General features: G+C 37.7%; 1 protein-coding gene across 1 annotated transcript; it reads left to right on the top strand.

Annotated features, from left to right (window-relative positions):
* Positions 1–47,462: 47,462 nt before the first annotated feature.
* Positions 47,463–64,559, top strand: LOC137071057 (myosin heavy chain, fast skeletal muscle-like). The gene is made up of 41 exons (XM_067438716.1): positions 47,463–47,548; positions 47,652–47,688; positions 48,704–48,922; positions 49,017–49,160; positions 49,245–49,401; positions 49,508–49,535; positions 52,751–52,859; positions 53,005–53,097; positions 54,863–54,926; positions 55,020–55,118; positions 55,205–55,308; positions 55,391–55,529; positions 55,810–55,928; positions 56,022–56,171; positions 56,266–56,436; positions 56,527–56,827; positions 56,957–57,021; positions 57,117–57,204; positions 57,296–57,413; positions 57,498–57,621; positions 57,714–57,850; positions 57,950–58,205; positions 58,290–58,532; positions 58,624–58,800; positions 58,904–59,049; positions 59,130–59,220; positions 59,319–59,708; positions 60,552–60,678; positions 60,925–61,043; positions 61,124–61,320; positions 61,404–61,587; positions 61,709–61,874; positions 62,330–62,454; positions 62,560–62,868; positions 62,989–63,192; positions 63,267–63,392; positions 63,481–63,651; positions 63,743–63,847; positions 63,961–64,056; positions 64,160–64,291; positions 64,443–64,559. Exons 3-41 carry the CDS (start codon positions 48,716–48,718, stop codon positions 64,455–64,457), a joined length of 5,796 nt encoding a protein of 1,931 aa, XP_067294817.1. The 5' UTR covers positions 47,463–47,548; positions 47,652–47,688; positions 48,704–48,715; the 3' UTR covers positions 64,458–64,559.
* The last annotated feature ends 7,530 nt before the right edge of the window (positions 64,560–72,089 follow it).

The raw sequence follows: 72,089 nt of genomic DNA, 5'->3' as shown, positions 1-72,089 counted from the left end.
GCCAGTCGTGTGTTTTCACACTAGCAGAATATGTGGGAGAAAATTGCCATAGTTTGATTAAACTGTAATGCAATTCAGGTGGTAGCTCATTCTGAGGGGCATTTTGATCCCCTCAGAATTTGCTGCCTATACAGGTGGTAGCTCATTCTGAGGGGCATTTTGACCCCCTCAGAATTTGCTGCCTTTCCTTACGGACCGATTTACATGCGCAGTTACATGAAAGTGAGACCTTTTTGGAAGATTATTTGCTGCCTTTCCTTATGGACTGTTTTATCAAGACAGAACACATCTGTTCTACTGTAGCATCCCACTGCCAAATCCTGACTCCTCACCGAAAGTAAGTGGGTTCTAACCAGGATGTAACGTGAATTGGGGACCTTTTTTTGAAACACTCAATTGTTATTAGAGGATGCTTTAGGAAGGCCAGTCTTAGTACTTTACTATCATGCCTGTATTGCAGTTACATGAAAGTGAGACGTTTTTGGAGAAAACTCAAATGTTATTTGAAGATTATTTAGTGAGGCCAGTAGGGTGTTTTCACAATAGTAGAATGTTGGGGAGAGAGTTGCTATAGTTTGAGTACATTTACATTTATGAATTTGGAAGACGTTCATTACATTTTGAAGGTACACATTTTACTTTTTTTTTGTCAATTCTTGCCTTGCCTGGGAGTAGGGAATGTGATGTATGTGGGACTGAGCCTGAAACATTAATGCATCTTTTTTTTGAGTGCAAGGAACTGGAGGAGTTCCATGGAAAAATGAGAAAATTGATAAAAGATGGAATGGGGAAAGAGGTTGAAGGGAATGAGTGGAAAAAACTGTTTTTGTTTGGTGAATGTACAAATCATAAGGATAGGAAGGTGAACTTCTGGAATTTAATTTTGAGCAATGCTAGGTATGCAATATGGGTGAGAAGGAACACAGCATATTATGAGAAAAAGAAAGTAAATGTGGTGGAAATGTTCAAGAGTATTGTAAGAAAGAATGTGTACTTAATGTGGAAATACCTAAGTGAAGACGACTTTGAAAGTGCATTTGTAGAAGAAAGTGGATTTATATGTACAAAAGAGGGGTTTAGTTTAAATTTTTGAAAAGTCAAGTTTGGTTCATTTTTATTTTATTTTTTTTGTGCTTGTTTTCATTTGAGTGATGTAAGGTGGTTAAATTTAATGAACATGCTGTATACGCTAAATTGATTTAAAATGTTATGGTTTTGAGTGAGGTACAGAATGTAATATGGGTTATGTAAATATTATTTATGTACTTTTTGATAATAAAAAAAAAAAAAAAAAAAAAAAAAAAAAGCCCGACTCCCAACCGAAACTTAGCGGATTCTAGCCCTGATATAATGTGAACTGGATAGGGTTTTTTTCAAACACTCAATTGTTATTAGAGGTTACTTTAGGTAGGCCATTCTTAGTTGTTTACTCACAGGTCTGTTTTGCAGTTACATGAAAGTGAGACCTTTTTTGAAAAATCTCAATTGTTATTGAAAGATGATTTTTTTGAGGCCAATAGGGTGTTTTCACACTAGCAGAATATGTGGGAGAGAGTTGCTATAGTTTGAGTACACTGTAACGCAATACAGGTTGTAGCTCATTCTGAGTGGCATTTTGAGCCCCTCAGAATTTGCTGCCTCTCCATATAGACCATTGTATCAAGCCAGAACACATCTGTTCTACTGTAGTGTCCCATACCTGATGCCCGACTCCCAACCGAAACTTAGTGGGTTCTAGCCCAGATGTAATGTAAACTGGATGGTGTTTTTTTCAAACACTCAATTGTTATTAGAGGTTGCTTTATGTAGGCAAGTCTTAGGTGTTTACTCACAGGCCTTTATCGCAGTTACATGAAAGTGAGACCTTTTTTTAAAAAAACTCAATTGTTATTAAAAGATTATTTAGTGAAGCAAGTAGGGTGTTTTCACACCAGCAGAATATGTGGGAGAGAGTTGCTATAGTATGAGTACACTGTAACGCAATACAGGTGGTAGCTCATTCTGAGGGGCATTTTGAGCCCCTCAGAATTTGCTGCCTCTCCATATAGACCATTTTATCAAGCCAGAACACATCTGTTCTACTGTAGTGTCCCATGCCTGATGCCCGACTCCCAACCGAAACTTAGTGGGTTCTAGCCCTGATGTAATGTGAACTGGATAGTGTTTTTTTCAAACACTCAATTGTTATTAGAGGTTGCTTTATGTAGGCAAGTCTTAGTTGTTTACTCACAGACCTTTATTGCAGTAACATGAAAGTGAGACCTTTTTAAAAAAAACTAAATTGTTATTGAAAGATTATTTAGTGAGGCAAGTAGGGTGTTTTTACACTAGCAGAATATGTGGGAGAGAGTTCTATAGTTTGAGTACACTGTCACGCAATACAGGTGGTAGCTCATTCTGAGGGGCATTTTGAGCCCCTCAGAATTTGCTGCCTCTCCATATAGACCATTTTATCAAGCCAGAACACATCTGTTCTACTGTAGCGTCCCATGCCTGACGCCCGACTCCCAACCAAAACTTAGTGGGTTCTAGCCCTAATCTAATGTGAACTGGATAGTGTTTTTTTCAAACACTCAATTGCTATTAGAGGTTGCTTTATGTAGGCAAGTCTTAGGTGTTTACTCACAGGCCTTTATTGCAGTTACATGAAAGTGAAACCTTTTTTTAAAAAACTCAGTTGTTATTGAAAGATTATTTAGTGAGGCATGTAGGGTGTTTTCACACTAGCAGAATATGTGGGAGAGAGTTCCTATAGTTTGATTACACTGTAACGCAAAACAGGTGGTAGCTCATTCTGAGGGGCATTTTGAGCCCCTCAGAATTTGCTGCCTCTCCATATAGACCATTTTATCAAGCCAGAACACATCTGTTTTACTGTAGCGTCCCATGCCTGACGCCCGACTCCCAACCGAAACTTAGTGGGTTCTAGCCCAGATGTAATGTGAACTGGATAGTGTTTTTTTCAAACACTCAATTGTTATTAGAGGTTGCTTTATGTAGGCAAGTCTTAGGTGTTTACTCACAGGCCTTTATTGCAGTTACATGAAAGTGAGACCTTTTAAAAAAAACTCACTTGTTATTGAAATATTATTTAGTGAGAGGGGCATTTTGAGCCCCTCAGAATTTGCTGCCTCTCCATATAGACCATTTTATCAAGCTAGAAGACATCTGTTCTACTGTAGCATCCCATGGCCGAAGCCTGACTCCCTTGCGAAACCTTGAGAGTTCTAGCCCTGATGTAATGTGAACTGGACAGTAGAGAGAATAGAGGCGACTATGTGTCAAATTTGATTGATTGATGGGGTCATAAAAATTCCATAACCCCCCCTCCTTCCCCCCCTCCCTCCCACCGGACTGGACACCTGTTCCTGGACACAATTTCCGGACACCTGTTTTATGACTATCAGTTTGACCATCTGTTTTCTTACCACCCTCCTCCTCCTATACATCCCCCTTTCAAAGGAATTTATGACTGTTTTGGTAACTTTGTGTGTGTGTGTTTTCGTAACTGTTTGAAAACAATCAAAGAATGTTTCAAATGTACTCTTGAGTGGGGTTTTGGCATAGGAATAGCAGTGACAAGTATAAGATCATGGAAATCAGTTTTTATTAAACAAAGATTGTATTTCACATACATTTTAGATGTTTTTAGATGTTTTTTTAAAAACGTCTCTGTTAAATACAAGGTATGGTATGTTTAAAGATAAAGACAAGTTAAAGTTTGTTTTTCTCTTTGACATACATACAGCTTGTTAAAAAAGTCAATGTTCAATCATTTTAAAAAGTAAATATAAAGACAAGTTATAGAGTAGGTTCAAAAAGGTATATGTATTAAACATATCAAAGAAAGAAAGTACGAATAATGTTATTTCACTTACACGAGTTTTCTTTAGGAAAAAAACAATGTTTTCTTATGGAGCTCGGTGTAAAAGCGTCCTCTCTCTCCGATGGCAGAAGCGGAATGAGCTGTGGGAGCGTGTGTAAAGACACACCCCCAGTCTCCGCCCCCAACACTCCCATTGATCTGGTACAACGAATAAAAGTAAAATAAAAAATAAAAGCTAAACAAATAATATTAAGTTGTTTCACATTAGATTGTAATGTTCTATTTTTATTTAGTTTAGACAAAAACAATGTTTTCCTATGGAGTTCAGTGCAAAAGCATCCTCTCCCTCCGATGGCTAAATCGTCAGTGAGAGCCGGGGGTACATTCAAAATCCCCCCCAGTCTCCGCCCCCTAACACTCCCCTCAGAGCAGAAGAAAACACCCAGTCTATACAGAGGTGAAGACTTAAATAATGGTAAAATAATTAAAAACAAATAACACTTAAAATAATGGTCGTTTTTAGTAACAATTTTGTTTTATCTTTAGTTATTTGCTCTTAACTCTTTCAACTCTAATTGTTTCAAATCTCTCTCTCTCTCTCTCTCACACACACACACACACACACACACACACACACACACACACACACACTTTTCATTAAAAGAAAATAATATTAAGTTATTTTCACATTACATTTTAATGTTACATTTTTTATTTAGTTTAGACAAAACAATGTTTTCTTACAGAGTTCAGTGCAAACGCATCTTCTCTCCCTGATGGCTAAATCATAAGTGAGATCCGGGGGTGCATGTAAAATCATCCCCAGTCCCCGCCCACTAACACTCCCCTCAGAGCAGAAGAATGTATCAGTTTAGAGTTCAATAATGGTTAATAATACTTATTTTTGTTTTTAACATTTGTTGTTTAGTGCAATGTAGTTCATTTATTCGCTCTTAACTCTTTCAACTGTAATTGTTTTCAACACACACACACACACACACACACACACACACACACACACACACACACACACACACACACACACACACACACACACACACACACACACACAGCGATTCAAAATAAATAAAACAATAAAAGCAAAACAAATAATATTAAGTTTTTCAGATTACAATTTACTGCTAAACGTTTATTTAGTTTAGACAAAACAATGGTTTCTTATACAGGCTGAAGCAAAAAACGCATCCTCTCTCCCCAATGACAGAAGTGGAATGAACTGCCTGAGGGTGTGTAAAATCCCTTCCAGTCTCCTCCCCCTAACACCCCCCCTCAATACAGAGGAAAACACCCAGTGTATACAGAGGTGAAGATTTAAATAATGGTAAAATAATTCAAAACAAATTATGTTTAAAATAATGGTTGTTTTTTAGTTAACATTTTTGTTTAGTTCATCCTAGTTTATCTTTAGTTATTCGCTCTTAGCTCTTTCAACTCTAATTGTAGTTGTAGTCTCTCTCTCTCACACATACACACACACACACACACACACACACACACACACAGAGAGAGAGAGAAAAAGAGAGAGAGAGATTTTAATTTTGGGGAAAATAATTAAATTAAAGAACATTTGTAAAAAATAGTTATTAGCTTTAACAAAGTTTTTTAACCATTTTTAGTTGATCAGCGAATTGATTATCCAGTCTTTGATACGATCATCCACTTCTTCCAATGGATTAAGTTATGATCCATTGTTTGAGCATTGAGGTAAAACATTAAATTTAAAACAAATTTCAACTGTTAAAAAAGGATGTGCTTTTAAACTTTAAAAACGTGAAAAGGGGTGGTAATGTGATGTTTGAAAAGTTTTTCACATATAGGCAAACTTTAATACTTTAAAGTGATTCAGATCTTTAAAACTAAAACGCAGTATTCAAGCATTGTAAAATGTTATCAGGAAAATAAAATGTATTCTGAAACAGTAAAACCGATATGATTTTTTTAAAATGTGAAACTTTTGAGGTTAAACACTTCACTCAGGGGTTGTTTTTATTAAAAAATCTTTTCACATAGGCCTACATTTGCAGAGTGGTTTCCCATTAAAACACTAAACAACAATAAAAATGATAAAAACAACAACAAAAAAGTCAAGGTTGATGAGGGACAATGTTTTCACATGAAGTAAACAATTTCAGAAGAATTTCAAATTCAAATTTCAAACAAGATGTAATGCAAAGTTGAAATGTTCCATTGCCCAGAGAGAAAAGGTACCGGATGAAAAAATGAACGAGAGACAATCTGCAGTGTTTTTCCCACTTTTATTAAAATGACTTATGTACCGTCACACTCGTCCGTAAGAAAAGGTAAACATTCAACTCAGGTCACAAATATAAACAGAAAAGAGAAAAGTTCCCTTCTATTGCTCACCTTCCGCATGTGCTGTAGTCATTGCATCCCCAAATTACTGTAAGTTACTGTTAGAGTGCATAAGCATTAGACATATCACCCAGCAGTAGTTTAAATTTGTCCAACGAGCAGTTTTTAACATTTAACGTCAAATACTTTAATCTGTTCTGTTTGAGATGACATCACTCGCAAACGACAAACGTTTGAAACAAGGATAGATCTGGTAGCTGCATTCCCCCCTCCCCAGCCAAAAGAAATGTAGGCCCACGCAAAGACACACGCCAGGGTGTAGATTTAAACTGTGGTAAAAGAATTAAACTAAATATCGATTTAAAAAGTCATTTTAATTAATTTAAAATTTCATTTTTTGATCTTTCAAGCATCTAACCCCTAGCACAACCCACACACACACACACACACACACACACACACACACACACACACACACACACAGTTGAACGTCTAAACTTTTACAACATCTTACAGAATGTAAATACTTTGTATCATGCTGTTTTGGATAACGAGAAAGGATGTCTGGTCGGGGGCTGTAGAATCAGTAAAGCGTCAAAGGCTGTAAAACATGTTCTAAAGATGTTTTGCGATGTTTCGCATCACAGCTCTGGTACATCTGCAAGGGTTTGGCATCGTGAACTCTAGATGACATTGTAAACTTTGATTGGCATTGCGAACCATGACATATAGCCTATATAAAATGTAGGCTTCTCTCAAGAAAACACTATAAAAACATTAATGCAACTTTTGCTTGACCAAGTACTGTCATTTTACTAAAACAAAACAAAACATAGGATATTTTGCTTACACTCACAGTTATTTTTCTCCCAGTTAGACACACTGTAAAAAAAAAAAGAAGCTAATTTTGAACTTTTGTAGTACAATCGACTTGGATGTTTAAGTTATTTCAACTTAGATTATGTTAAACTGACTTTAAAAAATGAGTTACATCTTGTATAACTTATTAAAAAAGTTTAACATTTCTTAACTTATTTTGATGAGTTAAACCAATGTAAAAACATATGTTGTCATAACTTATTGAACATATAATTACCCAGGAGTTGTGCTAAAATCTTTGTGCATATTTGTAGACGGCTAAATATTTTGTCGGGGGCTATGTCACACCTTTGTGATGAAAAGTTCCACACTCTTGTAAAGCTAAGATAAAATGTTCAAACATGAACTTTATACAGAAATTATGTGTATCTGTAACATCCATGTAAAAAAGACCAAATAACTAAGAAAAGAGGCACAGTACATATTGTGAAGTACCAATTATAATCAATACACAAAATCCATTTGTGAGTAATTGTGAAAGTTTGTAAATGTGGTTTTGTAATTTATGTTTTTTATTAGTCAATTTAGACAAGTTTTAGTCATCTTGTTCAGAAAGCAAATGACACTGTTCACATTTTGTGTTTTTAGGTGAAGACTCTTTTTGAGAGCTGTCAACATTCAGTGTTTATAGGAATAAATAAAAAATGTTAAATAAAGAATTTAAATAACATAGTCTTTCTGTTTAAGAACGTTAGATCAAATTGACATTTCACTTAGTGCAACTTTTACATTTATCTATGATGTGGGATCGATCACATGAAGCATTATGATGTTTACACTTAAAACAATTACAACGGAATGACATCTGATTATTGCACTGAAAGCTACACATTCATTAAAGTCCGAGGCTGTTAAACAAAAGTCCATGCTTTGGTAAAACCCGTAGACAAAATAAAACAAAATGATGTGTGTACATCATGCCATGTAAATTCAAGAGCACCCAAATAACAAAATATAGCTCAAATATACACCATACAAGACAAGTGCTGTTTATAATGCATACTGAAAATACAATTTGTAAGTTTGTTACAAGTTTGTAAATGTGGATGTACAAATTATATGTTTCTACTCCACTATGCTTTAGCATCTTGTCCAGATATATTTTCTTTGTTTGTTGGATTGTGTTCTGTTTTAGGTGAAGACGCTTCTCTGCAACAAAGCAGTGTAAGTTCATGCTATTCCTCAAACGTGATGAACGCAGACCTTTCATTTAAGAAACCTTTTTTAAATATATGACTGAACATTCTCTTTTAAGAAACCAGCATTTCAAATATATATATTTCCCCCCTAAGTTGTTTAATGTAGGCAAAATAGTTTCTTTCAACATCTTACTTGACATTAAAGGTTATAGTATGTTTTCAACTATTATCATCAGCATCATCATCACGCAAATAAAACGACCACATATGTGCTAAAAATCTTTGTTCATTTTTTGCTCTACTGCTAATTTTCTGCTCGTTTGTTAGATGAACTATCACTACCACTGCTGTAATACAAATACATTTAAGAACTATGTTGCTCCACACTCTTTTAAAGGCTTAAGTTTCAAACATAATATTTATACAGAAATTATGTTTTCACAAAAGTAAATTCAAGAGAACAACTTATTAAAAAATAAATATCACGAACAATTTAAAATGAATACAGAAATTCTCCAACACAATCTCATGGTTTATTGTAAAGTTTATGCTGATTTGTAAAATAATTTTTTTTCCACTACTCGACGACACTGTTTACATTTTTTGCTTCTTTTGTTTTGTACTGTTGTACAGTTTGTAAAGACTACTCACTGAGCATGGTCAAACATGTTCATAGGAGTGAATTAAAAACACATGAGCAAATACAGCGTAAAGAGAGTTATATGACAGTCCTTCTACATGAGAGTGTTTAAGACTAAACTAATTATATTTCTTTTAGGACATATTTCTGATTTGTCTATGATGTGGACATGACGCCTCAACATGAAAAGTGAGTCTAACCTTAACTAAACAACTAATACATTTCAAACTTTTATTAAAACTTTTCTAACTATTTGCACTTAAAGCTGTGCATCTCGCAGCAGTCATGGATACACATTTCCTTTGTGTATGTCTCTTAATTAACAACAGTTAAGTAAATTAATTACTGTTGATAAGTAGCCCTTTAATTTGGCTAAATTCGCTCCACACCAATATTGTAACACCAGTGTGTCTATTAGGTTTTGTGCAAAAACAGACGTGTGTTTTATACTTGACTATTTTGTCTTTCTTTATAAGAACATTGTAAACATATGGTAAGCTGTTTTATTTTTAACATACCATACACTTCAATAGTTAGCCAGGAACTGCAAGTGAAATAATTTAGAGTAATGTGAAACAAACTCAGTCAGTCACATCAGAGTTGGGTTCTAGTTTATATTATACAGCTATTGTCTCCAGCATGTTTATCAGTGTTTGCATGCTTAACAAAGTTTTACACAATTCACAAAGTTTTTATTGTAGTATACTCACTGACTCTGAAACCATACCAAAAACTTTATGCGTGTAACAGTTTGGAGACGTTTCATGCATCTGATTTTGTTTGCATTTATCCTGAAACACACTGCTTTTGAAATTGTTTACCAATTTTTAACATAACCATTCTCAATTCGTGTGTTTTCCTTACACTTTGTCAGGAAGAAAGGTTTTTTCTTGTAAAACATCTATGTAGTGTTTGAACTCATTTAAGATCATTATTTTATTATTCAGATAATTAAGATTTTATTAATTTATTTATCTTATTTATTTATTTTATTGTATTTATACCTCCTAAGAACCAGTCTTATTAATCTTTTTACTGAATAATCTCACTCAAGTGCTACAGGTTTGTACTTTAACATCTCCTAACGTTTGGTAAAAGTTAACTTAAAGCCTGCACAGAATTAAATATATCCTTACGTTTCTTATTTTGAAGGTCCTTTAAGCTTTAATCAAAATATTTTGCCTAAATATTTTGGTTAAATATAAATCTCTCTGGTGAGATATGCAGAACTTCTCTGTGATGTTACTTCTGTTTTCACCGTGGCCTTAATCCTATATAGTTGTTTATGACTTCCTGATGATCCCTCCCCTATACACCACACTCCAGTGGGGAGGACTGGGCCCATCAGGCTTCCTGATAATCTCACAGAGATACACAGAGCTCAGTTGATCGCTTAACCGAGTTGTCCTATCTGTTCAGTGGGTGCTACTACCAATATCAGATTTTACTGCGTGGACTCCTGTGCTACAGCAAATTTTTGGTTGAAGGAACATTGTCTGTTGTTACATGGACTGCCAAAGTCATCTTCAACATTCCTATTTTTCTGAGCCTGATGCAAACAGAGCTTCTGCAACTAATAACACTTTAGGGGATCTGACCCATAAATGAATTTTCAAATTATTGCACAGTTTATATTGGACGCAAAAGTTGAATTTTGAAGAAGTTGTGTGGATTTCTGGAATGGCTATGGGAAAACTGACGGTAATGTCTATGATATTGATGATGCCACCAGTAATGTCATTATTATTGCTTGACTATTTGTATCTAATGCCGCCATTTTACCATTTTCTTTACTACTTCAACATGTATTCATCAATATATTATTGTATGTGCATGAAATAAAGAAAGTTTCATCTTAACTTGTTATTCTTTTGTATCCATGTCTGTGCTCAAAAACTGTATTACACTTTGAAAGGGGGATGTATAGGAGGAGGAGGGTGGTAAGAAAACAGATGGTCAAACTGATAGTCATAAAACAGGTGTCCGGAAATTGTGTCCAGGAACAGGTGTCCAGTCCGGTGGGAGGGAGGGGGGAAGGAGGGGGGGTTATGGAATTTTTATGACCCCATCAATCAATCAAATTTGACACATAGTCGCCTCTATTCTCTCTGACAGTGTTTTTTTTTAAACTCGCAATTGTTATTAGAGGTTGCTTGAGGTAGCCCATTCTTAGTTGTTTACTCACAGGGCTGTATTGCAGTTACATGCAAGTGAGACCTTTTTTGAAAAAACTCAATTGTTATTGAAAGATTATTTAGTGAAGCCAGTAGGGTGTTTTCACACTAGCAGAATATGTAGGAGAGAGTTGCTATTGTTTGAGTACACTGTAACGCAATACAGGTGGTAGCTCATTCTGAGGGGCATTTTGAGCCCCTCAGAATTTGCTGTCTCTCCATATAGAACATTTTATCAAGCCAGAACACATCTGTTCTACTGTAGCATTCCATGGCCGAAGCCTGACTCCTTGCCGAAACCTTGCAAGTTCTAGCCCTGATGTAATGTGAACTGGATGGTGTTTTTTTTTAATCTCGCAATTGTTATTAGAGGTTGCTTTAAGTAGGCCATTCTTAGTTGTTTACTCAAAGGTCTGTTTGCAGTTACATGAAAGTGAGACCTTTTTTGAAAAATCTCAATTGTTATTGAAATATTATTTAGTGAGGCCAGTAGGGTGTTTTCACACTAGCAGAATATGTGGGAGAGAGTTGCTATAGTCTGAGTACACTCTAACGCAATACAGGTGGTAGCTCATTCTGAGGGGCATTTTGAACCCCTCAGAATTTGCTGCCTTTCCATATAGACCATTTTATCAAGCCAGAACACATCTGTTCTAATGTAGCGTCCCATGTCCGATGCCCGACTCCCAACCGAAACTTAGTGGGTTCTAGCGCTGATGTAATGTGAACTGGATAGTGTTTTTTTCAAACACTCAATTGTTATTAGAGGTTGCATAATGTAGGCAAGTCTTAGGCGTTTACTCACAGGTCTGTATTGCAGTTACATGAAAGTGAGACCTTTTTTTAAAAAATCTCAATTGTTATTAAAAGATTATTTAATGAGGCCAGTAGGGTGTTTTCACACTAGCAGAATATGTGGGAGAAAGTTGCTATAGTTTGAGTACAAGGTAATGCAATACAGTTGGTAGCTCAGTGTGAAGGTCATTTTGAGCCCCTCAGAATTTGCTGCCTCTCCATATAGACCATTTTATCAAGCCAGAACACATCTGTTCTACTGTAGCATCCCATGGCCGAAGCCTGACTCCCCGCCGAAACTTTGCGAGTTCTAGCACTGATGTAATGTGAACTGGAGAGTGTTTTTTCAAACTCGCAATTGTTATTAGAGGTTGCTTTAGGTAGGCCATTCTTAGTTGTTTACTCACACGCCTGTATTGCAGTTACATGAAAGTGAGACCTATTTTGAAAAAAACTCAATTGTTATTGAAAGATTATTTAGTGAGGCCAGTAGGGTGTTTTCACACTAGCAGAATATGTGGGAGAGAGTTGCTATAGTTTGAGTACACTGTAACGCAATACAGGTGGTAGCTCATTCTGAGGGGCATTTTGAGTCCCTCAGAATTTGCTGCCTCTCCAAATAGACCATTTTATCAAGCCAGAACACATCTGTTCTACTGTAGCGTCCCATACCTGACGCCCGACTACCAACCGAAACTTAGTGGGTTCTAGAGGGGGTCGCACACCGGACGCGCACATTCTAAAAGGATTTTAAAAGGCTACGTTTATTATACATTTCCCCAAAATATGTTTAGACTTTATTCAAACTGTTGAACTCAGAATGGAAAACAAATGTGGCTTGTAGCACAGGGTGAAATCAGTATACCTTAACTATAATATACTTTTAATATAAAGCCTTGAAATGGCGCTCTGTAGCGCGGCAGGATTTAGAACAACTTCCTGAGTCGCCGCGGACAGGCCCCGAATGCCGCCACCGGTGTGCGTACACTCACTGATAACAATGTGTTCGAATTTTAAAGACGTGGCGCGCCGCCGAGCGCCGCGTCCGGTGTGCGACCCCCTTAGCCCTGATACGTAATGTGAACTGGATAGTGTTTTTTTCAAACACTCAATTGTTATTAGAGGTTGCTTTATGTAGGCAAGTCTTAGGTGTTTACTCACAGGCCTTTATTGCAGTTACATGAAAGTGAGACCTTTTTTAAAAAAATCTCAATTGTTATTGAAAGATTATTTAGTGAGGCCAGTAGGGTGTTTTCACATTAGCAGAATATGTGGGAGAGGGTTGCTATAGTTTGAGTACACTGTAGCGCAATACAGGTGGTAGCTCATTCTGAGGGGCATTTTGAGCCCCTCACAATTTGCTGCCTCTCCATATAGACCATTTTATCAAGCCAGAACACATATGTTCTACTGTAGCATCCCATGGCCGAAGCCTGATTCCCTGCGGAAACTTTGCGAGTTCTAGCCCTGATGTTATGTGAAGTGGAGAGAGTTTTTTCAAACTCGCAATTGTTATTAGAGTTTGCTTTAGTTAGGCCATTCTTAGTTGTTTACTCACAGGCCTGTATTGCAGTTACATGAAATTGAGACCTTTTTTGAAAAAACTCAATTGTTATTGAAAAATTATTTAGTGAGGCCAGTAGGATGTTTTCACACTAGCATAATATGTGGGAGAGAGTTGCTTTAGTTTGAGTACACTGTAACGCAATACAGGTGGTAGCTCATTCTGAGGGGCATTTTGAGCCCCTCAGAATTTGCTGCCTCTCCATATAGACCATTTTATCAAGCCAGAACACATATGTTCTACTGTAGCATCCCATGGCCGAAGCCTGACTCCCTGCCGAACTTTGCGAGATCTAGCCATGATGTAATGTGAACTGGACAGTGCTTTTTTAAACTCGCAATTGTTATTAGAGGTTGCTTTAGGTAGGCCATTCTTAGTCGTTTACTCACAGGTCTGTATTGCAGTTACATGAAAGTGAGACCTTTTTTGAAAAATCTCAATTGTTATTCAAAGATTATTTAGTGAGGCCAGTAGGGTGTTTTCACACTAGCAGAATATGTGGGAGAGAGTTGCTATAGTTTGAGTACACTATAACGCAATACAAGCGGTAGCTCATTCTGAGGGGCATGTTGAGCCCCTCAGAATTTGCTGCCTCTCCATATAGACCATTTTATCAAGCCACTACACATCTGTTCTACTGTAGCGTCCCATGTGTGATGCCCGACTCCCAACCGAAACTTAGTGGGTTCTAGCGCTGATGTAATGTGAACTGGATAGTGTTTTTTTCAAACACTCAATTGTTATTAGAGGTTGCTTTATGTAGGCAAGTCTTAGTTGTTTACTCACAGGCCTGTATTGCAGTTACATGAAAGTGAGACCTTTTTTGAAAAAACTCAATTGTTATTGAAAGATTATTTAGTGAGGCCAGTAGGGTGTTTTCACATTAGCAGAATATGTGGGAGAGGGTTGCTATAGTTTGAGTACACTGTAACGCAATACAGGTGGTAGCTCATTCTGAGGGGCATTTTGAGCCCCTCAGAATTTGCTGCCTCTCCAAATAGACCATTTTATCAAGCCAGAACACATCTGTTCTACTGTAGCATCCCATGCCTGACGCCCGACTCCCAACCGAAACTTAGTGGGTTCTAGAGGGGGTCGCACACCGGACGCGGAGCTCGGCGGCGCGCCGCGCAGCGTCTCAGGTATCGCACACCGGACGCGCACATTCTAAAAGGATTTTAAAAGGCTACGTTTATTATACATTTCCCCAAAATATGTTTAGACTTTATTCAAACTGTTGAACTCAGAATGGAAAACAAATGTGGCTTGTAGCAAAGGGTGAAATCAGTATACCTTAACGATAATATACTTTTAACATAAAGCCTTGAAATGGCGCTCTGTGGCGCGGCAGGATTTAGAACAACTTCCTGAGTCGCCGCGGACAGGCCCCGAATGCCGCCACCGGTGTGCGTACACTCATTGATAACAATGTGTTCGAATTTTAAAGACGTGGCGCGCCGCCGAGCGCCGCCGAGCTCCGCGTCTGGTGTGCGACCCCCTTAGCCCTGATGTAATGTGAACTGGATAGTGTTTTTTTCAAACACTCAATTGTTATTAGAGGTTGCTTTATGTAGGCAAGTCTTAGGTGTTTACTCACAGGCCTTTATTGCAGTTACATGAAAGTGAGACCTTTTTTTAAAAAAACTCAATTGTTATTGAAAGATTATTTAGTGAGGCCAGTAGGGTGTTTTCACACTAGCATAATATATGGGAGAGATTTGCTATAGTTTGAGTACTCTGTAACGCAATATAGGTGGTAGCCCATTCTGAGGGGCATTTTGAGCCCCTCAGAATTTGCTGCCTCTCCATATAGACCATTTTATCAAGCCAGAACACATCTGTTCTACTGTAGCATCCCATGGCCGAAGCCTGATTCCCCGCCAAAACTTTGCGAGTTCTAGCCCTGATGTAATGTGAACTGGAGAGTGTTTTTTCAAACTCACTATTGTTATTAGAGGTTGCTTTAGGTAGGCCATTCTTCGTTGTTTACTCACAGGCCTGTATCGCAGTTACATGAAAGTGAGACCTTTTTTGAAAAAACTCAATTGTTATTGAAAGATTATTTAGTGAGGCCAGTAGGGTGTTTTCACATTAGCAGAATATGTGGGAGAGAGTTGCTATAGTTTGAGTACACTGTAGCGCAATACAGGTGGTAGCTCATTCTGAGGGGCATTTTGAGCCCTTCAGAATTTGCTGCCTCTCCATTTAGACCATTTTATCAAGCCAGAACACATCTGTTCTACTGTAGCGTCCCATGCCTGATGCCCGACTCCCAACCGAAACTTAGTGGGTTCTAGTGCTGATGTAATGTGAACTGGATAGTGTTTTTTTCAAACACTCAATTGTTATTAGAGGTTGCATAATGTAGGCAAGTATTAGGTGTTTACTCACAGGGCTGTATTGCAGTTACATGAAAGTGAGACCTTTTTTTGAAAAATCTCAATTGTTATTGAAAGATTATTTAGTGAGGCCAGTAGGGTGTTTTCACACTAGCAGAATATGTGGGAGAGAGTTGCTATAGTTTGAGTACACTGTAACGCAATACAGGTGTTAGCTCATTCTGAGGGGCATTTTGAGCCCCTTAGAATTTGCTGCCTCTCCATATAGACCATTTTATCAAGCCAAAACACATCTGCTCTACTGTAGCATCCCATGGCCGAAGCCTGATTCCCTGCCGAAACTTTGTGAGTTCTAGCCCTGATGTGATGTGAACTGGAGAGTGTTTTTTCAAACTCGCAATTGTTATTAGAGGTTGCTTTAATTAGGCCATTCTTAGCTGTTTACTCACAGGTCTGTATTGCAGTGACATGAAAGTGAGACCTTTTTTGAAAAATCTCAATTGTTATTGAAAGATTATTTAGTGAGGCCAGTAGGGTGTTTTCACACTAGCAGAATATGTGGGAGAGAGTTGCTATCCCAGCAGGCACACAACGTCATAAGACATTGATATTTAGTTATATTTTGGTAGCGACGTCAAGTGACCAAAATTCTACGTCCACACAACGTCATAATGGTAACGTCCACACAACGTCGAATTCTAACATCATTAGACGTTGATATTATGTTAGTTTTAGGTTGTGTTGTAAGTAACCAAAATCCAACGTTAAGCCAATGTCATAATGGTAACGTCCACACAACGTCAAATTCTAACATCATTAGATGTTGATATTTTGTTAGTTTTAGGTTGTGTTGTAAAGTAACCAAAACACAACGTCCACACAGTGTCATAATGGTAACGTCCACACAATGTCAAATTCTAACATCATTAGACGTTGATATTTTGTTAGTTTTAGGTTGTGTTGTAAGTAACCAAAATCTAACGTTAAGCCAATGTCATAATGGCAACGTCCACACAACGTCAAATTCTAACATCATTAGACGTCGATATTTTGTTAGTTTTAGGTGGTGTTGTAAAGTAACCAAAACACAACGTCCACACAACGTCACAATGGTAACGTTCACACAATGTCAAATTCTAACATCATTAGACGTTATTATTTTGTGGGTTTTAGGTTGTGGTATTTATTTACCAAAATCCAACGATGAGCCAACATCTCAAGCCAGCATCATATTGATGTCAAATACTGACATTTAGTCATGAGGTATGATGACCGAAAAACAACGTCCACACAACATCATGATGGTAACGTTTATACAACATCAAATTCTAACATCATTAGACGTTGACCTTTTGTGAGTTTTAGGTTGTGCTGTAGTAACCAAAATACAACGTCCACACAACATCACAATGGTAACGTTCACATTACGTTAAATTTAGGGCCGGGACTCGATTAAAAAAATTAATCTAATTAATTAGAGGCTTTGTAATTAATTAATCAAAATTAATTGCATTTTAATTGCATATAAATATTTGACCTGAGAACAATGAGAAGTAATTTTTCAGATGTATTTTTAGTATGCCATTGAAAAATGACTGAATACATAATTGAATACTTGATATGCTGCGGTGATACGCAAATTCCTTGTTGTATAGCTTGCACACAACCATGCTCTTGACGACGCTTCCATTCTTTCATTTTTTTAAAACAAAATTTCCCATCCACAGGGCCAAGCAAAGCAGTCTCATCAGCTTCTTCGTTCATGTTCACTCATGCCCTGCGTCTCAATCAGCTCCCTAGTTCACTAGTCAGGGCACTGATCAGGACATAAGTCAATGGGCTGACTCCCTGATCAGTGCCCTGACTACTGAACTAGGGAGCTAATTGAGACGCACCCATGGTTTGTTGTTGTCGTGACTCCGGAGCGAGCGCTAGTTGGTGTTCCAGTATAATCGGTCCGTCGAAACTCATTCATTGAAAAACGTTCCGCGGTGTAAAAATAAGTGTGGTTAATTTTTTTTTTTTTTTTTTTGCGTAATTAATTAACGCGTTAAAGCCGCACTTGGCTACTTTTGCTCTCGGGGTCCCCCTACAGTTTGGAAAAAATAATGTCCTCAACTACTGTCGTAAAATCTGTCATCCTACAACAGGGGATGCCATCGCGCGTGCATTTGTTGACATGACAACCCTGATAGACCTGAACTAGTGATGTGTGGGTCGTCTCATAACCCGTGGACCCCGTATGTCTATTTAATGGTCGCGGGTGCGCGGCGGGTTGTAAAAATATATACAGTGGTGCGGTGCGGGCCAAAAAACTTCATAAAAGTGGCTCCGTGGGTCGGTGCAGCACTAACAGTTCCCCTGAACACTGCAAGAGGAGTTCAGAGTTCTTCTGGCGTCGCGTGCGAAATGTCTTCATCCCAGGTAACGTTACAGTCAGTGGCATATGTTTCAGCATGTCATATGAATATAATTTCATGTTTTGTTTTTTTTTCAAACGCCAAATAATCACGATGCTCACGTTTACAAGCCAGCGCCATTATAGTAGTCTATTGGTTACCGTTTTACAGAATCTATATGATACTTCAGTTCAATGTTTGAGTGGTAGCTCACCGTAACAAGCAGGACAGCATCGGTCGGGCACGCCTCCTTCAGCTCACGCCGACGAGCAAATGCTGGTCACATGTTGATCCTCGTCCTGGCTTTAACCCCATCACTTTTTCGTTTCCTCTTATTGCTTTCCTCCAACAAGACCTTTTCTTTCTTATTTGTCTCTGCTGCTTCGGACATGACTATATTATCCGACGAACAAAGTTGGGCTCGCACATCCGAATTTAAGGAAGTGTGGGTGTTGGTGGAAGTGACGTATATGCCGTAAAGCAGTCGAATTTTGTAGTTCTTTTTGTTCTCGGTTTACTACCCGAAACCCGAAGTTTAAAAGTACGATTAAAAACGATACAGACCCCATCAGGCTATGGCAGACGTGTCATTCAACCTATTGTAAGTCGATTTATCATCACAAGAGTCTTAAAAAATATATTATGAAGGTAGAAAAGTTACCTAGTGCTTCTTTAAAGTCACGTAATTAATTAATCTTAATTAACGCGTTAAAGTCCCGGCCCTAGTTAAATTCTAATATTATTAGACGTTGATATTTTGTTACTTTTAGGTTGTGGTATTTACTAACCAAAATCCAACGATGAGCCAACATCTGAAGCCAACATCATATTGATGTCAAATACTGACATTTAGTCATGAGGTATGATGACCGAAACACAACGTCCACACAACATCATGATGGTAATGTCCACACAACGTCAAATTCTAACATCATTAGACGTTGATATTTTGTTAGGTTTAGGTTGTGTTGTAAAGTAACCAAAACACAACGTCCACACAACGTCAAATTCAAACATCATTAAACGTTGATCTTTTGTGGGTTTTGGGTTGTGTTGTAAAGTAAGAAAGATTTAACATATTTCACAAGTCAACATCTGCAACACATTCTAACAACCTACACATGGATTTTTGTTTTGTTTTGAGTTGTGTAAAGTAACCAATATACACCACTGTGTCAACGTCTCAAGCTAATGTCACATTGATGTAAAATATTAAAATGTGTTGTTGGGTCAAAATCTCACTTCTAAATTAATTGGGGTTTGCCTTGATAACGAGCCTCCACTAGCTTCTGGTTGCCAGAAGCAAAGAGCCTAAATCCCCCAAAGAGAGCCTTTCTAGTTAAAGGGATCCCCTGGTGTTGAGACTTGTATGGCTTAATATAACATAAATGATGTCTCTTACTGAATTATGTAGTAGAAAACCCATGAAAGATCTACGTTATTTAAAAAATCGATTTTATATTTGGAGCATGGGCGGCGCCATTTTGTTTGCGTTCTAGGTTGATGACGTAGAATGGTTGAACTCCTCAATCAGCTGGCGTTACCCGTAGCTATTTTTACCACAACGCAACTCGAAAATTGTTTTAGAGTTAAACAAAACCAATGAATTGCTTTGTAATTGTACTTAAAACACACTCAAACATACATGTGCACACAAACTCACCTACACAAGTCAAAAACAGATCGGCGGGCGCGCACACACACCTGACAGACTGCTGTCCCAATCGAGATGTTGGGCTGTCCAGCTGTTTGTAAATCGGCTGTACACTCGTTATTGCGGTGCAACGTGAGACTGAATGACTGCACTCGAACATGTCCACTGGTGTCGGACAACACTACAAATGGCCGTCCGTTCAAATAATGCCCTATTTCATGGTATAGGGGGTCGATTTCAGATTCAGCCCCTGTCGTGGAGACTGAGCAGCCCAACATCTCGATTGAGACAGCAGTCTGTCAGGTGTGTGTGCGCGCCCGCCGATCTGTTTGTGACTTGTGTAGGTGAGTTTGTGTGCACATGTATGTTTGAGTGTGTTTTAAGTACAATTACAAAGCAATTCATTGGTTTTGTTTAACTCTGAAACAATTTTCGAGTTGCGTTGTGTTAAAAATAGCTACGGGTAACACCAGCTGATTGAGGAGTTCAACCATTCTACGTCATCAACCTAGAATGCAAACAAAATGGCACCGCCCATGGTCCAAATATAAAATCGATTTTTTAAATAACGTAGATCTTTCATGGGTTTTCTACCACATAATTCAGTAAGAGACATCATTTGTTATATTAAGCCATACAAGTCTCAACACCATGGGATCCCTTTAAAAGGATATACTTTCTTCCCGGTGATTACTTAATCTGTGCAATCTGGCAACCCTTCCACGGCGCCCTCTAAACACGGAAGGAGTGCCGAGCTGAGCTGAAAACAAACACATGTGCTGGAGTTTAGCGATCTCTACTGGGAAATCATGCTTCAATGAAAGTGTCACAGACAGTTTTTGTTTCTTCACAAGACACTTGAGCTATTTTTGTGACTAAATCTGCCATTATCAAACCTTCAGCGACAAATTTCAACAAATGCACGTACGGATCTCCTCCTTTCTGTTTGGAGAATAAACGCACCTTTGCAGCCGATGTGACAATTCAATCGGGAAAAAGAACCCAATTTAGAATTAGTGGAAATAATATTAAGAGTTTCGCCGTTTTATCTTTTAAATTTCCTAAAGGTTTTAGCAGTTTTCATGTGAATCAGGTGAATACGATATCGCCACTGGAAAGTTCTAAAACGCTTAACATGAAAATGGGAAGAAGCTTAACGTGGTTTAATTAACTTAGACAGTGTTATAAACTAACCACACATTAAAATCTAATAAAGTATAGGCTACTACTACACACACACACACACACACACACACACACACACACACAAACTATTGTGCAGAATTGGATCTTTTAATATCACTAGTAGGCTACATTGTGACGTTAAGCTTTTTCTTTATAACTCTTGGGAGGAAAACACAACGTGTAATTAAACGTGTTGTGTTCATATTCTGGGCTCAGCTGTTTTGCTGTACAGTAGCCCATGGTTTCAAGAAGTCCTCGCTGCTGCAGTCTGTAGCACGATGACCCACTGGAATAGATCCAACACGTATTGGATGCACGTATCGCATGCACGGTGGTTTCATTTACAATTCGATGACGTCATGTACGCATGCGCAGTAGAGTTTTGGGGACATGAATGCACAGGAGAGTTTTGCTGGATAGATAAATACTCAAACCGCTCGCGCCAAAATAGTGATTAATAACATGCTCATGCCATCAGGACACACGTTTAGCATTTTCCCATGAATGTGTAGGCTTCTGGTATTTTAAGTTCTTTACAGATCGTGTTGCATTGTACCTTGAGGATTAAAATTACAGAGACAATAACTTGACTCATTTTTTCCTTCCCCTCAACAGCTAGTATGATCAGAATATAAAATTGTAACTGTTTTGCATGCACGTACAGCGAAACTAGGTAATTTAGGCATCACATTTATGAAAAGATGATTTATTCATCAATAATTACTTAATACTATTTATCAGTACTACAACTACACAGTTTAGAACATCATCTATATTCAATATTGATCATACATGTCACTTATGACTAACGCATACGCATTATAAGTGAACTCAGAGATCGGTATGAATGAAGTCGCCATAACGATCCACCATCCAGTACGTATTGGATCTTATCCAGCCACGTCATCGTTTGGTCTTGTGCAGTTTTTCTCAATCGATTTGACACATTTCTCCAAATTAATGTAGGTGCTCTCAAAACTATTAACACAGCAAACTAAACACACTCTTATGTTGGCAAAACATTTCAGTATTCACTGGCTGCATATGAAGCACTGCAGTTTATTCTATTAATGCATTTATCAAAAATAAATACTAACATTAAAACAACAAGTGTTCTCTGTTGATTTAATAAATAAAAAAAATCAGCTGTAGATACACAAATACATGAATGAAAATACACATTTTCCCTTTTTTTTAAATGTGTTCTTCAAAGTTCTTTAATTACGAGTTTAGTTGTATACACTGTAAAAAAAAAAAAAAAAAAAAAAAAAAAAAAAAAAAATCAGGTCTCCAATTTAAAATTTTCAAGTGATTGATCACATATACATTTTTCAGTTGGCCAAATTGAATTTATGTGGATTAAATTGCATCAATTCACAGAGTTTTGTTTGTTGTGTTTTGAAAATAGTACGAAAATGCTTGTGATCTTTGTGAAGACCAATGAAAAAGCTGCAAATATTTGTCCTGATATAATAAAGATTTGTTTGGCTGTATGAACTGCTGTGATAATATTAGGGAATTTTGTGCACAGTGTTTTGAGAAAATTATGCTTTTGATTTGTAATTTGTATGAAATTAAGGAGAATTTTCTATCTGTTAAGGACAATTACAAAGTGGACAGATCACTGTGTTAAATGTTTTGAGAGCAGTTACCTGAGTTTGGAGAAATGTACCAAATCGATTGAGAGAAACTGTAATATCGCTGTCAGTGCATTTTTCACATTAAGCATTTTAGAATGTCCCTGGCCAAAGAAATTTTCTTCATTGTTCTTTGCTTTAAGAATTTTGCTGGGCAATCTGAATCTGTGGTTTGTCTCATTTGTAAATGAATTGTGTTGCTTTAAAAATAATGTTAATACAGATTACAAAGTGTTCACCAAAACCATGTGTTTTGTATTGATTTACCATCTAACAACGTTATCATAGTTGGTTAAATGAAGTCAGTGTGCCACCTACAGGCCTTTTGGGTGAAGTGTAGATTGGTAAACAACATTACCCTTTTTGACAAAATAATCATGATCAATAATCATGATTATGATTTTGAGCAAAATAATCGTGATTATCATTTTTACCATTATCATGCAGCCCTAGTCTAGCCTATCCATACAATGGTATTTTCTGCTCCAGTGTAATTGATCAAGTTGACCAAGTGTGTTCCCTGTCAAAAGAACAAGCACTTCACCAGGAGTGTGCTGATCTAAAATGAATGAAGTACTCCCTACAAGCTCAAACCTTGGTTTTGCATATATATATATAAAATAAAAAAAAATCAGCTGGGTTGCTGCTCAAAACGATGTTTGCAGGTGTATGCCCCAGTTTTCCCCCATGCCTCGCCCCCAGCTATGACACGATGCCGACCAAGTAGGATGAGAGCAGGGGCACGTTCAAGCTCAAACCGGTGCACAGCATTTTGCTACGGTTTCCGGGTTGAACGACATGTTTTCCGGAAATGGTGTGCAATCATAGACGTGTGAAATAGGTTTTTTTCTCTAGTTTAGTGGTTGTGTCAAAAATGTCAGCCCAATCAGCAGCAAAACCCATGCGGTGATATAGAGTAATGTGGTTTGCACAGCGGGTCCAACTTGTAAAGTTGTTTACAAATGTGTACGCGACAGCACGGTATACGGAACAATTAAAGATATTAAAAGACATGTTTGTCTTTTCATCCGGAAATGTAAGGCAAATGTTTGATCACAATAATTTGGAACCACAGTTTCCAAAAACCCCTTCACTCGATTGGGATGTTCTCTTTTATTCTGGAGCCTGATAAAATTGGTATAAATGTGTTTAATACTGCAAAATATGCTCTAAAAATACTCACTACACTTTCACTACACTAAAGTCACTACACTTTCCGTCTAGAATAAAAGAGAACATCCCAATCGAGTGAAGGGATTTGTGGAAACAGTGATCTCTACCCAGCAGGCACGGGACTTCAGAGAGACGTCTACATCCAACGTCGGACGGACGTTGTATTTTGGTTGAAAATGAAAATCGGGTTGACGTCAGAACCCAACGTCAGAGTGACGTCTACATCCAACATCGGACGGACGTTGTATTTTGGTTGAAAAGGAAAATCGGGTTGATGTCAGAACCCAACGTCAGAGTGACGTCTATTTTACACAAAATTATTGATTTCTGCGAGAAACCCAAAGGTATTTATATCCTTTTTTACCTCATATCAGACGAATCTCATCTAGTATTCCCAACACCATTACTTCTGCAGAGAAAGTTCAAAGTCCAGGTGCGAATATACATATTAGATTCCTCATAAGTGCCCGTTTGTGCCTGCGCGGATCAGTCGAATGAGGCATCTATGTAAATATATCTATGATCACGCCGGGACTTTGACCTTACTCGGAGAAAGTAATCGCCTTGGGAATACTAAATGAGATTCATCTGATATAAGGCAAACAAATAACACATACTGTTGTGTTTCTGGCAGAAAGCGATCGTTTCTTTCTGATGTCTCTTAAGACATCAATGTGTCTCAACGAGCCACAGGGTTTAATATGGATTCATATGTTTGTGTTTTTTACTCTCATTGAAAACATCCCATTGACATGCATTATACGAGCAACGGTTGGAGTTAAAAATCTTCATTTGTGTTCTACTGAAGAAACAAACACATCTACATCTTAGATGCACTGGGGGTCAGCAGACAAACATAAAATTAGCATTTTGGGGTGAACTATCATTTTAAAGGGTTAGTTCAACCAAAATTTTTAATTCTGTCATTATTTCCTTTCCCTCATGTCGTTCCAAACCTGTCAGACCTTCATTCATTTTCAGAGCACAAGTTAAGATATTTCTGATGAAATCCGAGAGCTCTCTGACCCCTTCATAGACAGCTATTTAATTAAAGGGATACTTCAGCGCTTTTTCATATTAAACTATGTTATTACTTTAACTAAAACGAGTTGATACATACCTCTCTCGTCTGAGTGCGTGCACTTAATCTCTGACACGCTGTGACCATCTGATAGCATTTAGCTTAGCCCACTAAGCCCAGTTCATTCACTATGGTACCAAACAGTTAACACTTTCAAGGCCCTAAAGGTAGGAAATGCGTTGTTAAAATCATCCATTTGACTACAGTGGCTCAACCTTAATGTAATGAAGCGATGTTTGTTTTTGCACACAAAGCATATTCTCATCGCTTCATTACATAAGGTTGAACCACTGGAGTCACATGGATGATTTTAACAACACATTTCCTACCTACCTTATTTCCTACATGGAATGGCATGAGTCATTAATGACAGAATTTTCATTTTTGGGTGAACTAGCCCTTTAAATTGTCGTTCACTTTTATTAGTGATTAATTTGTATCTGCTTATGTAATGTTTCTGATGTATTTGAATTTGATGTTTTAGCATTATTCAAAGCACTGTTTTAATTAGATGACTGTATTAATGTTCTCAGTGGGTTAAATGCCAATTGTCATTGAAAAAAATTATATGAATATGAAATTCTCTTGTATTACATAAAGTGTTTTATACACTGTTGTATTGTAATTTTAAATTGAATATTTTGTATTACGATCCTTGTTTACTGTTTCATGGTACTTTAAAAAAAAATGAAAATTATAATATATATTTATATATATTAGGGCCGGGACTCGATTAAAAAAATTAATCTAATTAATTAGAGGCTTTGTAATTAATTAATCGAAATTAATCGCATTTTAATTGCATATAAATATTTGACCTGGAACAATGAGAAGTAGCCCAATTTTTCACATGGATTTTTAGCATACCATTGAATAATGACTGAATACATAAGCTTAATCAACAAAATATTGTTTATTTATTTCAGTCCAGCAGACCAGTGCAATGTTTGCCATTAAGTGTAGCAAAAGCATATTTGTGATATTTGAGGCTCGATGTGCTGCGGTGATACGCTAATTCCTTGTTGTATAGCAGGGGTGTCCAATCCTGCTCCTGGAGGGCCACTGTTCTGCTGAGTTTAGCTCTAACCCCAATTAAACACACCTGTACCAGCTCATTAAGGTCTTATTAGGCATACTAGAAACTTTAGCAGTGTATTGAGGCAAGCTGGAGCTAAACTCTGCAGGATGTCAGTGGCCCTCCAGGACCGACTTTGGATACCCCTGTTGAATAGCTTGCACACAACCATGCTCTTGTCGACGCTTCCATCATTTCGTTTTTTAAAACTAAATTTCCCATCCACGGGGCCAAGCAAAGCGGTCTCATCAGCTTCTTCGTTCATGTTCACTATGGTTTGTTGTTGTCATGGTTGTTGTCGTGACTCATGAGCGCTAGTTGGTGTTCCAGTATAATCGGTCCATCAAAACTCATTCATTGAAAAACGTTCCGCGGGGCTAAAATAAGTGCGATTAAATTAATTTTTTTTTTGCGTAATTAATTAACGCGTTAAAGTCCCGTAGTTAATTAATCTTAATTAAAGCGTTAAAGTCCCGGCCCTCTAATATATATATATATATATATAGTAACTTAGTGTGGCTTACAAGGACACATTTGTAAATATTACTTAAAATTTCATGTTGGATAAACTTAAAATTATAGTTTGTAAATTGATAAAATTGAGTTGTCTTCACTTAAGAATAGAAGTTGAAGACATGAAAAGTTTAATAGTATATACACAAATAAAAGGAGTTTAAAATACTCAAAATGCTGATGCAAATAGTTGCCTCAATTTTATTGAGTAAAATGGGCACAGTATTTTTTACAGTGTGGGGCCTCCGATCTCGTGAGGGCTCATCGACCCAGGCTGCTCTTCCGGGGTCTCCATCAGTGGCTGCTTCCTTGTCGGTTGTTCCCAGGGTGTCTATAGCCGAATAATCAACCCCATGGTTCCTCCCTCCTTTGCCCTGGGGCCTCATCTTGGCTGGTCTCTGGACCATCTGGCTCCTGCTCCAGGCTCCCCATTGGTTCCTCCCTCCTTTCATGCCCCCATGGACTTCCCCATTCAGTTGGAGTGGTGTTTGTTTTGGACTTTATGTGTCTGCCCGTTCGTGTTCACGCCCTCCTACTGAGCCCCCTCCCACCCTCCTCTGATGTAACTGTTACGGCGCGAGGACGCATCTATTCGGAGGGGGTGTAATGTTACAGGTATGTGACCCTGTCGGTGAAACGAAAAGACATTAATATCAATCGGCACGAGCGGCAATCAGGTCATTGCGACTTAAGCTGGGTTCAGATGTCTGGTGAGATATTTTCGTTTTATCGACAATATTTTAATATTTTCTTCTTCATTTTGTAGCTCAACATTGTGTTTCAGAGGTTTCAGAGCACACACTTGCATCGCGGTTCATCTCACATGATGACGCATCTTTAATATAGGTTGTAACTTGAAAATAATGCTTTATGTATGTTTCTGTCTATGGATACACGTGCTGGCTCCTCAGTTATACATTACAACAACAGCTATAATAAAAGAAAAATGTGGGCAAACGGTCTCTCTTAGTAAACTTTGTTCAATGCATGTGAGTGCTGCCGTATCTTCGAATATGAATACGGGTGTAGAGCCAGAGGACGCGATTGATAACTTACGTGCGATCGCGATGTGAGAAGATTTGTCTCTGTGCGGTCATCCGAAAGCGTGCACATGCACGTCTCTCAGCGCACAACTTTTGAGTTCTCATTCAATTCTTGCGCTTGAACCGACAAACTCACACAATAAGTAGCCTATGTCAACATGTCCATCTTGATGAGTATCCAAGCAGACATAGTCTGAATATGCCTTAAGATAACATACAGTCGAGAAAGTGATACACTCTAAAAACTCCAATTAATAAAATGTTGGAAGAGCAAAAAAATATATGTTGAACTAATTTTCTTACTTGTGCTTAGTTAAGAAGACTAATTATATTAAGTCTGCAGAAATATATTTGAAAAACATTAAATGAATTGATATTTTCAAATCCAGTTAACATTTAGAATTGCAAATGTTGACTGGACTAAAAAACGTGAATCCAGTCAACATTTTATAAAAGTAGGCTATATGGCCAACACAATAGTTTACTATGGTAAATAGATATTTTTTTGTGCTGTTGAAATGGGCTGTTAGAAACATTTGATAAAATAGCCTATATCAGAACAATATTTGTGAAATTAGATATTATATAGTATTTTCGGTGTTTTGTTTATTATGGTAGGCCCTATCTGCATTATAATGAGAAGATGGATCCTATGATACACACTTTATGACGTAAATATGACACGTGCTTGGGTAGGTTTAGGGTGGTGGGTCGTATATATGACACGCGCTTGGGTAGGTTTAGGGTGGTGGGGGGTTCGTATGTATAATACGCCATAAAATGCGTATCATATGCACACGAAAAACAGCGTGCCATAGACACTCCAAAATGAGTTTTGGCGTATACATTCCACGACATTGCACACTCGTACTATTTATACGCATTTTTGTGAGAATACTCTGGACAGGGTCACGTATAACCTGACTGCTGTGCTCTTTGTGTTTTGAGTACCCCCCCCCCCCCACACACACACACACACACAACGGCCACTACAGTCTTCCCCACGTGAGCTGAAACTTCATTAAAAATAAATGAAGTATCACATTCCTAATATTATGATCTGAAGGAAGCTTATGCAACGACTGTGTTCTTCCACAATATTTGAATTACATGTTTTGTAGAGGTGTGTTTTGTCATGTGATGATGTAAGGATGAAGCACACAATTGTTTTCTGGGCCTGGTGTCTATAAAAGCTTTTCCTTGACTAAAAAGGAAGTTTTTTTAGCTCTGAAACATTGTGATAATCTTATATTACCATGATCTTTTATATATCAAAAGCTCTAGGGAAAGTTGATTTCTCAACTCTTCACCCCTTTAAATGTGCCAGTCAACAGGATGACAGATTGTTTCCCCTTGGAGTCTACATTAAATGTTAATGTGATAAAATAAAATATTTTAAAAAGATTTAAAAGTTTTATATTTAAAAGACATAAAAGAAGTCTAAAATGTAGACTGACATTTGTTATAAATTCATACACCCTTGTCATATAAAATATCAAATGATCAATGAGTCATCATAAGTTAATCTCTTTTACACAGCAGCAGTCTAGAAACTATGAGAAGAGTCATCTTTGAACTCCTCCATCTTTGAAGGTCACTCTAAAGCTCTCTAGTGGTGGAGTTCAAAAATGATTCTTCTTTTTAAAAGCAATGCTGCAACAAATTTTTCTGATTAGTTCAATACACACAAAAAAGTATCTACCCTTAAATTAAACTGTATGTTACCCTTAAGTTGGTTATCAAGAAAAGGAATTTGTGAAGGTCCTCAGATGTAATAATTTGTCAAAACATGTTATTTTAAATAAATGGTTTAATATTGAAATATACAAATCTCAGGACTGCAGTTAACTAAATTATGCCAGGTAATTAGTTGTAGCTGATCTAAGCTTGCAGCTGTTTGTTTAAACTTCTTATGATCCATGTTAGCAGTTGGCATGGTCAGAAATAAATGTAGCTTTGACAGCGGAAACAAGATAGGGGGATATGGGTGTCCAGTTCAGATGCTTTTCACATGTCAGGACAGGAGGCATTTGATTGGGGTCATTGCACCAGAGTATCATAATTCAGGACCTTGTATGGGACATGACGAATAAAAACAAACTCTAGATGTCTTGATGACTGTGTTGATTAAAATGTATTAAACCCTTTTTTATTCAAACATGAAAAACAAAATAATCAAACCTTTAACGCTCAAAGAAAATGTATGTTAAAAAGATGTTTCTTTCTACTACAACCTTATGCAGCTGAATTATTCAGTTTGTGGATGATCAGTTAAAATGTTAACTTTGATTTCAAAAGTATATTTAAAAACACAAAAGTAATGGAGTTCCACGAGTTTTGACATTTATCATGTTAAAACCTTTAGTGCAGTTTTTCTAAAAAAAAAAAAAAAAAAAAAAAATTTAACTTATTTTTAGAACTCAAAACACAGTATATGCTATGTGTAAATCATGTTCTGCTTTAGCTGTTTATTACAAACTAAACACTATATCCCCTGAAGGTATTTAGGGCTGTGAGTGATGAGAAGCTTTATAGTTGGCTGGTTTGTGGCTAGCATTTATTACTGTAGAGAATCCTTGATGAGCTGCTGAACTCAGACTATTCAAAGAGAGCAATTCAAGCTGTCAACCTCTCACTCTACTTTCATACACAGAGTTCATTGCAGTAGACTGTAAGCATTGAACTTCAGGTTTGAATGTACACTACTATGTAATTTACACAAATTTCCTTGTCATGTATATTTCTCCACTTTGTTTGTCTCAGATAAAGAAAAAAAGTTACTACTTTTTTATTTTTTATTTAGTTTCAGATTGCAAAATCATTGACACTGATAACAGAATAGCAGGTGATTTTTAAACATGTTTTCCTTATTTTTTCTATAGGATTATTTACAATTGAACAGGGATAGACCACACCCTCTGAGCCACTTACATCACACAGACGCATATAACATGTCCTGTAAGAGAAATGTTCAAGACAGCAAGTATATATATATACATTCTCTAGACGGTTTGGCTCAGACAAGACTGAGCTGCAGAGCACAACAGGGCAGTCGTTACAGTTGGAATTTGGCAACATTTGCAGGAACAATCAGATAGGATGCAGAGCAAGTTTTGAAACATGGCTTTAAATGTGGTCAAGAGCTTAAAGCATGGCAGCTTTAATTTGACTTTTGCATGCAATTATAAATGTTATAATAATTACTCATAGCCAAATAGTATTGAATGCATGACAGAAAGAAAATATTACAAAAAAATCATTTTTGACTACTAATTGGTAGTAAACATGGATCATTTATCTAACTGTACTTTTCTGTATATTGTCTGTATATAATATTTGGTTATTAAAATAGGTTATTGTGTTATATTAAAACACAATAGAAACACAAGATATATATATATATATATATATATATATATATATATATATTTATATGCCTTGTGTACCCTCTGTGTTTATTGTCTTGCTTATTGTCTATATTTCTACGTGCTAAGAGTTACCTCAGTTTTGTTTTTAAAGTTCCTGCCTTCTGTTCATCCTCGTCTTTGTGAGCTTCTATCCTACACGTGAAGAACTGACCAAAACATTATTTATTTATTTTTTTCTGTTTAGTTTTATTTTTTTATTTTTTTTATGGATCTTCCCTCTGTTCAGCTTTTTAGTCTGGAATAGGCAGACGGTCCTAAGGAGGATTTCGCTGCATTTTTGGAGTGGGTGCTGGTACACAACCATTGATTGGCCTCACAGAGGATGATGTCATTTCCAGCCCCCACTTCACCGCCAGAGACAAGCCAACCACCACAAGAGAGTGACTTAATGTAGATGTTGCATGAGCCCACCACTGACCGTGGAGACCCACCACCCGCGAGAGACGAGCCCGTACCGAGGATAAGGACAGAGTGTTTTATCCCCTCGGAGCCCGACCCCCATGAGTCTGACCAGGTGCGTGTGCCGGCAAAACCATTCGTCACTGAGGGAGTGATTTGTGGAGATTGAGGACTGGGAGGAAAGCCCAACCACAACACCATCATCGTGGGTGAGATGACTGTAGTCCCTGGCAGCTATATTGAGGAACTGAAATGTCTTGAGGATAATTTAATATACTTTTTTTTTTTTGGAGTGATTTCTCCAGTGACCCTTGTTTCTTCAGCGTCTCCATCTTCAGAATTCTTGCTTAGCCTCCCTCACCCACCTCCTCAGTCAGCCAGTTCATCATCCCTGTCTTTTTTGCTGTCCTTCAGTCCCTCTGCTCCACCCCCATGCTGTGTGGACCCGCCTCGTGTCTTCAGACCAATAGCTCCATCTAACACTACGGATGTCCTGTCTTCGCCTCCAGCCTCAGTGCCCCCTGCTCGGCTTCGGCCTCTAGACACTACAGCGCCACCTTAGCACCTTGGAGTGTATTAGGTTCCCAGACTGGTTTTATTCTTTTGCTCCACGCTCTTCTTCAGAGCCCCCGCCTGAGTAGTTCTGGTTATATGGTGTGAGGACATACCTTCACAGGAGAGGGCGATACAAGGGTCTGGTGTTTCTATTGTGTTTTTGGTTAAGTCTCTGTGACCCAGTTTGTCTAATTAGTTATATAATTCACCTTTCCCTTGCCCATCACCTTGTTGTTCTCATTTGCCTTGTGTACTTAAGCCCTCAGTGCTCCCTCAGTGTCTCTCAGTTCTCGTCTATGATTCTACGTGTGTTAAGAGTTACCTGAGTTTTGTTAAAGTTCATGTTTCCTGTTCATCCTTTTCTTTGTGCTTCTATCATACACATTGTCACAGCATGTTTGGGTTATTTTCAGTTTTAAGTTTGCCATGTTCACTGTCATGTTTCTCAGTTGCTATGTTCACAGTCATGCTTTGTTTTGTCATGCACTTCCTTGTCTTGTCATGTGGTCCTGTCATGTGCACTCTTGTTTCTTGTTCTGTTTTATGTCTTTAGGCTTGTTTGACTTCATGCGGTGATACGCAAACCGATCGTCGGCTGACATGAAGCAATGCATGCCGGTTAGAAATGTTGTCTGACTTGAGGCAGCGCTGACGGCAAGTGACCGTGACGTATGTCAAAAAAGTACCGCCAGAGCGATTCGAGAGTAGCCGGCTGATACAGCCGGTGCAGACTCTCAAGGGTGGCTTTTTTTTCTTTTTTTAAAAATTAAATGCCAGTTACATATACATAAAAAATGTAAAACAAAAATACAGATAATATTCAAAATTCAACACTACAACAAAAAGAAAATACAGTTTAAATTAAATTTAAATTCAACCTGATCTCACAGATTTCCGTGAATCAACACAGACCCTTAACTCAAAAATCTGTGGTAGTTTCGCCAAAAATTCCGTGATGGGTTCACGGAAGTGATGCCTATGTAAGTCAATGACAGTCAGCATCCGTGATCCACACACGGATTCCCTGTTCCAACACCTTATATTCGTCAGTTTGATTCAGTCAGCATAATTTATTTACATTTCTTTTTCTTTTTATTCAGACACGTTTTGAACACTTAACTCAATCCCTTCCCAAAACGTACCCATTTGTGTATTATAAAAAAACAGGATATAACAGGCAGATACACAGATACTGCAGGCACAATTTATTCAGAAACTACAAATATTCCAAGTGTTCCGAGGCCAAAGGATTGATTTCTGTGAAGAAAATCCCCAAAAGCGATCAGTAACGTCGAGTCCATCCGCCGAATATTAATACATTTCAAATATTGCCGCCGGAAGAAACGTATTGTCAGCATTGGCTATTGTATGTCGCGTGACCAATTGCGTCATTACATCAGCTATGATTGTAAAATGCCATTAGCTCTCGTGTGTCTCGTGACCGATCAAATCATGCTGAGGTTTGTATCGTTTGAATCATGAGAAATATGAACTAGTGTGTGTGTGGAGCGCGGTCATCAGTCCAAGGATTGAAACATTAAGATCAACTACATGAAGATATCGTATGACTTCAGCAGACTTGAAATGCAACATGAGTTAATACTTCTATACTGTTTCTGGTCCGTTTTTGCAATATTTAACTGTGACTGTACATTTATTTGCCGGTTATGTGTTTTATATTGTTGACAGTGGGTAGGTTTAGGGTAGGAGTGGAGTTAGTTACTCCGAAATATAAAAGTAGGCTATAAATATTCATAAAATCATGTCTACTTTTACAAATGCAAATAATTAAATGTGTGTTGGGAATCTGTGTGTGGACCACGGATGCTGCCTCTCATTGACTTACATAGGCATCACTTCCGTGGACCCATCACAGAATTTAGTGGAATTTAAAATAATTTTTGTTTTACAACAAAAAGCGCTTCCCTTGTTGTGATTGGACAGCAGCTTAGCGCACTTTGCCCGGAAAGGTCCCGCCTCTTACAATAATGCAATTGCTCAATGTTCGCTCTCAACGTGGGATCACCACGCCGCCTTTTTTGCCTATTCTTGTGGGCAGAGGTTCCAGTGAAGTCATTCCTGCAAGGAAGTGCAGGGGTGTAGCCCAAAGTGGCCGTTCGCTGTAGGCTTTGAGAGGGAACTTCTGTTAAATAAAGTATCTCGCTTGGCATTGAAATTTCAGCTTTATAATTTTATAGGTATTATGCTCTAACAGCAACATTTCACACTAACTAAAGTTTGAAAGACGGGGTCGCGAAGAACAGGACCTTTAAACTCACTAATTGTTCTTGATATTGCTTATAAAATTTGCTAATCAAACCATTGTTAACTGGAGATTTCTCCTCTTTCAATTCACTGAATCTAAATCTAACTTCATCTAAAGAAATATCTTTGTCACACAACATCATACAATCCTGATCTATACATTTGGCATTTGCTTTTATGCTATCTAGAAATTGTCTTGTATTGCCATAAACCTCTTTGCTATATAATGTCTGATAAAATGTTGATATATAATTAGAAATTTTAACCGGATTCTCCAGACACCCCCCCCCCCCCATTTATATTTAATTTTAACAAAGAATTGAGCTCAGTGTTTCTATTTTCTAATTGTGTGTGTGTGTGTGTGTGTGTGTGTGTGTGTGTGTGTGTGTGTGTGTGTGTGTGGATTTTTTCTCCCCTTCTTCAAGCCATTTTCCTCTAGACCTTACAAATGCCCCTTTAGCTTTATATTCATACATCTTGTCTAATTGTAACTGTAATTCAAATAACCTGATTTTGTCCTGTTGATTCGTCACATTATTACTTGTCAAATTAACTATCTCTTTTATTACTTGTTCCTCTCTATTCCTTTTAGCTTTTGCTATTATTTTCCCTCTAACAATGGCTTGTTTCCTTATAAGATACTTCATGTTCCCAATTGCTACATAATTATTTGAACTCTTTGCATTGTTTCAGCAACTCACAATTATATTTTTAACTTCCTTTTTAAACAAGGCATCTTCCAATATTGCCTTATTTAATTTCCAGTGTGCTCATGTTCTTACACTATTACCAGTATTTCCAGATAAGTCAATAACTAGATAGATGTCTTTATGGTCAGTAAGGACAGAAGTTTCTATAGTAACATGACTGACTTGATTCTCTAGTGCACTAGATATGAGCCTATAAGTCAATCCTAGATTGTTTACTCCTGTGACCAGAATACCAGCTAAATTCTTGTTTAGTAGGGTTTCGAGTCCTCCAAATATCAATTAAATCTAATCCCAAACACAAATTATTTAATTCACTGAAATTATTTAAACTATTTACATGAGGAGGAATACAGTCCAGGTTATTATCCCAGATAGAATTATAATCCCCTCCAAGAATTAGTTTAGCATCCGGAAAAGTATCCAAAATATTTCCGATTTTTTTTCTTCAAAGTCTGGTAATAAACTTTTATTCTTTACAGCACTGTTTGTTGCATATATATTCCCTAACACAAAATATTGCTAAATATTGCTGAGACAAATATTGAATGCAATATTTTGATCACTGACAGCTTCTTGACCACATCCATCATCAAGAGACAGTGACACTAATATTTGATTGTGTTTAGTACTTGCTCTCTGCAGTAAATCACTAAGCCATTTCAAGTTTTGCAGATTATAAATTTTATTGTTTCGTTTTCTGTCAGAGGTAACTATGAGTGAAACGTCACCATCATAGCATATCAGACATTGCCACCTTGTGGAATAAAGGTGAATTGCGCCTTATTTTGTGATTATAGACTCATTTATCATTGTGCAAAAAAAAAAAAAAAAAAAAAAACCACATGTATATATATATATATATATATATATATATATATATATATATATATATATATATATATATATATATATATATAGGAACATGTGTATATATATATGTATATACATGTATACACCGAATATGGGCCAGAATGACATCTCGATGCCGAACTGCCATTTCTCAGTGGACTGGGCCAGACTGGGCCATTGTGAGCCAGTCGTCAAAAAAAATCAGTATACGGATGCCCTGGAGTCTGAGAGGAGCCAGAGCTGCATCCTTACACTTGGTAAACGTGCGAGAGGAAAGAGCTAGGCCGACCGGAATAACCCGATACTGGTATGCTTCGCCCCGAAAGCGAACCTCAGGAACTTTCTGTGGGCTGGAGGGATGGAGATGCGGAATATGCGTCCTTAGATCTATCGTGACTAACCAGTCCGGATCTGCTCACGATGGGATAGTGAGTGTCTTGAACCTGAATCTCCTCAGAGAAAGGTTCAGGTACCTCAGATCTATAATGGAACGCAATCCCCTCATCCTTTTTTTTTTGTTTGGTTTTCAGTGAAGTAGCGGTCATAAAAGCCGGACTTCCTGTCTGGCGAGGGACACTTTATGGCCTCCTTTACCAACAGTGAGCACACTTCCTGTTCCATAACCTGCCCCTGGGCTAGGCACATCACCGTCCAGACCACACCGATGATCTCGGTGGTGGAACACTGAACTGCAAGTCTGTAACCTTTGCCCACGGTACACAGATATAGAGCAGATATATTCGGGAGGTATAACCATGCACCAAAATATTCTGCTTGGGGAACCAGCCTAAAGGCTGGTCTCTGGTACGCACCGATTCTCCTGCCCGACCCCCTGTAGCGGCCACCCGGCAGAGCTTAGTCGGGGAGGATATTCGGTGTGTGAACACATTCGCTGCCCAGCTGCAGGTCTTACTAGAGGCGGCTGGAGCAGCATTCGTTCGCTGGAAATCGATGTGGCCCGAGCGTCGTAGACGCCGGATGGCAGCATCGACTTCCAGAAAACTCCACAGAGGATTTTCGGTATGCGCATGCGTTCACTGCCCAGCTGCAGGTCTTACTATAGGTGGCTGGAGCAGCATGCGTTCACTGGAAATCAATATGACCCGAACGTCGTTGACGGCGGATCACAGCAACGACTTCTATAAGACTCCATGGAGTAGGCGACCTCGTTTGCTCCCCGGGAGAGGGGGCTGGCCAGCAGGCCACTGAGCTGGGCACACCACAGTCCAAACCACACAGATGAACCTCAGTGTTGGAACACTGAACTGCAGTCTGCACCCTTTTGCCCACAGTACACAGAGCCAAAGTAAATATATTCGAGAGGCATAACCATGCCCCAAGATACTCTACTAGGGGAACCAGTCTCTCGATGCTAGCCTCCGGTACCCACCTAGCCTCCTGCCCGACCCCCTGAAGCAGCCACCTGGCAGAGCTTAGTCGGGGAGGATTTTTGGTGTACAAATGCGTTTGCTGCCCAGCTTCAAGTCCTCTGGAGGCAGCTGGAGCAGCATGCATTTACTAGAAATCGATGTGGTCCGAGCGTCGTAGACGGCGGATCGCAGCATCGACTTCCAAAAAACTCCAAAGAGGAAGCGACCTTGATCACTCTCCGAAAGATTTTCTTTAGATTAATATATAGATAAGTGAACACGATTTAGATGATAGGCATAAAATATCTACTTCACAAAGTGAGATGAATCCCATTTAATCTCTCAGAATTAAATGCCACCATAATCACCCATCAATGAACATGGTCTGAATGATAGACTGAATAAACATATCTAACTCGTCAAAGTCAGATAATATTTATTTAATTTTAATTCCTTGGAATTTGGCCATAATCTTCTCTAGTCAGTACTGTTTTAAGATTTATTCTTACGGAATCATCAACTACACACTGCCTCTGCAAACGTGAGATTCGATCTGATTACAACATATTTAGCTTTCCTCCCTTGGGATAAAAGACCTCAGGTGCGAGGCTGAAATATCCGAAAAGCACAAGCGTCGAGATATTTCTCAATAAACACAGCCGGCACCCTCAGGAGCTGACTGCTGCCTCGCACCAAACAGTATCACATGTACACCGATCGCGTGTGTTCAAATTTATTTTATTGCAGACCCCTAATCTACGCGCTGGCTCGGCAACACGAGATCGAGCCTTGCATTATGAAGTGGCGAGCTCTCATTTACTTCACTCCTTCAATGCTGAGTACGTCTAATTCCTCAGAATCAAACTACTCAAGCATCTGGTTCCCCACCCGGGGGAAGAAGCCACAACGCGGGCTTCCGCATGGGGACGGAGAACAGCGAGTCACTACAGGCAGCCCCCTCGAGAACTGCCAGAGCACCCTTATTTTATGAATGAAGTAGCGTGTTTGGTGCTTAACGTCACCCGCCTCGATATGTACGCCAGATGGCTCAAGCATCGTGTTCTCCACCCTATCACTCACACACAAAAAAAAAAAAAAAAAAAAAAAATATATATATATATATATATATATATATATATATATATATATTTATTTTTTTTTTTTTTACAGACAACAATAAATAGACAAACAATTGACACAGACCGCTATGCTGAAGAGCGATAACTGCTGTTACTATGCGCCGGCCCCCCTTATGTAGCTTCTGGGTATGCTGTCACATCTACGTCATGACACAACACCAATCAAGATTGGAATAGTTTCATTCAGACTTCAGATGCGCTGTTGCTAAGGGAGTATCCCCAAATTCGTCGTTCCGACGCAGTGCGAAGTTCCCTCGATATAGGGAACCTCTTTTTATGTAGTCGCGATATAATGTTATTTTTATCAAACTAAAACTAATAAAAACCGTAGACCCACTTCATTGATAGTGTAGGTTTATATGTTGAACTTTATTCTTGTCCGCTTTATTAAAGGGGTACTTCAGCGCTGGGAAGATGAATCTGTATTTAAACTGGGTCATCAATGCAGTAGAAATGTGAAATTATTTTTGAATTTGGTGTCTTCTAGACTGAGAAAAGACAGAAAATGTATTTTTGTCCCATGGGGATGAAAGACTACAATTCCCAGAATGCTTCGCTGCCCTGTGAGGCCATTCCCAACACCACCAACTTCATTACTGTGACTGAGTTAGAGAAGACACTATAATTAAAAACTGAACGTGTCTGTTCAATATAATGAGTGAGTCACCGCGCGAGTATCACAGCCCTGAGCACTGACTGCAGGAGTGATGAGAGCTGAGGTAATCGCGACTACATTCGCGGCATACATTCACAACGCGAGTTCAGTCTGGCACGCGTTTCAGTTCATGCCTTTGCAAGCTTAACTTTCATAGAAATGAATTTGAGAAGTTAAAAGACTTACATTGCTCACCATAGCTCCGTTTAAATGATCCCGTAGCTGCAAGCTGAGCTCTCCCTGCCAGCTGAGTGTTATCTCCCATCCCCCAATGCGCAGATTTAAAATATGCGGAAATAGCTCCCTCTGCTGGCTGTAGTCTTTAGCCTCTGGGCAAACATTCCTCCTATGATGCAAAAATCGTCATTTTGCATCATAGGAGGAATTTTTCCAGAAATAAAATGCATAAATCTCTTGTCTCAGGGAGATATGAGGGGGGAAAGCACAATAATTTGAATATTCTCCAGGGTTTCTACTGATACAAAGCCATATGCTAATCGCTGAAGTAACCCTTTAAGCAGTACATAAAGTATTGAATGAAAATGTCTTATTAAACATCTGTGTATTTGAGAAATATTGCATTTATTTAACTTAAGCTGTGATAAAGTATGCCAATATAGCGCGAGCTTCACCACGGCCAGAAAGTGTCCGACTTCACGTCTCTGTTTGCAGCTCCTCCCCACCTGCACTCGGCTACTCTTGCCGATCCCATGCATCCAGCCGCAGCCGAAGACGAAGACGAGCACACCTTTTGGTTCTTTGTGTAATCAGTGTTCACAGGTGTCGCTTGTTTTGTCATTAGTCTGTGTATTTGATAATTCCCACTTCTGGAAACACACCCAAAAAAAAAGGCTATTTGGGCCTCTACGCATGTTAAAACATTATAACTAAGAGGTCTACATCATCATGAATTAGGGTGTATTACGCATGATCATGATGCTTTCTATGCTCACAAAAAAGGATAAAGCTATGGTTATGGTACATGGATCATCATGAATTCATGCATAACTCTCTCATCTCAGGGGGATCCCAGTCAGCAAATTTCCTTTGGCCCAGATCTAGCCCAGATAAACAGCTTAGATGTGGCCCAGATTAGATTGTGTTTGCCGGCCCAGATCTGGCCCACTTCTTCTTTACCACAGCACAGCCAAAGCAGTGCCATAACTCCACCAAACGTGAGCCAAAAAATAGAATTGTATGTGGGCCTTTTATGGAATTTTAGTATGGCTGAGTTTTGTTCAAATCTAATTGCCCTTATGTGGCCCACATGCAATTTTGAGCATTATGTAAAAGTCTTATAAACTCCATGGTAAATACAACACTCAACAACAAAAATGTATTCAATAATTTACTTTTGACAAATATTTACAGTTAATCAGAAACCATTTATATTAATATAAATAACATTCAAATTGTGACACCAAATTTCAAGTGTGTATTATGCTAAACTAGCAATGAGAGTTAAAGTAGAAGTGAGGGGGAATCACAGTAACTTGTTAAAGATAAAAACAACTTCACAAGAGAAAAAAAGTCTCTAATTGTAAAAAAACGCTCTGAGACAGAAGGTAGGAGATCCAAATGCAGTATTTATTAAGAGGGTAATCCACAATCATAGTCAAAAGTAGGCAAAAGGTCATACACAAGCAAACAGTCCAAAAAGGCAAACACGACAGGAGAGACAGGCAAACGGGTAATCCAGGAAACAGGCAAGAAATCCAACAAATCAAGAGACATGAAACCGAGGAAAATGCTCAGAAATGCAGTGTACACAAAACAAGACTTCACAGTGAATAACAGAGATAACCAGGCAGAAAACAGAATAATAAGACACAGGTGTAAACAGTGAGTGCTAATGAGTCCGGGTAAAGGATAATGGGTGATGTAGTTTATGATAGAATGACAGTCCGGATTGGAGTGCCTTCTGGTGGTGAGCACGGCACTCACACTGGTGAATTGTGACACTAATCAGTGTTGGAAGTGTGTTGCTGGGACTGGCGTTGTTTCAACTGACTGCACCTGCAATAAAAAGTTTCATTTAAATAATGTTAACAGCAATACAACCTGGAAGCTAGGTCTGCATAATTATGATTAAAATAAATGTTAAACTAAAGGGATAGTTCAACCAGAAATATAATTCTGTCCTTATTTTTTGTCACTTTTTTTTAAATCATTGTAATTTATCATCAGCCAGGTTAAGGTTTGAATTTATTAGTTTATTTTTTGCACCAAAAAAAAACCTAACTAACTTAACTTTGTTGCGGCCGCAACAAATCTAAACCCGGGTGCACACTTTTAGATTTATTATAGTCCTTATTATAGTCCTATACACGATTGTTCCATGTCAGGCTGTACAAACAGAATCAGTGCTGTAAGCCATGTCACACTGTAAGATCAAAACTGTCATAAATGTCAGACTGTACGATAGTTGAGGCGCGTTAAAAACGGACGCATGCAAGAAAACTAGTCCGGAGTTATTAGTTTAATGCAGAATTTATTAAGAGGGTAATCCACAATCATAGTCAAAAACAGGCAAAAGGTCAACTTGTTTTGTTTTAAATCATCAATCAATGACTCGTTTGGTGACTGTATGCTGCATTACACATGGGATTGAAATGGTAAATACACTCAACTGAGGCTAATTTGACACCCTCCTCAAACAAATACATAACGCTGCACAAAATAACGCAGATGTCAGCTGCGCTTGATTTCAGGTGTCCTGTGTTTTTCCATATATAATCCAAAGGTTTACCACAAGTCAGCCTTTCTCACTTTGTGCCATAGCTCAAACACATATGGCCCTTATGTGTACATTGTTATCTGGGCCATATACCTCTAAATGAGTTGTGAACCAAGAGAACATTTCCTGCCGATTTTAAAGTTATGGCAAAACAAATATGGTCACATTCTGGCCCGTATCTGTTCAGCCATGCCATATCTGGGCCATATGTGCCAGATAATACCCACATGTGGCCCAAACATGCTTGCTTTCTGGGATATGAGTGGCGGGAGCACGATCATTCGAATATACTCCAGGGTTTCTACTGAAAGAAAGCCATATGCTAATCACTGAAGTAACCCTTTAACATGGTAACCCTTTACGGTAAGGGTGCAGGAATTATCATGCATTACTACATGCATTAATATCTCATGAATCATCAGGAACTAACAATAATTCAATGTCCTCCAGGAATTTGCCCCTGGAGGAGGTAAGCTCATCTTACATCCAAGGCCGGGCTATGTGCCCAAGGTGCCATTGAGTGTGTCATGGTCAGGGGTTCTTCAGGCATTCTGTCACAGGTCAGGGTGGGTGCTCGAAACAACCTGCCGCCACGCCTGACTTGCATACCACCGTGAGGAGCTGCACCGCAGGATACAGCAAGCGAGAGTGGCTTCAACATTCTCTTCAAACTGATCCAAATGGGGGAAGAAGGGAATATACTTCACAGCTTTAACAGGCTCTTTGCTGAACTCTGGCGGAGAGAGAAAAAGTGGGATAAACATGCTCAACCACATCGACAGGCTTGCACGGCCGTTAACGTTTCCTGCAACTTCATCCACATCAACGGGCTTTCACAGCTTTTAGCATTTCCTGCAACTGGGTACAAACAAAGGGAGAGATGAGCAGTTTTCAACCACATTGAAGGGCTTGTACACCTTTCAGCGTTTCCTGCAATTTCAACCGCATCCACAGGGTTTCATGGCTTTTGCCATCTTCAGCAACTGGGTTCAGGCAGGAAGAAAGATCAGTATTTTTAGAGAGAACCCCCAGTGCCTTCTGCAATTTAATCCCACGCTCGCGTTTCACTGCAACCCACACAAGTAATAATAAGTGAAACGCAAATCACTCAATGCAGTTACAGTCCTTCACAAACTTTAATCACGAATATGACTTCCATACCGGATCGGTTGGGTCCTGGGTTAACAACAACCGCCATCAGTGCTGTTAACCTACAGGGCACTGGTGGAAATTGGGCTACTGATTGGGCAGATTTGAATGGACATGCTGGGGAAGGGAATAGTGGGGACGAGGAAGTGATGGGCAGGTTTGGTCTTCAAGAAAGGAACCTGGAAGGACAGAGGTTGGTTAGCTTTGCTAAAAGTATGGAGATGGCTGTGTTGAACACGTACTTTCAGAAGAGGCAGGAACACAGGGTGACATATAAGAGTGGTGACAGGAGCACACATGTGGACTATATCTTATGTAGATGCGGCAATCTGATGGAAATTAGCGATTGTAAAGTAGTGGTAGGTGACACTGTAGCTAGACAGCATAGGATGGTGTTGTGTAAGATGACTCTGGTGGTGAATAAGATGAAGAGAGTAAAGGCAGAGCAGAAGACAAAGTGGTGGAAGTTGGAAAAAGGAAAGAGTGATGTGTGGCTTTCAGGGAGGAGTTGAGACAAGCTTAAGATGGTCAAGAAGGGCTTCCAGATGATTGGACTACTACAGCCTAAGTGATCAGGGAGACAGGTAGAAAGGTCCTAGGTGTGTCATCTGGAAGGAGAAAAGAAGACAAGGAGACTTGGTGGTGGAATGAGGAAGTCCAGGAGAGTATCCAGAGGAAAGGGACAGTGAGAGGATGGAGGAAAGTAAACCGGAATATAGGGTAATGCAGCATGAGGTTAAGGCAGAGGTGGCAAAGGCCAAACAGAAAGCGTATGAGTTATGCAATGTTAGATAGTAAGGAAGGTGAGAGGTATGTGTATCGGTTGGCGAGGCAGAGGGATAGAGATTGAAAGAATGTACAGCAGGTTAGAGTGATTAAAGATAGGGATGGAAATGTTTTGACAGGTGACAGGAGGGTGAGGGAAAGATGGAAGGAGTACTTTGAGGAACTGATGAATGAGGAAAATGACAGGGAGGGAAGAGTTATAGAGGCAAATATTGTTGACCAGGAAGTAGAAAGTACTAGCAAGGGTGAAGTTAGGAGAGCTTTGAAAAGGATGAAGAGAAAGGCAGTTGGTCCTGATGACATAACAGTGGAGGTATGGAATTGTCTAGGATAAATGGCAGTAGAGTTTTTAACTAGGTTGTTCAAAGAGGTTTTAGAGTGTGAGAGAATGCCTGAGGAATGGATGAGAAGTGGTTTGGTGCCAATTTTTAAGAACAAGGGAGATGTGCAGAGTTGTGTAAACTACAGAGGTATTAAGCTGATGAGCCATACAATGAAGTTGTGGGAAAGAGTAGTAGAAGCAAGGCTAAGGGGAGAAGTGACATTTGTTTGCAGTGGTGATGGACAGGCTGACAGATGAGGTCAGACAGGAATCTCCATGGACTATGATGTTTGTGGATGACATTGTGATCTGTAGTGAGAGCAGGGAGCAGGTGGAGGAAAGTCTAGAGAGGTGGAGGTTTGCTCTGGAGAGAAGAGGAATGAAGGTTAGTCGCAGCAAGACAGAATACATGTGTGTATGAGAGAGAACCAAGTGGAACATTGAGGTTACAGGGAGAAGAGGTAAAGAAGGTGCAGGATTTTAAGTACTTAAGGTCACCAGTCCAGAGTAATGGTGAGTGTGGAAAAGAGGTGAAGGAGTGTGTGCAGGCAGGTTGGCATGGGTGGAGAAAAGTGTCAGGTCTGTTGTGTGATAAAAGTGTACCAGCAAGAATGAAAGGAAAGGTGTACAGAACAGTAGTGAGACCAGCAATGTTTTATGGTTTGGAGACAGTTGCACTGAGGAAAAGAAAAAAGGAAGAGCTAGAGGTAGCAGAGCTGAAGATGTTGAGGGTCTCTTTGTGAGTGACGAAGATGGATAGGATCAGGAATGAGTATACCAGAGGGACAGCACATGTGAGATGTTTTGGAGACAAAGTTAGAGAGGTTAGAGATGGTTTGGACATGTTCAGAGGAGGGAGAGTGAAAATATTGGTAAAAGGATGCTGAGGTTAGAGCTGCCAGGCAGGAGGTCAAGAGGAAGACCAAAGAGGAGGTTTATGGATGTAGTGAAGGAGGACATGAACGCTACGTTCATGTCCTCCTTCACTTCTCTAACTATCCTTTTCTCTCAGACCGATGAGGAGGTTTATGGATGTAGTGAAGGAGGACATGAACGCTACGTTCATGTCCTCCTTCACTACATCCATAAACCTCCTCATCGGTCTGAGAGAAAAGGATACAGAGAATAAGAATATATGGAGGCAGATGATTCGCTGTGGCGACCCCTGAAGGGAACAGCTGAAAGAAAAAGAAGTTTTATATATATATATATATATAAATATATATATATATAAATATAAATATATATATATAATATTTCTTAAGTTAATTTAGAAAAAAAAATGTTTGGAGTAGTTTTTTGTTTGTTAAATTAAAGTTTTTGTTTTTTAAAGTGACAACCAAGTTGCCAGCAGCTGATAGTGAGTTAACCCAATTTTTTTAGCCTTGACTTAATTTATTTTTTTAATTTATTTTGGGCAAGTGAACATTTTTATACAATGAAACATAAATATCATTTTTTGACAGTTTGTACGGTAATCCAACATGCAATAACAAAATGCTTGCATGTAATGTGCAAGGTTATTTTCCCATTTGCCCAAAAAGGAGTGGGAAGAAGGAAACTTTTTTAACCCCACCCCCATTTCACATAAATCATATAACATAGCATAATGAGCTTCCTTTTTGTTTTCATTAAAAATTACTTCATATTATTACACTTGAAGATGATAAGAAACTGTTATATCTTTGGTAACTTAATCATTACATTGCAATAATAATTATAAGATACTAATAATGGTAAGGACATTTTTACAGATACCGACACTGGTAACTGCCAGCACATACCAATGATGGTAAGAAAAATGACAAGCACAAATCAGCACTGCAGAATGGAATATTGAGATCATGTTAGGACCCTTTCTCGATATATTGTGACCAGACCTTGTGCTTGTATTGAATCTTGAATGTATTGATATGTTGGCATTGTTTGTAGTGTATATCCAGAATGTTCCAAAATCTCACAACACATATAGACACAAAAGCTTTTACGATGATTCGGACATTGGGTAATTTAAAGTCTCCTTATCCTCTTAAAGGTGGGGTAAGTGCTATCTGGCAACCGTTGTTGGTATTTCAAATCACCAAAACAAACACGCCCCTACCCCCAAAAGGGTCTCGCCCCTATTTTGATAGCGCCGCCCCACACATACGTAAACCCAGAGGCATCAACGGCTATGGCAGAATCTCTGTGTATCTAATCCAGGTCGAATATTCCATGAAAAAGTCATCCCTTCTATCACAAAAACACAAACCATTCTTGTGAACAACTCGATAGTACACGAGCAAGACAGTCCAACTAACGAACATATTACAATTATGACAGGATTAGAGTTACAGTAATCACAAAAACACACACAAACCGCTCTCATGAACAACTCGATAGTACACAAGCACCTGAAGGGAAAAGCCGAAAGAAGAAGAAGACCTGAGGTATGCATTTAAGTGTTAAAGGTGCACTATGTAGGGTTTTTGCAGTAAAATATCCAAAAACCACTAGGCCAGTGTTATATATTATGCTCAGTTGAGTTCTTACAATATCCCAAATGTTTCCAACTATTTGTAAATTGTGAGAAAATTCCTATTTTAAACAAGGAACCGGCATGTTTGAGGGAGTCGCCTGTCAATTGTGTCATTTGCGAACGCACAGAGTAACATAATAACATCATTTTAAAAACACTTAAATGTGTCATGATGATAAACCAAGCTGCATTACCTCCTACTCATAACCAAAAAAGTGGAAATGGTGACCCGTCATAATAAAAGTCCCATTGCTCGTGAGCTGCGTGTTGCGTAACAATCACTCCAGCGGCCTACAGCGGCTCCTTCAACACTCGGTCCTGCTCTGATTCATACTACAGTAACGTTTAATAATCGCATCCATGAAAATGATTTCTGCCGGAGTCTTATTCCGATTCTTTTCCAACAGCTATCAGGTGTTTTGTTTTGTTTTGTTTTTTTTGAAAAGCGCCTTCTATTCTAGCGGACGGAAAAGTTACATAGTCCCTTAAATGTCCCTTAAACATCTAAGTTGATTGTACTTAACTTTAAGGCAGCAACTTTTAAAAGTTGTGTAGTGTGTACCTGTATATGATTGAGTGTAAAGTTTTTAATCATCAAAAACCATAAATCCGATCAGTTAGAAAAGATAAAGGAACCTGAGTCAGAACAGTCTGAGAAACTGAAGAAAAGCCATTTGTTGTGTTTTCAGTGTATTAGACATATTCTCCAGTATTTTTCTATATTCTTGAACTATTTATCTTGACAGATTGGTAACACATTTTAATAAATGTTTAGCCCTATTGCTGCCACACTAGCCTGCTACAAGAACATCCATGGCTGAAAAGGCGAAATGTTTATTGATAAAAAGGTGGGGGGGTGGGGGTGGGGGGGTGTCTGAATGCACCCTCTTCTCAAAAAGGATTTATTTATTTGAGTGTGTGTCCTATGTCAAAGTTAGATATTAATAGACTAAAAATAAGTAATTATAATACACATGAACTTTGAGGTTGAAGCTGTGACCTATGTATTTTAAGCAATTGCCTTATGACTGATTCATTCAGGTAGGAGTCTGTCCATAAATTTCATATAAAATGGGTCAAGAAAGCTTATCATATATCAAAATTTACGAGGTTACCCATGTATAGATTCTGCTTAGTGTGCATGATCAACCTCTATAAAAGACAAGAGGGTAGACCAGAAGGGATGCAGATAAGACCTCAGAAGTTCCATCCAGTGGTAAGAGCCTGTGGGCATTTTATCATCATCATGTATGCATCCTTGCTTAAGTGTTTTTAGTTATTTATACATTTTAATGAATTCAATTTACTTTTAATTCAAGGGTAGAGAAAAGTTCATCTGGTCTCACAGGACAAAAGGCAAGTGAGTTTTTGTTTCAGTGTGTGGATTAGGGTAGAGGAAAACAGTTGTTATAGTCTGAATAACTGGGGGAAGCATGTTGCTTTCAAAAACTTGGCTAATTTATTCACAAATAAATGTATTAAAATATAAGATGAATGTAAGGAAGGGGTCCCAATGACCCTTTATTTAAGGGCCAAGCATAATATTTGTATTGTGTGTTGTATTGGATTCAGTTTTTCTCTTTGAACTTTTAAGCCTATACGAGAGCCCATAGAGCCCTTGTGGGAAAGTTACAACCAATTTGGCACAAGCATAGAGGACAGTCTGAACATGAAACACAGCAAATGTGGAGTCTCTCAAACCCTCTAGCACCACAATCTATCCATACTTGCACTCTTTCTAATAACTTGAAAACTTTTAGAAACAACAAATATAATGTTTTCCCCAAATTTGACACCTTTCTGTGTAGACTGGGCAAATTGATGATGCTATAATAGAGCAAAACATGAAATTGGCTCTAACTACAGAACTGTTGGCATGCAGTGTTGCTATCATATTCCATGATGACATTTGTATAAATATAAATCACTAGAAAGGCCTAAAGTTTTATCATAACATTAAATTATTATGATAAAAAATATGTGACAGTAATTTCTTAATTTTTGTCAGGGAATCGTATGCCTTCACTGAGAAGGGAAACAAACTCAAACACCACTTATCTAGAGTGGAGATTATTATTTTCCCTATTTTTACCCACTATAAGATGTTGTGCGCATTAGCAGGTGCACACATGTAATTTAATACATGCTTGTAGCCAGATAATGTACTTGATCAGAAAGTCCACAAGTGACAATCAAAATAGACAGTGACAATCTCTGTTATGCCTTGGAAATTTATATATACCACAATTCATACTGTACTTTGTGCCATGTCCTGGCAACAGCATATGAGTTTCATCACCAAAAAACATATTCAGACTCAGTGTTTGCCGTTATTTTTTTTTAACGCATAGTTTATTATTTCTCTTTTTAGTAAGCCGCCACCATGAGTACGGACGCGGAGATGGCCGCTTATGGCAAGGCTGCCATTTACCTTCGTAAGCCTGAGAAGGAGAGACTCGAGGCTCAAACTAAACCATTTGATGCCAAGACTGCCTGCTATGTGGCTGATGTCAAAGAGTTGTACCTCAAGGGAACGATCAAGAGCAAAGAAGGTGGCAAAGTCACTGTTGTTTTGCTTGACACTAAGGAGGTGAGTTTTAATTTATATTTAATGTTGATGCTCATTAAATGACTTATTAGATTTAAAAGAAAACAATGTAATATCTAATTGATCACATTAATAGGAAAGAGTTGCTAAAGAAGATGATGTCTACCCAATGAATCCTCCAAAGTATGACAAGATTGAGGACATGGCCATGATGACCCATCTCAATGAAGCCTCTGTGCTGTATAACCTCAAAGAGCGTTATGCTGCATGGATGATCTACGTAAGTTCTGCAACAACATAAAAAAGCATTTAAGCTCAATGTGTCTGTCTTGTTGCAATCTGACCACTTCTCTGCTCATTTCAGACCTACTCTGGACTCTTCTGTGCAACTGTGAACCCCTACAAGTGGCTCCCAGTGTATGATTCAGAAGTTGTGTCTGCCTACAGAGGCAAAAAGCGTATGGAGGCCCCACCCCACATCTTCTCTGTCTCTGACAACGCCTATCAGTTCATGCAGACTGGTAAGACATTATGGAATTGAATTCCATAGAATTCATTAAGGTAAATTAGTTGATGCTGTTAATATAATAAATATTTTACAAATATTTTACAAATTTTAATCAACAGATAGAGAAAACCAGTCTGTCCTGATTACGTAAGTATTTTCTTTTAATCTTAGACCTTGACAAAAAATAAAAAAATGTAAAGTATAATGTAGATGCCAAATCTATATGGAAAAATGTGTGCAATATAATTTGAATATACTTTGAAAAGTCTACATGTCTTTACTTCAACTCTGCACCTTGACTCCTTTGGACAAGCAAACACATGAGTCATATTTCTGCTCGGATCACTAAATCTTTGTGGAACTGCTAGCCTTAAACGCTATGTCAGCTTGTTCCTTAGGTTGTTTTCTTCAAAATTAGACTATTTTCACACGTCTGTGAGCAAACATGGCCAAAAAACACTGTAATATGTCAGTGATGTCCCGATCAAAACATGCAGTGCAACTAAATACTCTTATTAGTAGCAAAGCACAGCCCACAGAACTGCTTGCGGAAAGTTGAAATTTGGCACACAGATAGAGGACATTCCCAACTGTCACTATAGCATATTTGGAGACTCTAACTCAATCACTCTAGTGCCACCACCTGTCTAAATTTGTACTCATGTTTATGCTAATACATTTTGAACCCTAAGGGCTAGAAACAAAATTATGTTTTCCTCTCAAGAAAAAAATCACAAGAAAGAAAATAATATTTTTCTTTACATCAATTTCTGTCATGTAAATTTTCTCACCATTTTGAATTAACTGAAAGAAAAAAAAACTTTTTTCAAACTCTGACAAGGCCGTTGCTCCGATTTTATGGAATTCAAGTTGATCTGTACAACCTTTCGCAAACAATGTGCAAACAAATTTTACGTAGCGGTTGAAAAAATACACTAAAGGTGAGACACTACAGGTGAATAGGGATTTTTTTTTATTTTTAAATGACAAGATATCACTATGAAACTTCTCCGATTTATTACTGGCATAAACATAAGTAAAAAATGTATTACAAGTTTTGAGTAAATTAATGTTTTGATATACAAATGAGGCCATGTATACTTAAATATATGCCCATTTGCATATATTTTCAAAAACAAAGTATGGATATTGGAAAGGACCAGGTTCAAAATTCTTGATTTTACTCTTGATGCTGCATCTCTGCAATGCTTTGACAAATTAACACCAAACTTTGCATGTATAATTGTCACTTCACTCTTACCACTCTGTTCATAACTGTGCCACTTATTGGTCAAAAGTGATAAAACATTAAATTAAATCATTATTATTGACTAAATTTATAATTTTACAGCTATTTTGCCTAAAATTATCTTAATAGGTCTTCAATGGCTTATTGCTACAATTGGTCTGACACTCCCAGCCATGTTGGCATGTCTTATTGTCTTTTTAGCACCGAAAGTGCGAAGGCACCAATTCTTCTTCTTCCGCTCTAGAAGTCTATGGCAGCCCATAGAACCGCTTGAAAGAAAGTTGTGAAATTTGGTACACTGATAGAGGTCAGTACCAATAGTAACCGCACCAAATTTGTAGTCTCTAACTAATTTCCTGTAGTGCCACCACCTGTCCAAAGTTTCATTCATATTTATGCTAATAACTTTGTAACTATAATGGCTAGAAACAAAATTATTTTTTCCTTTGATTCCTTGGCTTGTGCTGATTCGATTGGACATTATTTTCTGTTATGTACATTTTCCCGCGATTTCGAATTTTTAAAAAACTACTTTTTTTTTACTCCTCCTAGGCCATTTCACCGATTTTCACGGAACTTAAAACAGAACACCATCAGACAATGTTAACAAAAAGTTAGGTAACTCAAGCTTATTCGTCAATTGTTTTTAAAAAACTTGTGAACAAATTTTACGTAGCACTTGCAAAAACAGATGTATGGCTGTATCTCCGCAACGCTTTATCGTATTCAGACCAAATTTGGTATGTGTCATCACAAGCATGGCCTGAAGTGACCTGCTGCACAGTGCCATCTACTGGTTCTGAGATATGAAAAATTGCTATTTTTGCTTATAACTTCTGAACTGTTTGTCCAAAAATCATAAGTGGCATCCTTAGATTCAGGACATCATGCCAAGTCGACTGATATACAATTTTACCATATGTTGGCTGTCAGCCATTTTGGATTATGTGCTAAGATGCTGTATTTTATGAGCACATTAACTTATTCTTACGAAACTTGGTATGGGTCATCGCAATGATGCCCTGAACGAGCCTGAGAAGTTTTCGAAACAGCGGCACCTACTGGAGAATTTATTTTTCAAACGCTTATAACTTTGGGTGTGGTTGACATATTTTGATGGGAGTAACTTTTTTGCCTCCTGAATCCTTGACGAATCCAATGATACCAGACTTGCCAGGTTTCGGCGTATGGTTTGTGCAGTGTTGTAATTTAGGGCTTAAAAATATTAGCTGATATTTCTGAAACCGCTAGTCTGATCGAGATGAAATCAGCGTCAGAAGTTCAGAAACATAAGTCGATGCTCAAATGCTAATGCCCAATTGTCAAAATATTTATAGTAAGGGGTAGTAAAAATCCATTTGAAGTCAGGTGTCAGTCATTTTTACATTTTTTTTTTGTTTTTTTGTTTTTTAATTTAGATATTTTCACCAAACTTGATGCATATGTATGTGCTCACTCTGAGGATACAAAAAAGGGTGGTATTATGCCTCTTGAAATTCCCATTTACTTCAATGTAGTTTTATGATATAAAATACTAATGCTATAGTTTATGAATGCATTGATGTATTATTACAAAACTTGGTATGTGTAATCATCATCATGCCATTAAAGTAAACTTTTTAAAACAGTGCCATCATGTGGTCCTTAGTTATAATGATAAAGCCGCTTGAGGCTATATGTCTGCAATGACATATTGACACCATTTTGAAATCCTCCTTTGACATATTGAAACCAAACTTTGCATGTGTCATTGTTCCCTTATTCTGACCACACCACATCAATTCCGTAACTGTTCCACCTATTTGTCGAAAGTGATAAACCATTATATCCTTATTATTGACTGTATTCATAATTTTACAGCTATTTTGCCTAAAATCAGCTTAATAGGTCATGTATCGCGTCATACATCAAAAAAGCAGAATATCTCAGCTCTCTATAGAAGGAGATATCAAGAATATTCAAATTTCCCCTGTTTACTGCCACCTAGTGAAATCAACAGAATCTTTCTGAAGTGATATAGACCGAAAAGGTTAAAATGACAGATTTTCAAAAAATAAAATAATAATTCTGCATTAAGTGGTTAATCATCACTTTCTAATCTCTCATAAACAAGTGGAGAATCCGGTGCAGGAAAGACTGTGAACACCAAACGTGTCATCCAGTACTTTGCCACAGTTGCAGTGTCAGGTGGTGAGAAGAAGAAAGAGGACAGCAAAATAAAGGTGAGATAGAACTATGTCATAAAATTATTTTGAAAGATGTTGAAAGATGTAACACTCCTCTCACAAACTATATGTGTGGATTTGTGAAATGCCTGTAAACTGATAAGTAAAATAACTTTTTTTTTTTTTAAACCAAACAACACAGGGCTCTCTTGAGGACCAGATCATTGCTGCCAACCCTTTGCTTGAGTCTTATGGTAATGCCAAGACTGTGAGAAATGACAACTCCTCTCGTTTTGTAAGTTCACCACTTTTTATTTAAAGTTAACAAGTTTGTTTGCCCATATAATCTTAATATAACGTTATTAGATTACATTTATTTAGCTTGGTGTCCACTAATGAGGGGCTTGAAGAAGCAGCTTAAACTCAATCTCTGATATAAGATATGATTATGTAGGACAAGGTACCTAAGATAAAGGTAAGCAGCTGCTTATATATTGGCTGTTGATTATAAGATTAGATGGGCTTGTTCCTCCCTAAATTACGTTTAGGAACTTTACTAAAGGTAGTCAGTTGAGTTTTATTTTTCTATACAGTGAGCTTTTTATTTAGCAATTGTTATTATGAGCCCCTCTTGAATTCGTTAGATTTCTTATTATTATTATTTCGCCATGGAAATCTATGGCAGCCCATAGAACCGTTTGCGGGAAAGTTATGAAATTTAGTACACTGATAGAAGTCATTACTAATAGTAACCACACCAAATTTGGAGTCTCTAAACCTTTCCCTCTAGCGCCACCAACTGCCCAAAGTTTCACTCATGTTTATGCTAATAACTTTTGAACCATATGGGATAGAAACAGAAATCTTTCCTCTGATTCCTTGGCTCAAGCCGATTCGATTGCACCCTATGACGTCATTTTCCGATATGCAAATTGTTCTGCAATTTTTAATTAACCGAAAACCAACTTTTTCAAACTCGTCCTAGGTGGTTTGTCCGATTTATACGAAAATTGAAACAGATCATCCTCATACCATGCTGACAAAACGTTATGGAATTTAAGTTGATTCGTCAAATTGTTTTTGATAAACGTGTGAACAAATTTTACGTAGCGCTTGCAAAAACACACTAAAGGCTATATCTCCACAACACTTTATCGTATTCAAACCAAACTTGGTAAGTGTCATCACAAGCATGACTTGAGGCAACATGCAGTGTTTCAGCACAGTGCCACCTACTGGTCCTTAGACAGGAAAAATGGCTTTTTTGGCTTATAACTTCTAAACCGTTTATCTAAAAATCATGACATTTTGGCCATTTTGGCCGTCGGCCATTTTGAATAATGTGCTAAAATGCTGTATTTTTTACGAATGCATGAACAGATCGTTACGAAACTTGGTATGGGTCATCACCACGGTGCACTGAAGTAGCCTGGGAAGTTTCCAACGATAACAACGATAGTAAATTTGTCAGGTTTCGATGTACGGTTTGTGCAGCGTGGTAATTGAGCGCTTATAAAACACTAGCTGATATCTTTGAAACCGCTAGTCCGATCGAGACAAAACCAGTGTCAGAAAATCGAAAACATAGGTCGATAGCTATATGTTAAAGCTCATATGTCAAAATATTGATAGTAAGGGGTAGTAAAATCCAATCAAAGTCATGTGTCAGTCATTTTTTATGTGTTTTTTCACACAAATGTCTATAACTCCAAAACAAAATGAGATATTTCCACCAAAATTGACACACACATCTATGTGACACACACAAAAAAATGGTATGATTGGGCCTGTTGGTGGCGCAATAATTAAACAAAACATGTACTTGTCTCTTTTTTGCTTAAAAATTGTCTCCAAATGTCTTATTTTTGCAGTTGGTCTGCTGCTGGCTTCCTTGTTTGCTTTTCTTGTGCTTGGCCCCTTTAACGGCTGCTTGCAGCTATATTTATTATTATTATTAGTATTAGTATTATTATTATTAGTATTATTATTATTATTATTATTATTATTATTATTATTATTATTATTATTATTAATGTATTATGCCATTTTGTTTTTAACAGGGTAAATTCATCAGAATTCACTTCGGTCCTTCTGGAAAACTGGCTAGCGCTGACATTGAGACATGTAGGTGGACATGATTTTATTGATCCATCCTGCACATTTGTCTTTGTCTGTCAATCTTCAGATGATTGTGACTCAAGTACATTCTCTCAACAGATCTGCTGGAGAAGTCTAGAGTGTCATTCCAGCTTCCAGATGAGAGAGGCTACCACATCTTCTACCAGATGATGACCAACCATAAGCCTGAGCTGATTGGTAGATGCACACTGCACATATTTCTTTCAGTGTTTAAATGTCATATATTGTAAGATACTCTTTCAAAAAATCGATGTATTTTACAGAAATGACGCTCATCACCACCAACCCTTATGACTTCCCCATGTGCAGTCAGGGTCAGATCACAGTGGCCAGCATTGATGATAAAGTGGAGCTGGATGCTACTGATGTGAGTCACTGCTGTTTTAATATTGACATATTCTATATAAATAAAGAAAATCATAGATCTCATTGTTCTCTGTAATTTACAGGATGCTATTGACATTCTGGGTTTCAATTTGGAGGAGAAAATGGGTATCTACAAGTTCACTGGAGCTGTGCTTCATCATGGTAACATGAAGTTCAAGCAGAAGCAGCGTGAGGAGCAGGCTGAGCCTGATGGCAATGAGGGTGAGACGTGTTATTTTCAGTCAGTTTTCTCAGTTTAGTTCTGTTTTATTCTGGCCTTTACAATAGTAAAGGTTGCATTGACTCTGCTGGTAAAATCACAGAAATTGTGTGTAAAGTGTTTAGTGTGATTATAAATTAGAAGTGTGCAGTGCTGTGCATAACAATACATCTAAAGATCTAAGTGAAAATACCTTGTGCCTAATTTATTATATTTTTTACACACACACAAAGACTCTATAGAGCAAAGACTATTTATTTAAAAAATATATATATTTAACAGAGGCTGACAAAATCGCTTACCTTCTGGGTTTGAACTCTGCTGATATGCTGAAGGCTTTGTGCTACCCCAGAGTCAAGGTCGGAAATGAGTATGTGACCAAAGGTCAGACCGTGCCACAGGTAGAGTAAAATTTCATGTGCATGTGTTTTACCTACAATTCTGGCTAATTATTGCAGGAGCACGATAAAATATCCACTCTATTCTACTTACAGGTGTACAACTCTGTTAGTGCCTTGGCCAAATCTATCTATGAGAGGATGTTCTTGTGGATGGTCGTTCGTATCAACCAGATGTTGGACACAAAACAACAAAGGAATTTCTACATTGGTGTGCTGGATATTGCTGGCTTTGAGATCTTTGATGTAAGAATGAATATTGTATCTCTTTTTATGTCAAATAAATCGTATTCAGTATTTAGTCAGTAAATGTTTCTGTTTTTTGTTTTTTCTTCATCAGTATAACAGCATGGAGCAGCTGTGCATCAACTTCACCAATGAGAAACTGCAACAGTTTTTCAACCACACCATGTTTGTGCTGGAACAAGAGGAATACAAGAAGGAGGGCATTATTTGGGAGTTCATTGACTTTGGCATGGACTTGGCTTCATGCATAGAGCTCATTGAAAAGGTTTTTAATGGTTTATGAATTTATTAATTTCCATTGTCTATTCTCAAAATCTTATAGTTTTGGTAATAAACAACATTATTTTATAAACAGCCCATGGGTATCTTCTCCATCCTTGAAGAGGAGTGCATGTTCCCTAAGGCTTCAGACACTTCCTTCAAGAACAAGCTGTATGATCAGCATCTTGGTAAGAGCAAAGCTTTTGAGAAACCAAAGCCTGCCAAAGGCAAGGCTGAAGCTCACTTCTCTCTGGTTCACTACGCTGGAACTGTGGACTACAACATCACTGGCTGGTTGGACAAGAACAAGGATCCATTGAATGATTCTGTTTTGCTGCTGTACCAGAAGTCTTCTAACAAGCTGCTGGCTACTCTCTACCCACCTGTTGTTGAGGGTAAAGAAAAAACATCAATTTAAAATTTGTTTAACCAATTGAATCAGTATTGAACTTTCTTTCTTGTTTTTTTTTTTTTTTTTTTTTTTTTTTTAATTTTCATGTTCCTTTGTACTTTTATCTCAATAGATGCTACTAAAAAAGGAGGCAAGAAGAAGGGTGGTTCCATGCAGACTGTGTCCTCCCAATTCAGGGTATGTATGGAGATGACATCAAATCAATATTGCTTTATTTGAGGTAAAAAGAAAAAAGAAATGCAAATCATGCCAACCCTTTCTATTATCCACAGGAGAACTTGGGCAAACTCATGACCAACTTGAGGAGCACTCACCCTCACTTTGTGCGTTGCCTGATTCCTAATGAGTCCAAGACTCCAGGTAAAGTATTAATAACGTATAGATATGCTGGCACTCAAAATACATGATAACGGTCATTTGCCAGGTTTATGGTGTGAACTGTTTGTTATAGGTCTCATGGAGAATTTCCTGGTTATCCACCAGCTGAGGTGTAACGGTGTACTAGAGGGTATCAGAATCTGCAGAAAAGGTTTCCCCAGCAGAATCCAATATGGTGACTTTAAGCAGAGGTAACTAGGACCACATGAAAATACCATTTCCTGTAGGAGGCTCCTAATTAAAAAACATGAAGTATTTTGATTAATTTTACACAGATACAAGGTGCTGAATGCCGGTGTTATCCCAGATGGACAGTTTATGGATAACAAGAAGGCCAGTGAGAAACTCCTGGGATCCATCGACGTTGATCATGAGGAGTACAAATTTGGACACACAAAAGTACATATTCAGCTTTACAACTTTTAAAGAATCACTGATCATGATCATATATATATATATATATTATTATTTTTTTTTTTTCATAAATTCAGGTGTTTTTCAAAGCTGGTCTTCTGGGTACTCTTGAAGAGATGCGTGATGAGAAACTTGCAACTCTGGTCACAATGACTCAGGCTCTCGGTCGTGGCTACGTGATGAGGAAGGAGTATGTGAAAATGACGGAAAGGAGGTGAGAATTTTTTCATGAGTAAAAATAACATCATTGATAACAATAAGTGCAAACAGTACATATTGATGATTATGCCATTTAATGATGAATTAATCACAGGGAGTCCATTTACACCATCCAATACAACATCCGCTCATTCATGAATGTCAAACACTGGCCATGGATGAAGGTTTACTACAAGATTAAGCCTCTGCTGAAGACTGCTGAGACTGAGAAGGAGCTGTCAGGAATGAAAGAGGAATTTGCAAAATGTAAAGAGGCTTTAGCTAAGTCTGAAGCCAAAAAGAAGGAGCTTGAAGAGAAGATGGTATCACTGCTGCAAGAGAAAAATGATCTGCAGCTGCAAGTAGCATCTGTGAGTATATTTACTTGAATGAACTGAATTTTGGCTCCAAAAAAATGTGGTTTCCAATGAAATAGCAATCTATTTTACTAACAGGAATCTGAGGGTCTCTCTGATGCTGAGGAGAGGTGTGAGGGTCTGATCAAGAGCAAAATCCAGCTTGAAGCAAAACTCAAAGAGACAACTGAGAGACTGGAGGATGAGGAAGAAATCAATGCTGAGCTGACAGCCAAGAAGAGGAAACTGGAGGATGAGTGCTCTGAGCTGAAGAAAGACATTGATGACCTCGAGCTCACCTTGGCTAAAGTGGAGAAGGAGAAACATGCCACAGAGAATAAGGCTGGTTTAAGATTATATTTAATGTTTGTTTATTAAATTGATATAGAAAATGAACTAATTTAAGTGTATTTGGAACAAAAAAATCACATAGGTCAAGAACTTGACTGAGGAAATGGCAGCTCAGGATGAGAGCATTGCCAAGCTTACGAAGGAGAAGAAAGCCCTCCAAGAGGCACATCAGCAGACACTAGATGATCTTCAGGCCGAGGAGGACAAAGTCAACACCCTGACCAAATCCAAGACAAAGCTTGAGCAGCAAGTTGATGATGTGAGTTTATTATGTAAATTAATTATACAACTTTATCAAACTAACTGTTTTCTGCGGTTAACATATTTTATATATCATTATATCATTTTATAAATCATCATAGCTTGAGGGTTCCCTTGAACAAGAGAAGAAGCTCCGCATGGATCTTGAGAGAGCCAAGAGAAAGCTTGAAGGAGACCTGAAATTATCCCAAGAGTCTGTCATGGACCTGGAGAATGACAAGCAGCAATCTGATGAGAAAATTAAAAAGTAATCAAAGCAGGAAATCTTTGAAACCATTTTTATTGTTGTTATTTTTTTCACAACAACTTATTGTTGAACACTCATAGGAAAGAATTTGAAACAAGCCAGCTGCTCAGCAAGATAGAAGATGAGCAATCACTGGGTGCTCAACTCCAGAAGAAGATCAAGGAGCTTCAGGTATTTACTTAAAAAAAAAAAAAAAACTAAAGATCTAGAAGACTAAATTATGATCAAATACAGATCACCAAAGTCTAATTAACTACTTTTAACCATAGGCTCGCATTGAGGAACTGGAGGAAGAGATTGAGGCTGAGCGCGCTGCTCGGGCCAAGGTTGAGAAGCAAAGAGCTGATCTCTCCAGGGAACTTGAGGAGATCAGTGAGAGGCTTGAGGAGGCTGGAGGAGCCACTTCTGCTCAGATCGAGATGAATAAGAAGCGTGAAGCTGAATTCCAGAAGCTGCGTCGTGATCTTGAAGAGTCCACCCTCCAGCATGAAGCTACTGCTGCTGCCCTCCGCAAGAAGCAAGCAGACAGTGTGGCTGAGCTGGGAGAGCAAATCGACAACCTGCAGCGTGTCAAGCAGAAGCTTGAGAAAGAGAAGAGTGAATACAAAATGGAGATTGACGATCTTTCAAGCAACATGGAAGCTGTTGCAAAAGCAAAGGTTTGATAAATATTCTAAAGAATATATTTGACCCATGGCCGTGCTGGGAAAATGAGTTGGAATGTGCACAGGCTAATTGTGAGCTTCAGGCAAAACAAAAGAAAAATGTCAATTTTGGTTGAATTCCTTTTCATTTACAAAAAATAGTTTATTAAGCCCTCTTTTAGTCCAAATAGTAATTAAACATTTAAAAAAAATCTTATTTGTAATTTTTTGCAGCATTCCAACTTTGTAAATATTCATAGCAAATTATTGAAGGCATGAGCTTGAACCAATGAAATGTGTTTTTTAAACTAATGATGACATAAACAAAATGATCTTACGACTAATGCCGACTGTTAGATCCGAAGCGTGTGCATAAAGACACATCGCATGATTCCAATATACACAAAATTATAGTATTTTCAAAATAGCTCTCTAGGTGAGTATTCATTTAAACATTATCTGTTGTGTTTGTTTAACTGTGGGCGAAAAACATCTGATGTGTAACATTAAGTTAGATCCGTGCATTACAGTAGGTCTTAATATATTGGCGGTCTTTATCATTAATGTTAATTAAACAATTGTGGTTTCAAGAAAAAAAAAAAAAAAGTGGTATTACCAGGGATTTTAAGGTATGGTCGCTAGGTGATTTTATTTTGAAACCTTCAGAAAACTATTTTTTCTCAATTTTTGTCTGGTTCCAACAAATCATACATCATTTTGGATTATTCTTAAATAAAGAATTAATGATTTTAATAGTGAAAATAACACAAACTAATTTTTGTGCTGATTATGACAATTTTTCCAGCATGTAACAAGTCTTGAAGTTTTTTAAGTATATAATGACTTTTGTATCTGCAGGGCAATCTTGAGAAGATGTGCCGCACACTTGAGGACCAACTTAGTGAAATTAAGTCCAAGAATGATGAGAACATTCGCCAGATAAATGATCTCAGTACTCAAAGAGCAAGATTTCAGACTGAAAATGGTAATTAATGACAAATTATGACCAATCATGAACAAATTAATATTGTAAAAAGTCATTAATATCAATAATTAACAATAATCATCAACGATAATCAGTAGTAATTATCAACAATTAATAAAAAATAAAAAATAACTGTAACAAAGTCTTGTTAGATTACTTTTTTTATGTTGACTAATAAAATCTTTCATCCATGTGTTTTGAAATTAACTGATCACAATCTGACACAGTGAATCTAAATCTATACAGGTGAGTTTGGCCGTCAGCTGGAGGAGAAGGAGGCTCTGGTTTCTCAGCTCACCAGAGGCAAACAAGCTTCTACTCAGCAAATTGAGGAGCTGAAGAGACATATTGAAGAGGAGGTTAAGGTAATACAGCATAATCAATACAACCTTGTCAATTACTTTACTGTAGAGACAAGCTAATATTATGTGACTTTGTCTCCTAGGCTAAGAACGCACTGGCTCATGCTGTGCAATCAGCCCGTCATGACTGTGACCTGCTCCGTGAGCAGTTTGAGGAAGAGCAGGAGGCAAAAGCTGAGCTGCAGCGGGGAATGTCAAAGGCCAACAGTGAGGTTGCTCAGTGGAGAACCAAATATGAAACAGATGCCATCCAGCGCACCGAGGAGCTTGAAGAATCCAAGTATGTATATCATTTCATAATATTCCCAATTCTTACAGCCATTTTATAGATTAGATTTCAGAATAATTTGAATTACTTAATAGGAAGAAGCTGGCTCAGCGTCTGCAAGAGGCAGAGGAACAAGTTGAGGCAGTGAACTCCAAATGTGCATCTCTGGAGAAGACCAAACAGAGACTCCAGGGTGAGGTGGAGGACCTCATGGTTGATGTGGAGAGAGCCAATGGTTTGGCTGCTAACCTTGACAAAAAGCAGAGGAACTTTGACAAGGTAAACTATTTTAGTTGTATGATATTCCCTTTGTAAAGTATTGCTGGGATGGGCTTTGTTCAAAATGTTTTAAAATGTTTAAATGTTTTAAAGTCTCGATCCTGAAATATCTCCATCAAAGGTCTTGGCAGAATGGAAGCAGAAATATGAGGAAGGTCAGGCAGAGCTGGAAGGTGCCCAGAAAGAGGCTCGTTCACTCAGCACTGAACTGTTCAAGATGAAGAACTCCTATGAGGAGAGTATGGATCAGCTGGAGACCCTCAAGAGAGAGAACAAGAATCTGCAGCGTAAGAATGGAACTATAAATTAGAAAATAGTAAAAAGGGATAGTTTACCCAAAAATGAAAATTATTTCATTATGTACTGACCTTCCTGTCGTTCCAGACTTTTGTTAATCTTCATAACGCAAATGAAGATCTTTTTGATGAAATCTCAGAGCCCCGCTCAAATCTTTCTGATTAATTTTATGATCTCTTTATGCATTATGTCAAAGAATCAATTGCATAGCTAGTATGGAGGAGCAGAAAGCTCTCAAATTTCATCAAAAAGATTCTCATTTGTGTTTCGAATATGAATAAAAGTCTCATGAGTTTGCAATGGCATGATTGTGAGCAATAGATGACATCATTTTCATTTTTTGATGAACTATCCCTTTAGATGTTCTAATTTTAAGTGAGCATTAAAACTTAAGCACATTAATGAATGTGCATTATGAAAAATATTATATTTTTTCTTTCTACAGAGGAGATTTCAGATCTGACAGAGCAGTTAGGTGAGACTGGTAAGAGCATCCATGAGCTGGAAAAGGCCAAGAAGACAGTGGAGACTGAGAAGTCAGAGATTCAGACCGCCCTGGAGGAGGCTGAAGTCAGTATCTGGAGATCAATATGGAATTCTTGCTAGAACCATCATAATGTGGTCCTAATACATATTTTCATTTTGATATTTAAATGTAGTTTTTATATTTCACAGGGCACCCTGGAGCATGAGGAGTCCAAGATTCTTCGTGTCCAGCTTGAGCTAAACCAGATCAAAGGAGAGATTGACAGGAAGCTTGCAGAGAAGGATGAGGAGATGGAGCAGATCAAGAGGAACAGCCAGAGAGTCATTGAATCCATGCAGGGCACTCTGGACTCTGAAGTCAGGAGCAGGAATGATGCCCTGAGAATCAAGAAGAAGATGGAGGGAGACCTTAATGAGATGGAGATTCAGCTGAGCCATGCCAATCGCCAGGCTGCTGAGGCCCAGAAACAGCTCAGGAATGTTCAGGGACAACTCAAGGTATGTGACATATGTTCAACTTTGGTATGTATTCATATTTTTTTATAATTTAACATATGTTATGTAATGCCCAAAAGAAACCATGTCAAATGCTCATTGTAAAGCTTTTGTTAATTTTAGGATGCCCAACTGCACCTTGATGATGCCCAGAGAGGACAGGAAGACATGAAGGAGCAGGTGGCCATGGTGGAGCGCAGAAACACTCTGATGCAGTCTGAGATTGAGGAGCTGAGAGCTGCTCTGGAGCAGACAGAGAGAGGCCGCAAAGTGGCTGAACAAGAGCTAGTGGATATCAGTGAGCGTGTTGGACTACTGCACTCTCAGGTAAGTGCATTCTGTTTCCCTGAAATTAAGAGCATCATTAAAATGTTTTTAAACTACTGCTTTCCATTTTGTAGAACACAAGTCTCCTGAATACCAAGAAGAAGCTGGAGGCCGACCTTGCTCATGTCCAGAGTGAAGTTGATGACACTGTACAGGAAGCCAGAAATGCAGAGGAGAAGGCCAAGAAGGCCATCACTGATGTGAGCAACATTAGCTGCCAAATGTTTCACAAGACACTTGTGTACTTAAAAAAATGTGGATCTAATCATTTCTGCATTCGTGCAAAAGGCCGCCTTGATGGCAGAAGAGCTGAAGAAGGAGCAGGACACAAGTTCTCATCTTGAGAGGATGAAGAAGAATCTGGAGGTCACAGTGAAGGACCTTCAGCACCGTCTGGATGAGGCTGAGAATCTGGCCATGAAGGGAGGAAAGAAACAACTCCAGAAACTGGAGTCTAGAGTAAGCCTCTTTATAGTTTGATGTGGGCAAAGTGACATTTGTTACATTCTAATATATTATGATTTGTTTGACTAAAAATAATCTTCTTTAGGTCCGTGAGCTTGAGTCTGAAGTTGAAGCAGAGCAGAGACGTGGAGTTGATGCTGTTAAGGGTGTCCGCAAATATGAAAGGAGAGTTAAGGAGCTCACCTACCAGGCATGACCATATATTTGTTCTGACAAAATAGTTTTTATAATAGTGCATGGTCTTACAAGGCCTATTTTTGGCAAATTATCTAGACTTAATCTAGTAAATGTGTATTTTTTAAGACTGATGAGGACAAGAAGAACATCAGCAGACTCCAGGATCTGGTGGACAAACTGCAGCTGAAGGTTAAAGCCTACAAGAGGCAGTCTGAAGAGGCGGTATGTAAAATTTAATAGAACATCTTGACACTGTAATTATTTATTTTTGAATGCTTATTTAATGATACATGGACCATATTTATATATGTATAAAAACCTTTAGGAGGAACAAGCAAACACTCATCTGTCCAAGTTGAGGAAGGTGCAGAATGAGCTTGAGGAGGCTGAGGAGCGTGCTGATATTTCTGAGGCTCAGGTCAACAAGCTCAAAGTTAAGAGCCGCGATGCTGGAAAGGTAAGACTGAGTAGATGAGTTTTTCCCATTATTTATTCAACTTGTTTATACAAACACAAACTACATTTGCACATCTGTATTCACTTCATTATGTAAAGTGGAGTACATTTTTGTTAATAAGGCTAATGTTTGCCTCTTCCTTCTTTCACAGGTCAAAGAAGAATGAATCTTTAAAACTTAAAAGGACTGAATTTACTAAAATTCATATAATATGAATGTTTATTGTAAACGTGCCTTTCTTAATAAACCTGTATATTTCAGCAAATAATTTGCCTGTGATTATTAATAATTAGGTGTGATTTTCAGCAAGATGCACTGTTACAATACAAATATCTGATGTATGATTACATACCTGGTCACTTCATGCGTTTTACCTGATCGATAGCTATCTGATTTGTTAAAACCATTCCATTTACACTTGTTCACATAGCTGAATGTGTAGTCACCATGAAAATATTAGATATTAATAAGATATAATGATAGATAATAAGATATTTTAATGAAGTCAAATTTAACACTTTCTGCGTTTCCCTCGATCTACACTCTAAAAACTAATACTATGATTTACTCAATTTTTTTGGTGAAACATTTTTACACTAAAAAAATTGAGTAAATTTTAAAGCAGTGAAATCAATTATAGATACCATATGAACTGAGTAAATGTAAGTAAAAAATTAAGTAGATCTGAGTAACTGCATTTGTTACATTAACAAATTCAATTGTGTAGAAAAAATTGGGTAAAAAGCATTTAAAAAACAATATTTACGACTAATATGAACTGTTTTTACTTATGAGTATTACTAACTTGTATAGTATAACTTTAATTTCCTCTAAACCTTTGTAAAATACTCCACAGTCCACACAAACACACTTATAAGTTACATGACATGGCCTTTATTGTCGACGAGTACAGCAATAATGTTACAGCAGCATATATTACTGTTTTGACATGTAAAGAATAACAGTTATTTTACAACATTTAAACTCATGTAACAGACATTTTAGAAGTAAAAATGAAACATTTAAAAGTAATTCAAGTGTAATCAACCGCTCTGTTATCCCATTTCCACCGTATCAGCGCTGTTTCTCGAGCCTTAGATGGACTAACGTTAGCGGTCTGCGGGTGGACTTTGAACTTGAGACCTGTTTCATTCGTAGCTGAAAGATGCTGCGAGGCGCCAGACTCCATAACCTGACAATAAACAAACAGTGCCCAGTTTAAATAAGATTTTATCGTCCAAATTCATTATATTCGTTATCTTTACGAATAAAGTTGTGTTTTGAGCAACACAGCAGGCGTTTCAAAGACCAAAGGTGACTCACACTGCGTCCCTAGATGTTGTTTTGAATTAAACAAAATGCCTTTTAGCACAGTAATGATTATATAGATAAAACAAAACATACAAACCTGAATTTCACAGAGGAAATGCCCAAATTCTGCGACGCTGAGAAGAAGAAACTGCTCTGGTGACTGAGGAGAATTCAAATATCCGCACTCACTCAACCGTCGAGCTGTCGTCACGTCAGAGGGTGGGGGAGGGGCGCATTGTTTTAATCTAGTAAATTTACTCAATTTATTCAGTGTGTGTTAAATATTAATAATCTTGATTTTAATTAAGTAATATTTGTGGTTCTTAAAACATATCGGTTTAATTCTCCATTCTCAAATATTTTGAAATAAATTTCACAAATGTATTAAGTATATTTAAAATAAATAATTGGTTATTTGAATACTAAATAATTTTACTGAAAAAAACTTAAATATAACTATAAATTTTAGACAAAATTAACTGTTGGATTTTTAGTCAATTATTTTGGTATGTTTAACTAAAACCATCAAGTAAATGATATTGAGAGATTTTATTAAGTTAATAAAGTTAATTATTACTGTGATATTTACTAAGCCACTGAATTATTTTTTAGAGTGTATGTATTTAACTGTGGAAAGAAAACATTACATTTTGCACAAAATTAACATGAAATGCATACCAATTTATATCTAATAACATTTAATTGTATTATAGACAATGTGACCCATATTGTATTTGCTGACAAAAAGAAGAAAGCGATAATCAATTTGTAATAAAGACTATCCATCCTAGTACACACAATAAACCAGAAAGCTTGCGTCTGTGTATGTATGACAAAATAAAAAAAGCTGAATAAATCATATTGCCTATAAATCAAAATTAACTTACAGTTTTTCTCAATCAATTTGGTACATTTTTCCAAACTCAGGTTACTGCACCTAAAACATTTAACACAGTGATCTTTACACATTGTAGTTGTCTTAAACACATAGTAAATCCTTCATTTAATACAAATTACAAATCAAAAGCATAATTTTCTCATAACACTGTGCACAAAATTCAGCCAATATCCCAGCAGTTCATATAGCCAACCAAATCTTTAATATATTAGCAAAAAACATTTGCAGCTTTTTCATTGGTCTTCACAAAGATCACAAGCATTTTTGTACCATTTTCAAAACACAACAAATAAAACTCTGTGAATTGTAAAATAGTCAGTTGCACACCTTATGTCCTCAGTTAATCACAAATTGATATCTGATGAGTTTGTAATACACCCAACACATGAAATGCACATAACCCAATTGTTAACACAGCTGTCTATCATAGCTAAAACTAATGGGACAAGGAATAGATGTAAGAGTGACACCTATTGGAGAGGATAGAGGAAGGGTAATATTTAGAAGGATAATAACCTTAAAATCTAATAAAATCTGAGTATGTAGGAGAAGCAAGAAGAGAGGATGTAGGAAGAGGAGGAGGAAGAGATGGTAGAGTGGAAAGGCAATGGCATTAGTGGAAAGAGCAAGAGAATAAAATATAAGAAGGCATGGACAGAGGGGAAGGGGAGAGCAAAATGTAACAGGAGGGAGGAGAGGTAGAAGGATTGAGTACATACAGGTTTCAAATTAAATGTGTCATAATGTATTGCTTCCCTAATATCATAACAATAACATAAATTAACATGTTAATTATCACAATAGGTCAAAGCCATGCATTTCAACTTCCAGTTGTCTGCTTTAATGAATATTAGCTAAAGATTTAAAAATGTATCATTATGTTATGACTTTACTTGTTGAGGCACATGACTATTTGTGTCCATTATGTACATATATTGTAACAATTCACCAGTGTAAGTGCCTGTGAACACCACTAGAGGGCACTCCAACCCGGACTCTCATTCTAACATAGACTACATTACCCATAATCCTTTGCCCGGACTCATTAGCTCTGCCTATATATATCTGGCATATTTTCTCACGCAGCGTTATCCCTAGCTTCTTGTCTCTTGGATTTTGGGTTTCTTGCCTGTTCTATGGATTACCCGTTTGCCTGTCTCTCCTGTCTTGTTTGTCTGATTGGACTACCTACCTGTGTATGACCTTTTGCCTTTTGTCTTACTACGATTGTGGATTACCCTTTAAATAAAGTTGCATTTGGATCCTCAACATTATAATATTATAACATTATAATATAAATAGTATATTGTACCATCAATATATTATTCCATAATTCCTTCCGAAAGGAAAATATATTTAACAATATATTACTTGAAATATATTATTTTCCAATATATTATATATTGGAAAATAATATATTATAATATATTTCAACTATTATATTGGTAAATATATACATTTTCCTTTTGTAAGGGGTATACCTTTAAAGCTACAGTTATACGTTTTGTTCCCCAAGGAACAAAATTGTACCTCCACTGAACATTTTTTTTCTGAGTGTATTGGTTTGTTTATTAAAAGAAATAGATAATTGTAATTTTAATAATTCATTCATTTATTTTGGTATCTGATGTTAACACAACAAAATATCTGCATTTCTGTGCATCTTCAAGTGCATACTGTTCGTATATGATCTCCTATCTAAGTTCTTGTATGGCTTGGCCAGAAGAACACCTTTAATAGAAAATTGTACATTTATAATAATAATGATAATAGTAATAATAATCTTTATTAATAATAATAAAAAGCACATTCATCCAATATAAAACAATTAATTGCACATTCACAAAATAAATTATCATATGCCGTTGCTCCATTGACCACAAGATGGTGATATTCCTTAAATAAATACATCCAAGGAGATCAGAATGCTCTTATTCTACTCAGAAATATTCACACCTTTTCAGAGAAAACTTTACTGAAACATATTATTAACATATACATGTAAATATAATTAGATTGAAATTGAATCCAAATAAATATCTTGATGTTAACTTGAACATTTGGGACAGCTCTATCTGGAGAAAGGTGTGGGGTGCTGATACAAATTGAGAGATTGTTGAGAATTTTTCTCTCTCTGTGACTCTGAGTTTGACAGGATTGGCAACAGCTGTATTGTGGATGCAACCATTATGGGCGAAAGTACGGATTGAGATAGTAACCACAAGATGGCAGACAGCCACAACAAGCTATTAAAAGAACTGAACAATAAAGAATATAACATGCATATTTAAAAGACACCTTGTCCTAATAATAAATAATTACAGTTTTTCTTAGTTGGTAAAACACTATTTCTGAAACCTTGCCCCATTTTCTGAAAACATTAAAGGGATACCCCGCTTTTTCATATTAAACTGTTATTCCCTTAACTAAGATGAGTTGATACATACCTCTCTCATCTCAGTGCGTGCACTTAATCTCTCTGACACGCAGTGACATTTTGATAGCACTTAGCTTAGCCCACTAGCTTAGTTCCTTCATTAGGTACCAAACAAAGATCAAGTTAAAAGCGATCAAACACCTCCACATTTCCCCTATTTCATGAGTTCACACTTACATATAATTATATAGAGTAAATTTAAATGCATATTTGGCGTGCTGTCCGGGGGGAAGGATTCGAGCTTGAACTTGGCCCAAACCCACGAACAGCTGAACGACCAAGAATGGGGACACAAAATAAAACGTGGCCCTTTTCTAAGTGGGTTAAAAAGGATAACTATAATGTATGACGGAATGGCACTTTTGAGAGTACTTCGACTCGGCACAGTAAAAAGTCACGGTCTGAAAAATCCTCTCCCCCTATTGATGGAAATGAGAGAGGGATGGGGAGATGTGAGGGAGGATTTTTCAGGCGTGACTTTTTACTGCGTAGAGTCAAAGTACTCTTAAAAGTTCCATTCCGCCAACTGGGCTTAGTAGTGGGCTAAGCTAAGTGCTATCAAAATGGAACCGTGCATTAGACTGAGTGCACGCACGGAGACGAGAGAGGTAAGTATCAACTTGTCTTAGTTAAGGGAATAACATTTGTTTAATATGAAAAAGCTGTGGAGTATTCCTTAACCCTCTACGGATCTTAGGGACAAAACTGTCCAAAAGCATTTTTTTATTTATTTTTAAAAATACTTCTCTTAATCTGAGTGGTACAAGACTTGGCTACTTTTTCTAAGTTTGTCACCTGAACATAAAAAAAAATACATTGACTTGATTTTACAATGTTAAGTGGTTGAAAAAAAAAAACTCCTTAATTGGGCCTTCGTGGACAAAAATGTCCACCCATAGGAATCAATGGGAATTTAATAGATTTCAGAGCTTTTTCATTTTTATTTGTCCAAAAAAAAAAAAAAAATCCAACACAATGATGATCATACATACACAGAAATGAAGGTGTGAGTCTGTGCAACATTCTGAATGTGGCAAACACTCACACATGCATGCACACACACACACACACACACACACACACACACACACACACACACACACACACACACACACACACACACACACACACACGATCTCCTACTTTGTCATTTTCTTATTGCATGGTTAGATTTTTCTAAGCATGTTTTGGCATATTTTTATAGTCTAAAACAACAAAAAAATTATTATTATTTTTTTAATTTACAATTTTAACTTGTGATAAAATGTAAAATTTAAGAGGTTAAATTCATTAAAACATTGGTTTATAGAGTTCAGCCTTCATGCAGCTATGCATATTGCAGCCATTGGGTACTATTATTGCCATCTAGTGGCTACTGAAAATTATTAATTTTATACCAACATAGGTCACCAGATGTCACCAAAGTCATCACATTTTTAGGGTTTGGCTCTCTGAACATACTGGAATTGTTTGTTTCACTAAAATTAAGTTACTAATAAATATATAAAAATAAATATATAAAATAGATATGTTTTACATAAAAATGGTACTTGTAGTGGTAAATAAATTCAAAAATTCAAAAAAAAAAAACTGCATCAATGGATAGTTTTTATATTATTGAAGATATTGATATAACAATTATTTAAAAACATTTTTTGAGGTCACACCTCAGACCCCCGTGGACAAAAGTGTCCACTAAGGACCAATTAAGGGCAGTTAAGTGAAGGTCTTCAAACACTATTTACAAAACTGTTGTATGGGCTTTCATGTTTTTACCTGTCTTCAAAATCAAACACTCTCACATCATAAACAGTGATCAAAGTGATATACTCTATCAAGCAATCAGTAAACAATCCACCAAAAATAGAAAAAAACATTGTTCAAAATATAGTTCTGAGTGAGAAGTACATTTTTAATGTCAAAACAAATCTTATATTTTTTCTGTCATCTTTTGATGATTAAAAACACATAATGTTCCACCATAGTTATAGCTCAATAGATCAGAAATGACTATTCTGCTTTGCTTTACAATTTTTTGTTCTTCCTCCGGCTTGCACCCCTATTTTTACCAACTCATTCTCATGAAATGCATATTGCACAATTTGTATTTATCATGCAATTTATACGGCAAAATTAGTTTTTATGTGCATATTATACGCATTGTCCTCCCATTGGGTAGGTTTAGTGGGGCGCTTGCACATAACGAGCTTAAGTTTAGTCAAATATGTATCAAATCATTAATAGTCGCTTAAGTATGATTGCGTTTACATCAGCAATGAACCGTACGGGAGTTCTGTCAAGGTAGATAACAGTGAAAAGGAGCGAGGACTCAATTGCAGGAGGGAAACAAAGATTTATTAAATGAAATGCAAACATAAACAAAACACCCACGAGGGGGAAAACTAAACTTGAAATAACCTAAACACAAGGAGCAAGACCATATAGAACACCAAGGAACAGGGTGACATCCAACAACGATCCAGCACAGGACTGCAAACACAAGGAGATTATAAAGGGAACAAACAAGGCAGGTAATGAGGGAGAACAGGTGGGGCAAATTAACCAATAATCAGATAACAAGAAGGGCGGTGTTGACAGTTGACCGGAGACATGACAAACACAAGCACAGGGTCAGAAGTGACAAAAACACAACATGTGCTACACAAGACATGACAGACATGTGACAAGTTCACATGAACCGAACCACAGACCACATTTTTAAGCGGACTCGGGTATGGTTCGCGGGGGCGCACCCGAGTTCGGAAGACCGCATTCACGTCATCCAAATGAACCAAACTCTGACGTCAATCGAACCCAGATGTGCATTGAAAGTGCTAGTGTGAAAGCACCCAAAGAGAGAATTCAGGGAGATCAAGAACTGTTAAACAGCCTAATAGCTGTAGGAATAAAAGATCTCCTAAACCTCTTTGTTTTGCACCACCTTGAAATGAGTTAGCCACTACATCTGATCCTCTGGTTAATCTATAATGATGTTATAAAGAGGATTATTGGCATTGTACAGTATCGTTTGCAATTTCCTCCTTACACATCTCTCCACTACCACTCCCATCTAGACTAGGGGTGCCCAACCTTTTTTGAGCAAAGGTCTATTTTTCAATTTGCCAGTGTGTCGAGATCTACCCTGGTTAAAT

This window comes from Pseudorasbora parva, chromosome 3 (genome assembly GCF_024679245.1).
Source record: "Pseudorasbora parva isolate DD20220531a chromosome 3, ASM2467924v1, whole genome shotgun sequence".
In the NCBI taxonomy this organism is placed as follows: Eukaryota; Metazoa; Chordata; class Actinopteri; order Cypriniformes; family Gobionidae; genus Pseudorasbora; species Pseudorasbora parva.
This window is presented reverse-complemented; position numbering and strand designations above follow the sequence as displayed.

Bases quoted from the DNA above. Each gene is read 5' to 3' on its own strand.
- LOC137071057 (XM_067438716.1), top strand. From the start codon at position 48,716: ATGAGTACGGACGCGGAGATGGCCGCTTATGGCAAGGCTGCCATTTAC. The intron at 58,206-58,289 runs GTGAGTATATTT...TTTTACTAACAG, and splicing joins TGCAGCTGCAAGTAGCATCT to GAATCTGAGGGTCTCTCTGA. The intron at 58,801-58,903 runs GTGAGTTTATTA...AAATCATCATAG, and splicing joins TTGAGCAGCAAGTTGATGAT to CTTGAGGGTTCCCTTGAACA.